Source organism: Urocitellus parryii, chromosome 6, assembly GCF_045843805.1.
Source record: "Urocitellus parryii isolate mUroPar1 chromosome 6, mUroPar1.hap1, whole genome shotgun sequence".
NCBI classification, from domain to species: Eukaryota; Metazoa; Chordata; class Mammalia; order Rodentia; family Sciuridae; genus Urocitellus; species Urocitellus parryii.
The window spans coordinates 56,206,033-56,278,121 of NC_135536.1; positions in this window are offsets into that span (position 1 = coordinate 56,206,033).

The window sequence follows — 72,089 nt, forward strand, 5'->3', positions numbered from 1 at the left end:
TTTTTTTTTTTTTTTTCATTTCTGAGACCAAAAGCATGACAAAAACAGTGCAAAGGAGGAAGAGTTTATTTGGGGCTCACAGTTTCAGAGGTCTCCGTCTAGGTCAGCTAACTCCATTGCTGTGTGCCAGAAATGAGGCAGAACATTGGGGTAGAAGAGCATGATGGAGGAAAGCAGATCAGAATGTGGCACCAGGAACAGGGACAGAGCTCTTCAGACCAGGAACAAATTATATACCCCAAGGCGAGCCCACAACAACCTAATTCTTTCAGGCACACCCTACCTGCCTACAGTTACCACCCAGTTAATCCCTATCAGCAGATTCACGCACTGATTAGGTTAAAGCTCTTATAACCTGATCATTTCCTCTCTGAACTTTCTTGCATTGTCTCACGCATGAGCTTTTGGGGGACAACTAATATCTCAACCATAACACACCCTCTCTGGGCAGGTGACTGAATGAAGCAAAGGCATAAAGGCCTAGTCATCTGGGCCCAGCCCAGTACATTTTAACGGACAATGCTTACTCTAGAGCTTTCTGCTATATAGACCAAGGCCTTTTGGACCTACATCACAGTTCCATTTTTCCCCCTCTGTCCTACTTTGCTTTCCTTTTCTTTCATAGGTGTTGATCCCTAATAAATGTTTTGTACCTCAAACTCACTATCTTCATCTGCTTCTAGAGAATCCAGACTTGTGACAGTTGGTACTTGGAGTTGGCTGAACAAGGAGTTGATTAGATGGATCATTCAAACTGGATCATTCAAATGGGCATGGTGGCACACGTTTCTATTCTTAGCTGCTTGTGAGGTTTAGGCAGCAGGACCACAAGTTTGAGGCTTCTTGAACAATTTAGCGAGATCCTGTCTAAAGTAAAATAAAAAGGCTGGAAGTGTAGCTCAGTGGTAGAGGGCTTGCCTAGTTTGATCGTTAGTACTAGGAAAACAACAACAACAACAACAACAACAAAAACTAACCCAAACTGAATCCTTCACTGTCTAAGCAGACAATGATGATCCCAAAAGCTGCTGAAAAAGTTGGTGACTCATTGGTAAGATTTTACTCTTAGTGATTTTGGAGGGTAAATGAGTAGAGGGGAATGCACTAGTAGGTAAAAAGTATTAGACATTTGAGATTTATGGAGGATAGAGTGGGTACATTCAAATAACAAGATTGGATAGCTTTTGCCATCTAATGGCATAATCCAATGATCTAGTTTAATATCTATCTTAATAAGATTGGTAATAAGAGATATAAGAAATAAAGACAAAGACTCAATTATAAGTGGAAGCAGGACTTGGTGGGTGAACCAGCCCTGGTGGGGTCTGATCTCTAACAAGAAGTGAGACTCTACGTATTTTATTATATAGGCAAAAACATCAAAAGGATTAACTGTGAGAAAGCTTCTTCAAGGTAAACAAAAGTGAGATTGAGCAGGAATTGCTTGCACAATATCTTCTCCAGCTTCAGGCAGCTAGAGAAGGCTATTGAGTGTACCTTTATTTCTTCTACCCCCAGGTAGCCGGTGTTTGAACTCAAAGCGATGGAACTCATAAATTCCATGCCAAACATGGAATCTACCCCATTAACATGGCCACCTGCAAATGAGCATTTCTCTCAGCACCATTGCCCTGAAATATTCCCAGAAGTGGTGTCTCACTGTCCAGGGCTAGGGAGTTCAAAGCAATGATTTATCCGCAGTTCCCGACAGAAAGTAAACCTTATGAAGATTTAAGTGCTTGCCACAACTATAAATAGTTTAAAGGTCCATCGATCAGGGATGTGTTTAAATATAACCTCAAAGTAAAAGACATTAAAAAGAAGTGCAATACCTGGTGGGGATTAGAGTTGTACTGGCAGCATAGCACAATAAGCAGGGATACTTCTCTAGCCTTTATCCTGGGTGACACAGAAGGCTCCCACCTTTAAGTGGGATCCAGAGTAGGAAGAACTCAGCAATAGGTATATGATGTGGTATAAGAAGTTTCCCACTTGAGTCCTACAATTTGTAGAATCTATGATATTAAAGGTACTTGTGAGATAAGATGCTGTGGGGAGTTTGTGGCAAGTGTCAGCAGGCAAATCATGTTAGCCTCTTAGGTTCAGTAGAGATTATATATTTTTTGATGTGTTCCTGGGTCCTGATGGAGAGAGGATGCCTGGCCAGGAAGCAACAAATGACTATGAATATAGAAATATCTCTCATGAGCTGAGTCCTGTCAGAGTCACCAAATGATAGGGTTAGACATGCCCAGCCACTGTGCACTGCAAAATTGGAGTGGTACCTCTAGGAGCAAGTACGAGCATGACAAAAACAGTCTTCATGAATAGGTATCATAGACCCACCCTGGCACTTTTAACTGTTTAATCACACCCTTTTCTCATTTAATGTCTGTGGTTTTATGAAGGATTCTACCTGAAAGATAAAGGGAAAAAAAAAGCAAGCTTTGTTATAGATCAGCTCAGTGAAAATTAAAACTAGCTTCATTCAGAGGTTTTGCCTTGAAAGACACAGTGTCCTGGGAAACGCTGTCTCCTACGTTCTTTGCACAAATATTTCTCCTTTGTCTCACTGGCACATTTTTTCCACTCCTAACCACAGCTCTTATTCCATTATATTAAAACCATTATCCTTTCAAATAATTTTATATAATCCACTTACTATCTTCTCTTAAGAATTATCACACCCATAACTTTGTCAAGTTTCCTCCCATTTAGAGCAGGGACCTTCTTCGACATGTAGAATGTAGATTTGTTAACCTTTTGACCCAAGAATTTTGTCCATCACTGCCACAGATCATGACCCTATCAATATAATTTGTTTCTTGAGATATAGATATGGATATAATTTGTTTCTCTGTCTACTTCAGAGTTTTTAGATCTATGGTGATTAAAGGAATAGTAAACCAAAACCAAGCAAGACTTGTCAAATATGATAATCTGATAAGAAAAAAAGAAAATTATTTAGGGTTCTTTTTTTTTTTTTTATCCTGGGGCACCGTATTGCTGAGCTACATCTCTGGCCCTTTTTACTATTTATTTATTTTATAGTGCAATGCATTTTGATGTATTGTATACAAATGGAGCACAGCTTCTCATTCCTCTGGCTGTACATGGTGCAGAGTTACTCCGATTGTGTAATCATACATGTATATACAGTAATAATGTCTGTCTCATTCTACCATCCTTCCCATCTCTATAGCCCCACCCTCCACTCACTCCCCTCTACACAAACCAAAGTTCCTTCATTTTTTCTGTCCCCCAGCCCCACTATGGATCAGTATCTACTTATCAGAGAAAACGTTCAGCTTTTTGGGGGGATTGGCTTATTTTATTTTGCATGATATTCTCTAGTTCCATCCATTTACCTGCAAGTGCCATAATTTCTTTCTTATTTAAGCCTGAGTAATATTTCACTGTGTATATGTACCACATTTTCTTTATCCATTCATCTGTTGAAGGGCATCTAGTTTGGTTTCACAGTTTAGCTATTATGAATTGAACTGCTATAAACATTGATGTGACTGCCTCACTGTAGTATGTTGATTTTATGTTCTTTAGGATAGCTGGGTCAAATGATGGATCTATTCCAAGTTTTCTTAGGTATTTCCATGCTGCTTTCAATAGCGGTTGCATTAACTTTTAATGTATGAGTGTGCCTTTACCCTGCATCCTGGCTAACACTTATTATGTTTGTATTCTTGATAGTTGCCATTTTGATTGGAGTGAGATGAAATCTTAGAGTAATTTTGGTTTGCATTTCTCTAATTGCTAAAGATGATGAACATTTTTTCCTATGTTTGTTGATTGATCATATTTTTTCTTCTGTGGATTGTCTGTTCAGTTCCTTAGCCCATTTATTGATTGGGTTTATTTGTTTTTTTGGTTTAAGTTTTCTAAGATCTTCATATATCCTGTAGATTAGTGTTCTACTTGAGGTGCATGTGGTAAAGATTTCTTTCTTATTCTGTAGATTCTCTCATCATGTTATTGATTGTTTCCTTTGCTGAGAAGAACCTTTTTAGTTTGCTTTTATACTTTTTATTTATTTTTAAGAATTTAATATTTATTTATGTATTTTGGTACTAGGGATTGAACTCAGGGGCACTTGACCACTGAGCCACATCCCTAGCTCTTTTTTTTTGTATTTTATTTAGAGACAGGGTCCCACTGAGTTGCTTAGTGCCTCGCTTATGCTGAGGCTGGCTTTGAACTCACAATCCTCCTGCCTCAGCCTCCTGAGATTACAGGCATGAGCACTGCGCCCAGCTCCTTTATTTATTTTTATTTATTTGTTTTTAGGTGATGCTAAGGATTGAAACCAGTGTCCCACTGGTGCTAGGCAAGCACTCTAACACTGAGATACAACTGCAGCCCCTTACTTTTTATTTTGAGACAGTATCTTACTAAGTTGCGTGGGGTCTCACTAAGTTGCTGAGGCTCCCTTCAAACTTGTGGTCCTCCTGCCTCAGCCTCCCGAGTTGCTGAGATTACAAAAATGCTCCACCGTGCCTGGCTAAGTATGTGTCTTTTGGAATGTTATTTATTTATTTATTTACTTTTGAAATTCTCTCTTAAACCAGACTTGAAGATACCATGATATATGTTATCCTGTAAAGTAAATTTTGTTTGCTCAGAGGATAATTCAACTTTACTATTATTGTTATTTTGTTGTACTACAGAACATGTACCCCTTATAAATGTACACAAAAAGGTATGTAGTTTTTAAATAAGATTTCATAAAAAAATTCAAAAAAATTTTATAAAGTGAATAGTTAACTTTAATTCAGGAGTTTGCCAGAACTCAGAAGAGTTATTGGAATTCACAGATTTCCACTAGGTGGCAAGCATCATCTTTCAATTTCTTTGTGTCATCATGCTAAAATATTGCTACTCTTTAAAACTTACAGCTTTACTTGAGAACAAATAACTGAATGCGGTGGCATGAATGAAGATTACATGAAAATTATAATTAATCAGGAAAACAAATCTGGTGGGTATAACACATCCATTCAGTGTGTTTACCTCTTTAACAGTTGAAAAAGATACCACTACTTAAGACAAAATGAAGCAGCTCTACAGAAATCAAAGAAGAGCATCCAAGATAAAGGCAAGAAAGAAACCATAGTGCCAAAGCAAAGTCTCACTTGAATAAGAAACAGAACTGTCATGCAGAAGAACACACAGGCACGACAGTGTCAAAGAGCACAATGAGACAGGTCTCTCCCTCCCTTTTGACTTTATGGCCCACCCTATTTGTAGGTTGAGGAGGAAAGCCTAAGTCCTATCTCTGGGCAAAATTATTGCTAAACAACCTCACACAACTGACCACATAATAATTTTGTGTCAATTTCTTGAATCTTCTTAAGCTATTACCAGGGGGGTATTTTTAAGTTTTAATGAGGTAAAACTGAAATACCAAATAAGCAAAAATAAAAATGTATATCTGTGTAATTTATAAAATCTATGAGTTCCAATATATGCATGTACTCATGATTCCCTCGTCACAATCACAGTATAAACACGTCCATGATCTCCAAAAGTTTGTGTCCTTTTCTGTGTTGTGGTTCATAATAAGAATACTTACTCTGAGATCTTCCCTCCTAAAAGAATTTTATGTGCATGATACTGTATTACCTGTAGAATCACTAGAATTTATTCATCTTGCATAATTGGAAACTTTATACCCACAGAGCAATAACTCCCTATTTCCTCCTCCTTCACTCCAGCCCCTAGCAACCAATTTTTAATGCATAAATTAGTTATTTCCCAGATTAAACCCTTCAAATAGGATTAAGACAAATTCCTTTCATGAGCCGCTTAAGATTTTCCATGCTCTTCTCCTGCCACTACCACGTGCCCTACCACAGTCATTCTACCCTGCCAAGTCAAATCCCAAAACCTTTGCACGTTGCTCCTCCTTTGGTCCTGTTAGCTCCCTCCTATCTTTTGGGTGCTTTCCTTTCAAATCTCAGGTTTTAAGTACCTTATGTAGAATCACTCTTTCCTCTGTACTACCATTGTAGTAGCACTTACATCAGTGTATTCAGACTGAGAGATATCTCTGAATTTTCCATGCTAAGTTCCCTGAGGATTGAAGTGCCTTACTTATCTCTTTAACTGCAGCTTCTAGTACACAGTCAAGGACTATTCTCACTAGATATGTGTCTCCATTTCTGGATTCTCTAGTTTTTAAGTAATTTCTTGATTAGCTGAACTTTATTTGGTTTTTTTTTTTTGTTGGGATATTTTTCTTTTTTTTTTTTATTGGTCGTTCATAACATTACATAGTTCTTAACACATCATATTACACGGTTGATTCACGTGGATTATGAACTCCCGCTTTTACCCCGTATACAAATTGCTGTATCACATCAGTTTCCCTTCCATTGATTGACATATTGCCTTTCTAGTGTCTGATGTATTCTGCTGTCTGTCCTATTCTCTACTATCCCCCCTCCCCTCCCCTCCCCTCCCCTTTTCTCTCTCTACCCCCTCTACTGTAAATCATTTCTTCCATTTGTATTCTCTTGTCTTACCCCTCCTTTCCTCTTATATGACATTTTGTATAACCCTGAGGATCGCCTTCCATTTCCATGCAATTTCCCTTCTCACTCCCTTTCCCTCCCACCTCTCATCCCTGTTTAATGTAAATCTTCTTCTCAAGCTCTTAGTCCCTACCCTGTCCTTGTTTACTCCCCTTATATCAAAGGAGTCATTTGGTATTTGTTTTTTAAAGATTGACTAGCTTCACTTAGCATAATCTGCTCTAATGCCATCCATTTCCCTCCAAATTCTATGATTTTGTCATTTTTTAATGCAGAGTAATACTCCATAGTATATAAATGCCACATTTTTTTTATCCATTCATCTATTGAAGGGCATCTAGGCTGGTTCCACAGTCTTGCTATCGTGAATTGAGCTGCTATGAACATCGATGTAGCAGTGTCCCTGTAGCATGCTCTTGTTAGGGCTTTAGGGAATAGACCGAGAAGGGGAATAGCTGGGTCAAATGGTGGTTCCATTCCCAGCTTTCCAAGAAATCTCCATACTGCTTTCCAAATTGGCTGCACCAATTTGCAGTCCCACCAGCAATGAACAAGAGTGCCCTTTTCCCCGCATCCTCTCCAGCACTTATTGTTGTTTGACTTCCTAATGGCTGCCAGTCTTACTGGAGTGAGATGGTATCTTAGGGTAGTTTTGATTTGCATTTCTCTGACTGCTAGCGATGGTGAGCATTTTTTCATGTACTTGTTGATTGATTGTATGTCCTCCTCTGAGAAGTGTCTGTTCAGGTCCTTGGCCCATTTATTGATTGGGTTATTTGTTATCTTATTGTCTAATTTTTTGAGTTCTTTGTATATTCTGGTTATTAGGGCTCTATCTGAAGTGTGTGGAGTAAAGATTTGTTCCCAGGATGTAGGCTCCCTGTTTATCTCTCTTATTGTTTCTTTTGCTGAGAAAAAACTTTTTAGTTTGAGTAAGTCCCATTTGTTGATTCTATTTGTTAACTCTAGCGCTATGGGTGTCCTATTGAGGAATTTGGAGCCCGATCCCACAGCGTGTAGATCATAACCAACTTTTTCTTCTATCAGATGCCATGTCTCTGATTTAATATCAAGCTCCTTGATCCATTTTGAGTTAACTTTTGTGCACGGTGAGAGATAGGGATTCAGATTCATTTTGGTGCAAATGGATTTCCAGTTTTCCCAGCACCATTTGTTGAAGATGCTATCCTTCCTCCATTGCATGCTTTTAGCCCCTTTATCAAAAATAAGATAGTTGTAGTTTTGTGGATTGGTTACTGTGTCCTCTATTCTGTACCATTGGTCCACCAGCCTGTTTTGGTACCAGTACCATGCTGTTTTTGTTACTATTGCTCTGTAGTATAGTTTGAGATCTGGTATCGCTATACCGCCTGATTCACACTTCCTGCTTAGTATTGTTTTTGCTATTCTGGGTCTTTTATTATTCCATATGAATTTCATGATTCTTTTATCGATTTCTACAAGATATGCTGTTGGGATTTTGATTGGCATTGCATTGAACTTATATAGGACTTTTGGTAATATCGCCATTTTGATGATGTTAGTTCTGCGTATCCATGAGCAGGGTATATTTTTCCATCTTCTAAAGTCTTCTTCTATGTCTTTCTTTAGGGTTCTGTAATTTTCATTGTATAAATCTTTCACCTCTTTTGTTAGGTTGATTCCCAAGTATTTTATTTTTTGGGGGGATATTGTGAATGGAGTAGTTGTCCTCATTTCCGTTTCAGAGGATTTGTTGCTGATATACAGGAATGCCTTTGATTTATGCGTGTTGATCTTATATCCTGCCACTTTGCTGAATTCATTTATTAGCTCTAATAGCTTCTTTGTAGACCCTTTTGGGTCTGCTAGGTATAGAATCATATCATCTGCAAATAGTGATAATTTAAGTTCTTCTTTTCCTATTTTTATGCCTTTAATTTCTTTCGTCTGTCTAATTGCTCTGGCCAGTGTTTCGAGGACTATGTTGAACAGAAGTGGTGAGAGAGGGCATCCCTGTCTTGTACCAGATCTTAGAGGGAATGCCTTCAATTTTTCTCCATTCAGAATGATGCTGGCCTGTGGCTTATCATAGATTGCTTTTACAATGTTGAGGTATGATCCAGTTATCCCTAATTTTTCTAGAGTTTTGAACATAAAGGGATGCTGTACTTTGTCGAAAGCTTTTTCTGCATCTATCGAGATGATCATATGGTTCTTATTTTTAAGTCTATTGATGTGGTGGATAACATTTATTGATTTCCGTATATTGAACCAACCTTGCATACCAGGGATGAATCCTACTTGATCATGGTGTATAATTTTTTTGATATGTATTTGAATCCGATTCGCCAGAATTTTATTGAGGATTTTTGCATCAAGGTTCATTAGAGATATTGGTCTGTAGTTTTCTTTCTTTGAAGTGTCTTTGTCTGGTTTCGGAATCAGGGTGATGTTGGCCTCGTAGAACGAATTTGGAAGTTCTCCCTCTTTTTCTATTTCCTGAAATAGCTTGAAAAGTATTGGTGTTAGTTCCTCTTTAAAGGTTTTGTAAAACTCTGCTGTATACCCATCCGGTCCTGGGCTTTTCTTAGTTGGTAGTCTTTTGATGGTTTCTTCTATTTCCTCTATTGTTATTGGTCTGTTTAGGTTGTCTATATCCTCCTGGCTCAATCTGGGCAGATCATAAGACTCAAGGAATTTTTCTATGCCTTCACTATCTTCTATTTTATTGGAGTATAAGGATTCAAAGTAATTTCTGATTATCTTCTGTATTTCTGAAGTGTCTGTTGTGATATTGCCTTTTTCATCCCGTATGCTAGTAATTTGGGTTCTCTCTCTTCTTCTCTTCGTTAGCATGGCTAAGGGTCTGTCAATTTTATTTATTTTTTCAAAGAACCAGCTTTTAGTTTTGTCAATTTTTTCAATTGTTTCTTTTGTTTCAATTTCATTAATTTCAGCTCTGATTTTAATTATTTCTTGCCTTCTACTTCTTTTGCTGTTGTTTTGCTCTTCTTTTTCTAGGATTTTGAGATGAAGTATGAGATCATTTATTTGTTGGTTTTTTCTTTTTTTGAGGAATGAACTCCAAGCAATGAATTTTCCTCTTAGAACTGCTTTCAATGTGTCCCATAGATTCCGATATGTTGTGTCTGTGTTTTCATTTAACTCTAGGAATTTTTTAATTTCCTCCTTGATGTCTTCTAAAACCCATTGATCACTCAGCAACCTATTGTTCATTCTCCAGGTGATGTTTGATTTTTCCTTTCTTCTTTTATCATTGATTTTCAGTTTCATTCCATTATGATCAGACAAGATGCATGGTATTATCTCTACCTCTTTGTATTGTCTAAGAGTTGCCCTGTGACATAGTATATGGTCTATTTTTGAGAAGGTTCCATGTGCTGCTGAGAAAAAAGTGTAGCTACTTGATGTTGGGTGGTATAGTCTATATATGTCAATTAAGTCTAGGTTGTTAATTGTGTTATTGAGTTCTATAGTTTCCTTGTTTAACTTTTGTTTGGAAGATCTGTCTAGTGGTGAGAGAGGTGTGTTGAAGTCTCCCATGATTACTGTATGGTGGTCTATTAGACTCTTGAACTTGAGAAGTTTGCTTGATGAACACGGCTGCACCATTATTTGGGGCATATATATTTATTATTGTTATGTCTTGTTGGTGTATGGTTCCCTTGAGCAGTATGAAGTGTCCTTCTTTATCCCTTTTGATTAGCTTTGGCTTGAAATCTATTTTATTAGATATGAGTATGGACACTCCTGCTTGTTTCCGTGGTCCATATAAGTGATATGATTTTTCCCAACCTTTCACCTTCAGTCTATGTACATCTTTTCCTATCAAATGCGTCTCCTGTAGACAGCATATTGTTGGGTCTTGTTTTGTGATCCATTCTACTAGCCTGTGTCTCTTAATTGGTGAGTTTAAGCCATTAACATTTAGGGTTATTATTGAGATATGGTTTGTTCTTCTATCCATATTTGTTTATTGATGTTACTAAACCTGATTTGTTATCCTCTTTGACTACTTTCCCCCCTTTACTGTCCTACCTCCCATTGTTGGTTATCAATGTTATTTTCCATTTCCTCTTCCTGTAATGTTTTGCCAAGGATTTTTTGAAGAGATGGTTTTCTAGCTGCGAATTCTTTTAACTTTTGTTTATCGTGGAAGGTTTTAATTTCATCTTCTAACCTGAAGCTTAATTTCGCCGGATACAGGATTCTTGGTTGGAATCCATTTTCTTTAAGCGTTAGAAATATGTTATTCCAGGATCTTCTAGCTTTTAGAGTCTGTGTTGAGAGATCAGCTGTTATTCTGATTGGTTTACCCCTAAATGTAATCTGCTTCCTTTCCCTTGTAGCTTTTAAAATTCTCTCCTTATTCTGTATGTTGGACATCTTCATTATAATGTGTCTAGGTGTGGATCTCTTATGATTTTGCACATTCGGCGTCCTGTAGGCTTCTAGGATTTGGGATTCTGTCTCATTCTTCAAGTCTGGGAAGTTTTCTTGTATTATTTCACTGAATAGATTGCTTAATCCTTTGGTTTGGAGCTCTGTGCCTTCCTGTATCCCAATGACTCTTAAGTTTGGTCTTTTGATATTATCCCATAGCTCTTGAATGTTCTGCTCATGGTTTCTTAGTAGACTTGCTGAGCTATCTATGTTCTTTTCAAGTTGAAATACTCTGTCTTCATTGTCTGATGTTCTATCTTCTAAGTGATCCACTCAGCTGGTAGTATTCTCAATTGAGTTTTTAAGTTGGTTTATTGTTTCCTGCATTTCTAGTATTTCTATTTGTTTGTTTTTTATTACCTCTATCTCCCTGTGAAATTGATCTTTTACTTCCTGGATTTGTTTGTCAATGTGATCTTTCATTGTCTGATTTTGCTGTCTCATGTCTTCCTTGAGACTCCAGATCATCTGAAGCATGTATGTCCTGAGCTCTCTATCTGACATTCCATCTGTTGCAGCTATTACCTCTTCTAAAGTTGAGTTGACCTGCATTGCCTGTGGTCCTTTCTTTCCTTGTCGTTTCATACTGCTGGCGTTTCTTTCTGCTTGGTGAAATTGTTGTGTCTTTGATATTTTCCCCCTCTATTTATTTATATTGCTCTTGTATAGTTGAAAAATCACCCTTGCAGGGCAGGTAGTGGCTGTGATCCTCCTCCAATTAGTGTAATCCGTCTACCATGCTGGCAGGCCCTAGGTCTGCTCTGCTGGTCGGTCAAAGGTCCACCTACCCAGCAGGCGCCAGGGGCACCTGTGTCACTCCATAGGTTGCTGGGCCTAACCTCCCGATGGGTTGCAGGTTGGCCTAGCTTGCAGGCACTGGGGGAGGGTCCGGTTCCGCCCCTCAGCAGGCTTTGGGCCGGCTCTGCTGGTATTCACAGTCCCGCCTACCTGCAGACACTGGGGGAGGGGACAGGCCTAGCCCTCAGCCGTCCGCCGGACTTGTCCTAGTGGGTCCGGTCCGCGTTCCCCGCCGGCGTGTGTAGCTGCAGTCACTTGGCTGGTTGCTGGGCCTGACCCGCCCGCCCGTGGCTTGCAGGTTGGCCTAGCTTGCAGGCACTCTGAACTTTATTTGTTAAGAGCTTGATGGGATTTGTTTTTCCTCTTTTCTCTTAAAAACAACTTTTAAATGTTTATTCCCTGAATCCTTTTATTTGAACAATAACATGGGTGGATATAATATTTTGTCTAAGAATATGGTAACTATTTCTATTTCTTCCAGCACTGCATGTATCTGTAAAAAGTCTGATTCAAGGACTGGGGTTGTGGCTCAGTGGTTGAGCGCTTGCCTCGCATGTGTGAGGCACTGGGTTCAATCCTCAGCACCACATACAAAATAAATAAATAAAATAAAGATATTGTGTCCATCCACAACTAAAATAAAATGTTTTTTTTTTTTAAAGTCTGATACAAGCTTGAATTTCCCTCCCTTTAAATAGCTTTTTTTCCCTGCTTTGTTTCTAAAGAATTTTTTAAATTCATAATAACAAAAAAGCCATTTTTCAATGTTGATAATTCAGTATCAATTTTTCCTGTTAAATGTATGTACTTTCTTATTAAAAAAAATCTTCCAGTACTTTATCTCTGAACACTTTTCCTCACCATACTTTGGAGATAACATTTGTTTTGTCAGTCGTCCATCTCTATCTGTTTCTTCCTGGTTGCTTTCATCTCCCTCTTGTTTTCATTTAACTATGATTTTCTTCAATCACATTAATTTGAATTTTCACTGACTCTTCTGTTCCTTTTTCTTTAACATATTTATTAGATTTAAAAGACTGTTTGGGGCTGGGGTTGTGGCTCACTGGCAGAGCGCTTGCCTAGCATGTGTGAGGCACTGAGTTTAATCTCCAGCACCACATAAAAATAAACAAATAAAATAGAGGTATTGGGTTCATTTATATAGCTAAAACAAAAATTAAAAAAAAGACTGTTTTACATCTGAGGGTGTTTCCTTGACTGCATTTACCTTTTCTCCCCCATCTTTTGTTTTATACTCTTGCGTTTAAACTTTCATTTTATTGAATTTGTATTTGTACAAAATTCTTCCACAGAAGGAAGCACTCCCAGAGAAAGCTTTTGTTACTTGAATTATGATTTCTTACAGAAAGTTTCCTCATGTGTCTTCATATGTACATTTCTCTTATTCTCGTTTTTACATTTGCTTCCTCTGTAGTACATTTGCAGAGTTTTTTGCCGTTTCTTCTCATCTTTCATATGCTGGAGAGGCAACATTTTACAGATACTATGGGCTCTAATAAAAGTGCATTTTGCAATCATTTTTATTTCTTTTTTTTAATTTTTTTTTTTAGTTATACGTGGACACAATATCTTTATTTTTTTAATTTATTTTTTGTGGTGCTGAGGATTGAACCCAGTGCCTCACATGTGCGAGGCAAGCACTCTGCCACTGAGCAACAACCCCAGCCCTCATTTTTTATTTCTTTATACACAGACTTTCACAAAGGTAATGCAAGAACATTTAACCCTGTTAAGATCTGCAGTGGCACACAACTGTAATCCCAGGCTCAGGAGGATAGGACAGGAGGATCAGAAATTCAAAGACAGCCTCAGCAATGGTGAGGAGCTAAGCAACTCAGTGAGACCCTGTCTCTAAATAAAATACAAAATAAGGCTGTGAATGTGGCTCAGTGGTCAAGTGCCCCTGAGTTCAATCCCTGGTAAAAAACAAACAAACAAACAAAAAAACAAAAGCAAACCTGCAACAAGAAGAAATCATAACTGATAACTTTTAAATACTATTATTTAATATACTGTGATAAAAACTTCTAAAAAGTTGATTTTTTTTTTTTTTTTTTTGGTGGTGCTGGGGATTGAACCCAGGGCCTTGTGCACCTTGTGCATACTAGGCGAGCCCTCCATCAACTGAGCTATATCCCCAGCCCTTAAACTGATTTATTATAATTTATTTATGATAAGTAGCAAAACATAGAGGGAAGGAGAAAGGGCTCTGGGACAACCTGTGTAGTTTTTACCTGTTTATATTGGGTGAATACATTATTTAATTTATGTAAACCTGTTTTGCAATCTCTAAAATGAGAGTAATAAAAACACCTTCACTGGTGGGGAAACTGAATTAAACAAAGTATAATAACATAGGTATTTAGTGTTTATCAAATGAACAAATGAGTGAATATATATTCTTCAAATAAAACTGTTAACTATCAATATATTTTTCACTTTCATCATTATTTGACAAGTTCATAAATTTTTTATGTTCATTTAAAAGGAACACAGGGCTCAATAATACTTCTTTTATTAACGGGTTTTAGTTATTTAAATGGAAATACAGAATTCTGGCTGTGGAAGATCAGAGCTAGAAGAGACCTTAAAGTCTATGCTGAAAGTGTTTCTTAAGCTTTAATGTGAATAGGAATTAATCCACTGGTGTTTGATTTAAAATGCAGATTCTGGGCTGGGGTTGTGGCTCAGTGGCAGAGTGGGAGAGCGCTTGCCTAGCATGTGTGAGGCACTGGGTTCAATTCTCAGCACTGCATATAAATAAATAAAATAAAGGTCCATTGACAACTGAAAATATTTAAATAAATAAATAAAATGCAGATTCTGGGTCTAGGGCTGTAGCTCAGTGGTAGAATGCTTGCCTAGCACATGTAAGACACTAAGTCGATCCTCAGCACCACATAAAAATATATAAATAAAATAAAGTGTCCATGTACAATTAAAATATATTTTTTAAAAATTCAGATTCTGACTGAGAATGATTCTGCTAATTATTTGTTTATAGTTTTTAAAATACATTGTTGGTGGGATGCAAATTAGTACAACCATCTTGAAAAACAGTATGAAGATTCCTCAAAAGATTAGGAATAGAATCACCATATGACCCAGCTATCCTATTCCTTGTATTTATCCAAAAGAACTCAAATCAGCATACTATATTGATACAGGAACATTAATGTTTATAGCAGTGCAATTTACAATAGCTGAGTTTGGGAACCAGCCCAGGTGGAGTTTTACTCAGCCATAAAGAAAGATGAAATAATTATGGCATTTGAAGGTAAGTGCGTGACCAAAAGACTTGAAAAGGACAATGTTAGAGGAGAAAAAGTTTACTTCACATGCTAGGCAAGCGCTCTCCCACTCTACCACTGGGCCACAACCCCAGCTCAGGGTTTCAGAGACCTCAGTACATAGATCACCAGCTCCATTGCTTTGGGCCTGAGGTGAGGCAGGACATCATGGTGGAGGAGAGTAGTGGAGGAAGGTGGCTCAGGACATGGCCACAGTGAAGTGGCGAGACCAAGCTTGGCTCACCAGAGACACCATACCCTAAAGGCATGCCCCGCAATGACCCATCTCCTCTAGTCACACCCTACCTGTGTACAGTTATCACCTAATTAATTCATTTATGGAGATTAATGCACTAATTAGGTTAACAGTCTCATAACTTGATCATTTTACCTCTAAACTTTCTTGCATTGTCTCATGAGCTTTTGGGGGAACACCTCATATCTAAACCATAACAGACAGAACTGGAAAACATCATATTAAGTGAAATAATCCAGATGTAGAAAGTTCAGGATCAAAGGTTTTCTCTCATATGCAGAAGCTAGATCAAAATAAGGGGAAAAAATGTGGGAAGGTGGAGCTAATGAAAATAGAAGATCAGTGGAGTAGAGAAAGGGGACTGGGGGGAGGGAGGAGGGATGGGAAAAGGGAAGAACTGAGGAATGAAATGGACCAAATTATGCCATGTAAATATATGAATATACCTTAGTGAATTCCACCTTTATATATATGTAAAGCACCAATTAAAAAAAAAAACAATAAATGAATAGAAGGAAGACCAGTAGGTAGAGGAAAGGAAAAGAGGGAGGGAGATAGGCAGACAAAGAGCAAATAATATTCCATGCATGTAGGATTATGTCAAAATGAACCCTACTGTTATATATAACTATGATGCACTAATGAAAGCATTAAAAAAAGATTCAGGCAACAATAGGCACTGCCTTTATGGTGCAAAGGAATGTTATTTTGGCCTTACTAGTTTGTTTTAATTTTTTGGTCTCTGAACATCTGCAACTTCCTCAGGATTGTGCTGTGCACTAAAAATAAAACAACTATAGCTTATGATTCACCTCATTTTTACTGAGTCAGTGCTGTTGATTCTAGGGAAGAGTCAGTGACATTGAAGAATTACAAAAATGGCAATAAAATTCCTGACTCTGAAATGAATTTAGAAGATGAGCATATGACCTCTGCATGCTAAAAATCAAGCCTAATGTCTGGAAGCTCTGACTTCTTCCCAATTTTACATGGGGAAATCATTTTAATACTTATTGTTGCCAGGCCTCATTATTACCTGGAGTCTGTAGGTTTCATATGTGGAGCTGTTTGGCACAGATGTTTTCATAAGTGATATGTATTATGATTTGTGTTTAAGAAAAATCAGATGATTTCTGCCCCCACAAATCAGACTTACTCAAAACTTTTAGTAAACCCAGTACAACTCAGTTACTATTGTGGAAATAAGGAATTAAAAAACCAGGTAAGGATACTTTTAGCCAGTATAGGCTTATGAATATTCAGATAACTACAATAGAACTTTCCTGGCAGGAAACTTTCCTTTCAACTCTAAAGTTTCATCTTTAGAATTAATTTCTCTAGGTCTTGCAAGGTTTGGTCTTTTAAAGATTCCACCCTAAAATAAAAACATGCTTTCAAGGCATAGTACATTAAAAATGTAGAAATTGGATTTGTAACTGACTTGAAGACTGTGTTCAAATAATGCCTAAGGTATATTTCTAGTAATATGCCTTTGAAATGTTGAATGCAACAATTTCAAATTATTTTATTAAAATGACATACTCATTAAATTGGCAAATGATGAAGCTTGGGGACATAGCTAATGTGTTGAGTACTATAATTAACATCTAAATGATCTAAATGATTAGTTGGAGATGGAAGGTCAAATTTAAAGAAATTTCCTTACACTAATTTTAGAGTGCAGTGTTTTTTTTTTTAAGGTGACATACTAACAACTGCCCAACCTTTGCATAATGTAGCAAATGTGCAAATATCTTAGGGGTACTGTTGACTGCAAATTTAAAATAAATTGACAGTATGATATAGTTGTGAGCTCCCCTCCCCCTGCCACATCACAAAATCAAAATGCAATCATTGGTCCTATCACAAAGGGAGTGAAATCCTCTTCTACTTACAAAACATATCTGGTGGATTGTGTTTAATTCTGGGTGTCACATTTTGAAAATTGCTGACCAACCTGAGTATATCTAAAGAAGACTGAGTTGAAGCCACATCTTGTGAGGCATAGTTGAGAGAATGGAAAGTATATAAAATGGAAAAGAGAAACTTGGATGGACTTGATTCTGTCTTTACGTAGCTGAAAGATTGTCATTTAAAAAGAATTAGATTTATTCTGAGAAGACTCAGAGGCAGAAGTAGAAGAATGAGAATGTTGGGGCATGGTAGATCCTTTGATTAAAAGAGTTATCTGAAGATCAATGTGTTTATTTAGGAGGGATTCTTCTATCACTGAAAGGCCAAGTACTTTTGCAGAGAGTTTCATTTGCTTGTCAGGGATCTTATGAAAGATATTCCATGTTCAATGCTTTCTGCTATTGTTAATGAACATCTTAAAGGAGATCATAGCATAGTCAATAGTGGGACACAAAGTAGGTAATTGTAGTCAGGGAGAATAGTGCAAAGAGGAGAGAGAATCTTTTTTTTTTTTTTTTTTTGAGAGATAATCTTATTAAGAGAGTATCAAGGGCTGGGGATGTGACTCAGGCGGTAGTGTGCTCGCCTGGCATGCGTGCGGCCCAGGTTCGATCCTCAGCACCACATACAAAGATGTTGTGTCCACCAAATTGAAATTCTTTCTTTCTCTCTCTCTCTCTCTCTCTCTCTTAGAAAAAAAAAGAGAGTATCAAATCAACTTTTTGCCTATGCAATTGTTGCTGAGAGTCAGCCTGTATGGCAGGTGAGGCTGAGGTAAAGAGGAGGAGAATGGGGCTGGAACTGGGGCTGGAATTGTGGTTCACTGTTGGTCAATGTGGCTGGGGTTGTGGCTCACTAGGTCTTCCCTAGCGTATGTGAGGCACTGGGTATGATCCTTAGCACCACATGGAAATAAATAAATAAAGATATTATGCCCCCGACCATATATATAAAAGGAGGGGAATGATGCAAGGTGATGTAGAATGTCTTCCATTTATTTAGTCCTTCAGCCATATGCCATGTATAAGGTCTTTGTGCTAGATGCTGGAGATACAAAGTGAATAAAATGTCACTGGAGCTCACATTTTGGTAGAGAAGATGGACATATAGATAAATAATTCACAGTACAACATAGTAAGCACTTTGACAGTAGATGATACATGTTGGATGGAGTCCTATAAAGGGAGCTTGTCTGGAAAAGCAGCAAAGGAAAGTTTTTTGAGCATGAAATTTTCACAGTAAGTAAAGTTGTTTGAACAATCATTTTGTTGGTATAGATCCAAGAAGCTGGATTATAATTTGAGAAGCAAAGTGGTTAAATTGTATTGAAAATCTAAGTAGGAAAAATAAAACTTGCTTACCTTCTCTTTGTGGGAATGTGGGGTTTTGTTTGTTTTTGTTTTTAAATTTGTAATGTAAACAAGTGAGAGAATACAGCTTAATAACTTAAACCTAAAAACAATTATTTTCTTAGGATTTTTAACATACTGAGAATTTTACTTATATTTGAAAATTATTGTTCTTTTTTTATAGTACAGTGAGGTATGCTAATATATGGTTTTTAAACATTTTTTAAAGTTTTTTTAAATTGATTTTGTTTTTTTAAATACACAACAGTGGAAAGCATTATAATTCTTATTACGCATACAGAGCACAATTTTGCATATCTTTGTATATAAAGTAGGTTCACACCAATTCATGTCTTCATACATGTACTTTTTTGCATTATAATTCTTATTACACATATATACCACAATTTTTCATCTCTGTTTGTATATAAAGTATGTTGACACCCAATTCGTGTCTTCATACATGTACTTTGGATAATGATATCCATCACATTTCACCATCTTTGCTAATCCCCTGCCCCCTCCCTTTCCCTTCTACCCCTCTTCCCTATCTAGAATTCATCTATCCCTCCCATGCTCCCCCTCTCTGCCCCACTATGAGTCAGCCACCTTATATCAGAGAAAACATTCAGCATTTTTTGGGGATTGGCTAACTTCACTTAGCATTATCTTCTCCAATGCCATCCATTTACCTGCAAATGTCATGATGTTATTCGCTTTTATTGCTGAGTAAAATTCCACTGTGTATAAATGCCACATTTAAAAAAATCCATTCATCCACTGAAAGACATCTAGGTTGGCTCCACAGTTTAGCTATTGTGAATTGTGCTGCTATAAACATTGATGTGGCTGTGTCCCTGTAGTATGCTGTTTTTAAGTCCTTTGGGTATAGTCTGAGGTGAGGGATAGCTGGGTCAAATGGTGGTTCCATTCCCAGATTTCCAAGGAATCTCCATACTGCTTTCCATATTGGCTGCACCAATTTGCAGTCCCACCAGCAATGTATGAGTGTGCCTTTTCCCCCACATCCTCACCAACATTTATTGTTGTTTGTCTTCATAATAGCTGCCATTCTGACTGCAGTGAGATGATACCTTAGAGAAGTTTTGATTTGCATTTCTCTGATTGCTAGAGATGATGAGCATTTTTCCATATATTTGTTGATTGATTGTATATCCTCTTCTGAGAAGTGTCTGTTCAGGTCCTTGGCCCATTTGTTGATTGGGTTATGAAAATTCTTATTCTTACCTTCACACAAAAGAACAAAGAAAGCAAATCCAAACCAAAGGAGAGGCCTTCTACTATAGTTTCTTTCTGCAAGGAAAATATCCACAGCCTGGAAATGAGAGATTCCATTTGAGACATTTTCTTCCTGTGTGCACCAGTATAGTGGCTGCACTTATTTATCAGTAAATACTTCCTCCTTTATAAATGTTATTATTTTCATTATCAGTGATTTGGCTCTTTGTTTCAGCACATACTCTGTCATTTCCTCATTTATTATTATTAGGGACTGGCTGGAGCTGGCACTTCTGATTCTCAGTGTCATCCCTTTGGTTGTTCAACATGTTACTATATTGCAACAAAAAACATTGCTTATTTTATTTTTATTTTTTACTTATTTTAATTATACAGTTTTAGTTAATGGGCAGTCAAGGCTCTCTAATGTTAATATATCCACTCTATCACTACTTTCCCCTCTAGCCAAAGTTATGAAGTTTATAAAGTTCATTTATAACTAATTTCTGCATTTCCAAATATCCCATTGGTTACATATCACTTTGTAAAAATTTATCTGAGAATGAATATCCTATGGATAATTTAGATTCTGATGTAAATATATTGATTTTTGTAAATATATTGATTTTTTTCTCGTGAAGATATTAGTATTTTCAAACATTCATAGTTATTAAAGTTTTTGTGCCTTATTAAAGTAATTTGGGAAATCAATGAGTATGTGCATTAAAGGAGATAAAATTAGATAATAGATAAGAGAACACTTTTAAATTGAAAAGGTTTACAAGGGACTAGGTAAAAGCATCCACCTACCCCCAAACTCTTCCTGGTATTCCTATAACCAGGAAAGGGAGTCACACAAAAGGGGTGTTTTCCTGGAGTTCTTGAGACCCTAACTGGATTCACCCATCTAGGCTACTGAACATTATCTACATTGGGTAGGAGGTCAGAGTAGGTCAAACTGCCCTTTCAACTTTAAGTTTATAAGATTATGTAAATCATCTCTGAGGGAAATACAGTAAACCCAGATTAATTCTCTATTTCTACTTGATACAGGGACTAACATTTGGGATAGACTGATCATTGAGTTTATAACCATGCCAATTCAAATTAGTAACAGGGAAAATATGATGATCCCCTATTGATTTGTTGCCAACTAAAGCATATGCTTAGTAAAGTCTATTATTGGGCTAGTCTATGGGAAATTTATAGGAAGAGGAGATTACCTTAAAGTTTATGAAAAACACTTGGGGATTTTATTTGTTTGGAAGCTCATATGAATTCACAATGTGATGTGGCAGCAAAAGAGCCTATGCTATTTAAAAAAAACACAATAAAAATGTATGATACTCAGAATAATTGAGTTAACATCAGAACATATTTGACATGAAGTACTGAGATTTAAGGGGAATATTGATAGTATAAGCAGGATCATTTCTCAAGTTATATGAAATACAATAGAAGGAACCAAATGTTTTTTCCTTCTTAGTTTGCATAAGATATGATTTATAAAGAATGTAATCAAATATTTTAATAGTTCTTCATGTCTTGTAAACTTAGACTTATAGGAGTTTTAGCTCCAGAGAATTTACTAGAGCAAATTAGAGGAGTTAAATAGAGGGATAGTTTGGCTCAGCCCCAAGTATATCTGTCTGATATTTACAAAGGGCTGCCTTGTGATCTTGTAAACTCTCTGCATACAGTGATAATGATGACATAACCCTTCATCACTCCCTCCATCCATTCTTTTTCCAAATGACTCCACAGTGCCTACACTGTGGGCAGGTTGGATCTGCCCCATCCCTTAACTCTACACTGAACCATGTGAACTCCTTGGCCTCTGGAATATTAGGAGATATGACAGAAGCAAAGGATTGAAGTAGACGTGCACATTGGAGTTTGTTTTCTTTTGCACCTTTGCCAGCACCACGAGAATATTCTTGGGCCAGACTATTGGAGGATGCAATTCACACGAATCAGAAGGAGTCACTCTAGTAAGTCAGAGGCCTAATAGATCTCCAGACATCTGAGTTGAGTGTAACCAAGCCCAGAATTGCCCCAGCAAGTACAGTATAAATTGCTGACGTGTTTATTTATTATGAACTAAATAAATGTTTGTGGTTTTAAGTCACCGTGTTTTGGGGTTGTTTTTTTATACAGTACTGCTGTGTCAATAGATAATTGACATATGTGTATTGATTGGTCGTGTTCAGTAGATGAATGGCCTTCAGACAAGATTGATATAAAAAAAGATGTTTGACCTAGGTGGACATGAAATAGATAAGTTCCATTGTAGTCCTTGCAAGGACTACAATGTCAGAATTATACATTAGTTCACAGTTCATGAGAAGTTAATGTCAGGCATTGTTTAAGGACTTTGTACATATTGGTGTTTACTCCTCTGATGTAGTTACTCTCATTATTTCCATGATATTTTAAAGGAAACAAGCAGAGATAACTAGTGAGTGATGGATTTTAGGATCCAATCTAGTCATTTGGTTCCAGAAACCACACCCTTTATCAGCATACCACGCTCACACTGGCCTATGGACTATGTCCAGTATTCCTAAAGTCCATTGGAAAATAGACATTTTTATTTTCATGTATTTGTGAAGAGTAAGAAAATTAATCATGATTTTTCTAAATGGAGTCTTTGGATGCAGGAAAACTTTAAAAATGTGAGTCATTAGATAAAATTAAAAGGAGGTCCTTAGTGTTTAACTAAGTGTTCAAACTACTGTTTGAAGTAGTATTTCCTCCTTAAGATTCTATAATTCTCAGGTATACCCTATTCTAATAAAAGGGTTTTCTTTTCATCAAAATAATAATTAGTGACCTGTTAGGAGAGATGACATCTGGCTGGGAATTTGGAAGGGCAGGAACAAGAGAGATTGTTTGAATACTGAACCTGAGACCAGAAAATGTGGTATCTGAAGGTGACATAGGGGACTAAGAATTGGATCCCCCACCACATGGGTGGAATCCAGAGGAGATCACTGGGGTACAGTCTTCCAGCATGGACCAGCAAGTGCTGGGTGCTGGAGGTGCACTGATTTAAAATCTCCAGATCAACTGGCATTGAGCAAAGACCCTGGAGGCTACCTAAGCCTAAACCCTGCCTCCAGGAACTCTGCCTATGGGAATATCTCTCCTACTCCAGTAATCCAGAGGGTGGAGCATAACTTTCCAGATAAATTTTTTAAAAATAATTTTTAGGATAAAAAAATATATATTTTTAGTTTTAGATTGACACAACACCTTTATTATTATTATTTTTTATGTGGTGCTGGGGATCAAACCCAGTGCTTCATTCATGCATGCTAGGCAAGTGCTCTACCACTGAGCCACAACCCAGCCCAAAACTTAATATCTTTTGAACACTAATGGAAAGAATTCTCTAACTTTGCATCAAGATTTAAAAAAATTTTTTTTTTCTGTTTAATTGTGACCTTAATGCACATGGACATTTGTACATATTCATATTTGTTTTTGTTCTCATATCCAGTATTTTTGAAGCTAGTTATTTTCATGGATTAGTTTTATAGTAAATTAGGAGGTTTGATTAGTATATTTTTGTTTTGTATTCTTTTATTTTTAATTAAAAAATTTTTTACTTGATATATATATATATTTTTCTCCTGTGTCCTTTTATCCTCTCTTTTCTTCTGCTAACAGCCAATCTCTATTTCACTCTTTCCCTCTTCCTTTAATTTTTTTACTTCTTCTTCTCCACTCTTTCTTCATAATCATCACATCCTATATTACTTCTGTTCTTTCCCTCTCCACCATTTGAAATTATAAACCCTTTTGCAAACTTGCTATTTTATTGTTGGCAATAACTGATCATATCATTTATAGTTATTGTGATATTAACATTGTAGTTGTCATAGTAGGAACTATTGGTTTATTGCTGTATATTGTTTATATTGGTTATTGTTATTATTTGTCTCCCCCTAAACAGTGAGGTACTGGAAACCTTCAGGGACACTGTAAGTCCACAGGGTAGAAATTCTACTGCCTCAGATCCATATTATTAGATGGATAGAAACACAAACAACATAAAAAGGCAAAGGAAAAAAATCAGATACTCCAATAACAGAATACATAGACACCACAGTGGAAGAAATGTCAGAGAAGGAGTTTAAAATGCCATAGTTAAACTGATCTGTGAAGTAAAGGATTGCATAAGAAATGAAATCAGAGAGAAAATACAGGAAGTGAAAGACCACTTCAATAAAGAGGCAGAGATTCTAAAAAAATAAAAAGAAAAAGTAAAGAAAACCAAGCAGAAATCCTCAAAATGAAGGAAACAATAAATCAAATTAAAAATTCAATAGAAAGCATCACCAACAGAGTAGACCACTTGCAAGACAGAACCTGAGGCAATAAGAACAAAATATATAATCTTGAAAAAATAGAGTTGACCACAGAGAGAAAATGTTAAGAAATGGACAGAAATTACAAGAACTAGGGATAACATGCAAAGACCAAATTTAAGATTTATTGGAATAGATGAAGGCATGGAGATGCAAACCAAAGGAATGAGAATCTTTTCAATGAGATAAATATCAGAAAATTTCCCAAACATAAAGAATGAAATGGAAAACCAAAAACAAGAGGCTTTCAGGACCCCAAATATACAAAATTACAAAAGACCTACACCAAGGCACATTATAATGAAAATGCCTAACATGCAGAATAAGGATAGAATTTTAAAGGCTGTGAGATAAAAAATATCAGATTCCATATGGGGGGCAACCAATTTGGATTTCAGCTGATTTCTCAAATCAGACCCTCAAAGCTAGGAGGTCCTCTAATAACATATACCAAGCTCTGAAAGAAAAGAGATGCCAACCAAGAATCCTATACCCAGCAAAATTAAGCTTCAGATTTGAAGATGAAATAAAAACCTTCCTTATTTATTAATAAAAGTTGAAAGAATTTGCAATTAGAAAGCCTGAACTACAAAACATTCTCAACAAACTATTCCATGAAGAAGAAATGGAAAAAATAAAAATAAAAAAGGGAAACCAGCAACGAGAGGAATTACACTAAAGCAATAGTTGATCAAAAGAAAAACTAATTCAAATTAAAAACTAGAAATAAACCCAAAAGCCTGGAAATACAGATCATATCTCAATAATAACCTTGAATATTAATGGCCTAAATTCATTAATCAAAAGATACAGACTGGAAGATTGGATTTAAAAGCCAGACCAATAATATGCTGTCTCCAAGAGACTCTCGTCATAGATAAAGACACCCACAGATTGAAGATGAAAGGATGGGAAAGAAACACATCACTCAAATGGATCAAGTAAACAAGCAGGGGTTTCTATCCTCATATCAGATAAGACTTTAAGCCAAAGTTAATCAAAAGGGACAAAGAAGGACATTTCATTCTGCTGAAGGGAATTATGCATCAAAAAGACATAAGAATTATAAATATTTATGGCCCCCAAATTGAACATCTACATACATCAAACATATTCTTTTCTTTTTTTTTTTAAAGTTTATTTTTTTAATTTTTTAAAAATTTTTTTTAAAGAGAGAGTGAGAGAGGAGAGAGAGAGAGAGAGAAAATTTTTAATATTTATTTATTTATTTATTTTTTTAGTTCTCGGAGGACACAACATCTTTGTTTGTATGTGGTGCTGAGGATCGAACCCGGGCCGCACGCATTCCAGGCGAGCGCGCTACCGCTTGAGCCACATCCCCAGCCCAAACATATTCTTTTCAATTTCAAGAATCAAATAGACCACAACACAATAATACTGGATAACTCTAACATGCCTCTGTCACCACTGGATAGATCCTCCAAATAAAAACTAAATAAAGAAGCTATAGAAGTAAAAAAAATACAATTGATAATTTAGACTTAACAGACATACATAGAATATTTCATCCAATAAGACTGAATATGCTTTCTTATCCTCTAATAAAAACCATGTTATATAAGCTATCACATTGTTATGGGCCAGGCTGTATGGGCAATGACCAAACAGGCTCCATTTTACCCCAAGACTCCATGTCATGTAGGAAGTGCTTCTCCCAGGGGAACACCCAGCCTCTATACCCATCAATAGTTGCTTAGCATTGCATGTTTGGTAACACAAAATGGCAATTCTTATACAATGTAAAATTATTCTCTTTTTGGTTCCCATTTTTCTTGGACAATGTATCCTGTCAGAGAATGATTGTCCAGACATTAATAACCATTCTTTAACTTGTACTCAACTAGAGTCTTTTTGACCCACTTCCCCTTCTGCTTATGATTTTTAGATCTCATGACATCTGTTTATGTTTTAAATTATAGCAACAGCCACTTATGATTAATGTGGTTTTGGATTATAAAGGTATACTCTAACCCTTGGAGGAGGTTGAAGAGTGTAGACTTGCCATCTTCCCCTTGGCCTGCCAGCTGGTGGATAAAGATGATTCTATCTCCTGCTTTAAAATATACTCTGTGATTTATTTCAATCTGTGATTTATTTCAACATATGTTGGCTTACAATTATAATATTACTTTAATATATTGTTAGCATCTGTAGGGTTATTTTGATAGCTCCCTTTCCATTAATATTGATTTTTGTGTTCTTTTTTCTTGATTAAACTTGTTTGATTTTTATCAAAATTTAGCCGCATTATTTTTTTTTCTATTTCATATATTTTTCCTTCCTACTACAAGATTTAAAAATAATTTGATTGTTTTTCCATCTTCTTTTTGATAAAGTACTTTAAGTTATAAATGTCATCTGAGTTCTGTTTCATCCCACAGATCCTGATATTTTAAGAATTTATTATTACTTAGCTCAACACACTTTTTATTTACTTTTCTTGTGCTTTCTTCCTTGACCTCTGAGATATTTATAAGTGTGCCACCAAATTTTGAAATAGTTGACATTTGTGGGTGGCTGTATATCTTAAGATGATTGATTTCTAATGTAGTAAATCATGCAGGAAATATAGTCTGCATTATTTCAATTAAAAAAAAAGTACTGATGGGCTGGGGTTGTGGCTCAGCAGTAGAGTGCTTGCCTAGCACGTATGAGTCCCTGGGTTCGATCCTCAGCACTACATAAAAATAAATAAACAAAATAAAGATATTGTGCCCAACTAATATATATATATAAAGTAATGAAAATACTTTTTATTTTTATTGTATTGGTTACATACATCTCAAAACTGATCAAATTGCATACTTCAAATATGTGCATTTTATTATTCTTCAATTTTACCTCAATAAAGCTATGGAAAAAATAATAATTAGTGAAAAGTATTATATACAATTTAAATTAGACCACTTGCTTTACCATAAGTATTTCATAGGGTTATTCATAAAGAAAATACAAATTTTTAGGTAATAGTGGAATGTTCTTCACATCTACCAAAAAAGATGTGTTACAATGTAAAGAGAATTAAAAACAAACTGCATTTTATTAGCAAAACTTTGAGTAGTAGCATTGTGTTGTAATAAAACTGACTTACAGTAGATGTGGAGATGGAATTAGCAATAACTTTGGTTGATAAATTATGTATATTATCTGTGTTGATATTTTGGCAGAACATAGCTTAATCTTTCATGTCTTACTGGGTACTATAATAAATTTTGCTACTTTAGTGGTAACAAAATTTATATTTTGGTATATTCTCTGTAGCAGGAGATATATATATCTCACATTTTCTTTATTCATTCATTCATCTTTTGAAGGGCACCTCAGTTGGTTCCATCATTTAGCTATTGTGAGTTGAGCTGCTATAAACATTGGTGTGGCTGCATCACAGTAATATGTTGATTTTAAGTCCTTTGGGTATAAACTGAGGAGTGGGATAGCTGGGTCAAATGGTGGTTCCATATAATGTATTTCTTAAAGTATAAACATTTAATGTGATGATCAGTTAGTGGAAACTTTTTGGCAATGTTACCTTGGCATTTTGGACCAAAGCTAATTTAATAATTTTCTGTGGATTTGCTCCCAGTTGCTCTTTCACACTTGTGAGTAGATTTTCCTGTTTATACAAAGACTAATTAGAAAGCAAAAAATCTCCTCAACAGGAAATATTACTTAAATGATAAAAAGTGCACATCTATACCAGGGATGGAAAACATGGCTACTACTCTGAATCCACACTCCTATTGATTTTGAAATTCTATATTTTTCTAATATATTAAAAATGCTTCCCCTGTTAAAATGAAGTAAATATGATCATTCCTTGGACTTAAACAATTCCTCATTGTTTTACTTTTTGCCTTTTTTTTTTCCATGAAGGGGTTTGAACTCAGGTCATCAAATTCAGGGCCTCTAACAAGCTAGGCAAGTACTCTGACACTGAGCTACAAAATTAGCCCTGTTGGTTATTTTTAATACAGTGTTTCCAGACAATAGCTGCCAATTGATGGAGCTAAGAACAAATTCAAACTTCTTTATTGTCTTGAACTTAGAAATGAATAGATGATTGATCAGAGTTTTAAGGTAATAAACATTAAACATTTGCTGATTACCCCCTAGGGACCAGGAAGTAGGTTCAATGTTGTATGTACATTAAGTAGTAATTTCCATAGCCTCTCTATGAAATAGATATTATCATTATTTCCACTTTACAAATGAAGAAACAGGCTTAAAGGGGTTAAAGCAAACTTTCCCAAAGTCATAGTTAGTAAGTTGGAGATGTAAATACTTAAAAGATCTCTGACTCACTGACTTCACCAATTGGGCTCTTAACTACTGTTTGGTATCATTTCTTTGCATTATATATAGTCTTTGGTTGTGCATCAATATTCTACTTCAGTCTGGATTTATACTGTGCCCATGGCACTTTTATACAGAGATGCCTGTTCCCTGGAAGTGGGATGGGGGACCTACAGTTAATTTTTTATTTTTATTTTTGGTGAAGGGATGAAATGAGCCAGATATTGCATTAAGGTAATATTTCCTAATAACACAGCATTGGGAGTTTGGAACATCTTACTGGTTTTGAAATTATATAATAAGTTGTCCTAAAATATTTTAAAAATTATCTTTTAAATTAAGCAGACATTATTTCCTTGGTTTGAAATGATGCTCTATTGGTTATTATACAAAAGATGGCTTAATCCCAGTTAAACACAACCATTTAACATGGATTAAGAAATGAAACCAAAACCCTAAATGTGCCCTAAAGTGCTATTATAGAACTGACAGTATGTGTAGTCAGTCCTGGAAAAGAATAATTCATAAAGAATAATAGATGTTAATGCTCTGCTTAGCATTTCAGCATCACAATTAAAAATTCTACAGGATAGTTAATTGAATATTATATGCTTTTTGAAAGGCCCTTGATCCTCAGAACTGCATACTAATACTCAAATTCCTTTTATATAATACAAAATTCCTTTAAGGAATTAAAATTCATTTATATTTAAGATATCTTTACCAACTTTTTTTTGGGGGGGTACTAGGGATTGATCTCAGGGGCACTTGACCACTGAGCCACATCCCCAGCCCTATTTTGTATTTTATTCAGAGACAGGGTCTCATTAGTTGCTTGGTGCCTCACTTTTGCTGAGGCTGGCTTTGAACTCGCAGTTCTCCTGTCTCAGCCTCCTGAGCTGCTGGGATTACAGGCATGTGCCACTGCTCCCGGCTCTTTACCAAATTTTATTTATTTTAATTAATTAATTAATTAATTAGTTGCTCAAGACAATACAATGATCTTGACATATCATACATTTGATTCAAATAGGGTATGAATTCTCATTTTTCCATGTGTACAGATTGCAGGATCACATTGGTTATACAGCCAAGTATATACATATAGCAATACTAGTGTCTGTTGTATTCTGCTGCCCTCCCTATCCCCCCTCCCCTCCCTTCCCCTCCCATCACCTCTCTCTACCCAATCTACTGTGACACTTTTCTCTCTCTTTTTTTTCCTTCCCCCTCACATCATCATATGTATATTTTGTGTAACAATGAGGGTCTCCTTCCATCTTCCATGCAATTCCCCTTCTCCCTCCCATTCCCTCCCACCTCTCTTCCCTGTTTTGTGGTAATCTTCTTCTCATGCTCTTCCTCCCTACTCTGCTTTGAGTCACCCCCCCTTATATCAGGAAGACATTCGGCATTTGTTTTTTAGGGATTGGCTGACTTCACTTAGCATAATCTGCTCTAATGCCATCCATTTCCCTGAAAATGCCATGATCTTGTTATTTTTTAGTGCTGAGTAGTATTCCATTGTGTATAAATGCCACATTTTTTAATCCATTCATCTATTGAAGGGCATCTAGGTTGGTTCCACAGTCTAGCAATTGTGAATTGTGCTGCTATGAAGATTGATGTAGCTGTGTCCCTATAGTATGCTCTTTTTAGGTCTTTTGGGTATAGTCCAAGAAGGGGAATAGCTGGGTCAAATGGTGGTTCCATTCCCAGCTTTCCAAGGAATCTCCATACTGCCCTCCAAATTGGCTGCACCAGTTTGCAGTCCCACCAGCAATGTACACGTGTATTTTTTCCACCACACCCTCACCAGCACTTGTTATTGTTTGACTCCATAATGGCTGCCATTCTTACTGGAGTGAGATGGTATCTTAGAGTGGTTTTAATTTACATTTCTCTGACTGCTAGAGATGGTGAGCATTTTTTCATGTAATTGATTGATTGTGTATCCTCCTCTGAGAAGTGTCTGTTCAGATCCTTGGCCCAATTGTTGATTGGATTATTTGTTTTTTTTTTTTTTTTTTTTTTTTAACTTTTTGAGTTCTTTGTATATTCTGGAGATTGGCGCTCTATCTGAAGTGTGAGGGGTAAAAATTTGTTCCCAGGAAGTAGGCTCTCTATTTACCTCACTTATTATTTCTCTTGCTGAGAAAAAACTTTTTAGTTTGAATATGTCCCATTTGTTGATTCTTGATTTTAACTCTTGTGCTATGGGTGTCTTATTAAGGAATTTGGAGCCCGACCCCACGAGATGGAGATTAGGGCCAACTTTTTCTTCTATTAGACGCAGAGTCTCTGGTTTGATTCCTAGCTCCTTGATCCATTTTGAGTTAACTTTTGTGCAAGGCGAGAGGAGGGGATTCAGTTTCATTTTGTTGCATATGGATTTCCAGTTCTCCCAGCACCATTTGTTGAAGATGCTATCCTTCCTCCATTGCATGCTTTTAGCACCTTTGTCTAATATAATTTACCAACTTTTTAAATGAAAAAAAGGCTAAAATTAATGTGTTAACTTTGATTTTTGTGGTAAATTTAGACTTCTGAAACTTAAAATACCCGTACAAATTATCATAATTCCCCCATGTAATGGAGCCTCCCTTACAGGACTAATCATTCTTATTTTTGTGTCTATAATGTTAGTGAATTGTCAGATGAGGATGGAAAACATCACATGCCCCAATATTCATTTACTAATGAGTTTATATAGACTTTTCCCTTTTCTGTTTTGAAAATTTTGAACTTTTCAATTTAGCTTTCTGTTGTTTTAGTCAAGTTTTTCTTTTCTTTTCTTTTCTGCTGTGATCAAAAGGGCAGGTACAAGTCAGGGCACAGGATTCCCATGCAGATGGGGCTCTGGAATGGTTCATTGCTGGCCTAGAGGACTGTGCATCTGCCATAGACTTAAGTGAAGTTGGACAATTAGCATAGTATTCTCTTCTGGAGGTGTTGTCCTCTCTGCCCCACCCCTCCTCTGTACTAGCTCTCCTCCATTTTTTTAAAACATTTATTTTTTAGTTTTAGTTGGATGCAATACATTTATTTATTTATTTATGTGGTGCTGAGGTTCAAACCCACAGTCCTGCACATACTAGGTCAGTGCTCAACCCTGAGCCACAACCGTAGCCCTTCCATTTTTTTAATATAAAGTGGTTTTGTATTACCTGGCCTTGACCTACAAAAGCAGGAAACCTTTAAGGAATACTTAATTGTTCATTCTTTTCAAGAAATGCTTCCTTTCATTCTAATTTATAGCTTCTGTAGTACTTTCATCTAGGCTACTGAGAAAGCAGAATCTAAAGCACAAAAACCAAACTCTTTCTTGACCATTGAGGACCTTCTTCAAGGGAGAGAGTGATAACCAGATACCCTTTTACTTTTATTGTCTCTTACTTCCTTCTCTAGAAAGATTCAAGAATGAAAATGAGTTTTGTTTGTTTTGTTTTGTTCTGTTTTTTGAGATTTTCAATTAATAAGGTGTGGACACCTGGTGAGAGTAATTGTAAGTTGTCTATATAAATCAGGAAATTTTTTTTTTTTTTTGTGGGGGATAATGGGGATTGAACTTAGAGGCACTCAACCACTAAGCCACATCCCCAGCCCTATTTTGTGTTTTATTTAGAGACAGGGTCTCACTGAGTTGCTTAGTGCCTGGCTTTGGCTTCATACTCATGATTCTCCTGCCTCAGCCTCCTGAGCCACTGGGATTACGGGAGGGCCACCGTGCCCAGTTTAAATCAGGAAAGTTTTAATGCACATTATTATTGCATGTGCTGCTCTAGAAATGCTAAACAATTTTCAATCTGTGTAAATCTCATTTCAGTTATGATAACATTCGGTTAGTCAATGATAGATTGAGGTCAGAAAGAAAGACTGGTATTTTAGATCATTAGGTTGTGCCTTTTCTTGCCAGCTTAGGTTATCATTTAAAAAATGTTTTCTTGTGAGGAATATTGTCTGTAGGAACCAGACACTATAGTTCAAGTCCTTGTTGCATTGGTAATACAATACTGGGTCACTTGAAATTAGCAATAATGAGATCTAATATCAGGATAGTTATGTGGTATTTTCAGCCTCCTTAACATTAAATGTTACACATGGTCAAACCTTTATATCACATGGTTGTGAATATGGAAATTCAATATGAGCCATGTCAGTTATGAACACAGCCAACATGTAACCCAATATATACAATTTCAACTTTATACATTGATACACATACTCATTTTACAAAAAGGTTTACCATTGAATAACTATTATGTTCCTAATTAATTTAAATTATTAAAATAATTATTAAAATAATTGGAATATATAATAAAATCATTTTCAAACAAAATATTACCTCTGTCTCCTCAAGACTAAATAGTATTCAAAATGAATAATCACTAATATGATAAAAATAATATGGTAAGAAAGAAAAGATAAAGCCTGTTAATTGCAGTGACAAGTATGTTTTACTCTCTGATTTCTTTTTCTTATGGATCCAGATTATTTTAAATTTGGGTTGAAATTATGTGTGTGTGTGTGTATGGGATGTGTATGTGTATGTTGTATATAATCACTTTGTGTTATTCTTCAATATTTGTTTCCATTACTAAATCTTATTGTACAGAGTTATAATTGCAAAAAACTAAACAACAAAGAAACAAACAAAAATCAAAGTAAAAAAATCAAAGACACAACTAAGAAACCCCACTACAGTAATAAAGTGTCCTTTGGAGTAGTGAACATAGATTTAAAAATACTTTGAAGATGCTTTATATTATTAAATCAGAGAAAGAAGTAATATGGAGATGTTCTTTCTATGACTTTGTGGATATGAGTGGTTCCAATTAGGATTTTTTTTAGTTCTGAGTCAGATTTACAGGCTATTTTTATGAGAAAGAAAGCGACATGGGGGTGGGGTGGAGGAAGACAGGCTATCAAAGAATGGCTATTGTCTATTTGCCAGGGGTCTGCTCCACAGGGATTCAGAAGCTCTCCCAATGTCAATGTTTTTTTGTGGCAGTCGTAGCAGGCACAACCTTGCACATTAGAGATGTTCAATAATTTTTTTTATAAAAAACTAAAGTGCTATTCTCATCAAAGTGATCATTTTTCAACAGCTTAGAATCGTTTCTACCAATTTATTGAACGTGGGCGATTAGGAAAGATTAGGGGTTGGGAAAGCTTTTTCTTTTCACATCTGAACAGATTTTTCTCACTAACCATACCCACATCAGTTCTCACAACTTAAGACCACCTTTACTTGGGTTCTTTGGTTCTGTAGCTCTATTTTACAGATAAAATAAACATGACAACATTTCATGATGCTGACCCGGAATTTTGAACATTATATTTAATTAATTATTAGGTTCAAATGTAGAAATTAGTTTTGCTATGAGAAGATGGGCAGAAGTGTAGTGTTTGCTCTGTTTTAGACAATTATCACCATAATTTTGGATGTCCCTTTATCATAATAATTAGTAGTAGCAGAGACCTGTGACCAAAGCAGATATTCATGAAACCTATGCAGTGCTGCAGAGAATCAGACTTATAGGTCAGATCCAAAGGGATTGGGGTGACAAAGCTGACAGTTCTGTTTTGTATTCTATGAGTTTCAACTCATTCCTTTTGAACAAGCCTCAATCATCTTGGGTCAATAGAGGAGCAGTGTGACAAATGGAGGGACTGGTTGGCTAGTGTTTTGAGCCTGGGCTTTGTTTTTATCTTTCTGAGCCTCCATTCCTTATCTAAAAAACAAACATTAATAATATTGCCTAAAGTGCCACAATGTAATACTCTTGATTAAATGTCATAACATGTGTCAGTGATATTATATAATTGCTACGAGCTATGAAAATGGTATTTAATAGTCCTTCTACCCAGCCTCTCCTCCCTCATGCATTTCTTTCTCCTGTTATGTCAATTTTAAGTAGTATAGTGACCATATTTGGGGATAAAGAGGTGAGACTAAAGTGAAGTTGATTTAGTCTGCTCTTAGCTACTCTTAGCCTTTCTATTTCTTTTAGATTTAGAGTTTGTGAGCATGAGAAAAAAAAAAAGATTTTCCTAGGAAGATGTTGTTTGAATAACTTTATTCAGACAGCCTAGAAGTGTAACAACCAATCTTAGGAATTTGTCACTTTAGGATACATAGCATATAACATCATCTAAAGGAGGGGAGAAATAGAAATGATAAAATTATGAGTAGTAATGGTGATGAAGTCAGTTGCTCCACCTGTTCCTCGATTAATATTCAAGACAATTTTGGTATTGGTGGGTCTGACCTTTCTAGTATGAGTAATCGAGAAATGGCAGGACATTAATGAATGAGGAAGTGATTTTTCACATACACTGGTCTGTTTTCCTTGTCAGCTGTCCTATTGACCACCTGGTTGCAGGCTTTTATCCACCGCTTACAGGCAGCTTATCATAACTAGCAGCTTGTTTCTTAAGGGCATTCTCTCCCATACTCCATGAGGTAATGGCCTATGCTGCCTGTGTTCTACCAGATAAAGTCTCCTGAACAAACTTAATTATTATGGACAGATCCAGTACTGCCCACATTAACAAGAAATACCATTTTACACTTAGATATTCTGAACATAGAGACCTAATTTTTACACTTCCACATACTGTACATAGATAGACACATGAATTCTTTAATACCCATAGGCTGTGCCTTTGTTTACAGACCTGAGAAAATAACGGCCATTACCTAGTAAATGGTCAAGGGGAATGAATCCAACATACAGATCTGGAGTTTTCTTCAGATCCTTCTATGAGGGGAAGTCAGTTGAGCTATTATATTGATTGACACTGCTCTGATATAAATTTTAAGAAGGTCAGGCAAATCAGATAACTTACCTTTTCCCCTTGTTTGTTAAAAATGATATCAGTGTTGGGCTGGGGTTGTGGCTCAGTGGCAGAGCGCTTACATCGCACATGTGAGACACTGGGTTTGATCCTCAACACCACATAAAAAATAAATTAACAAAATAAGGCTATTGTGCCCATGTATAACTAAAAAAATATTTAAAAATTATACCAATGTAGCTTCGATGGCTGGGTATTATGGTGGATTTTCTTTGTTCATCTCTTTCCCTAAAGATTACACTGGTATTTTCCAAATATTTTTGACTTGCAATTCATGTAAAGATACATTCTATTTTATGACTCAACACACATATACCTACCTACAAATATATAACATAATTAAAAAAATTGATTTCACAATCCACTGAACAATGGCAAAGCATGGTTTGAAAAACACTTTTCTACTTAAAAATCAGTTGAGATGTGAAGGCTCACTTTCTTCGGGCCAGTTATAGCTCCTCTTGATTTCAAGGATAAAGAGGGAATGGTAGACTGATTTCCTTACTATGTATACATTTAAGATTTTTGAGTTTTGTTTTGTGGTATTAAGGACTGTTGTAATGACCTATTTTAAAGGTGAAAGAATAAGATAAAGACACTGAACTAGGTAGATCTAGAAACATCTTAGGATAATGACAGCAAGATTTCTTTCCTGACAAAATTTCCTTTTCTCCTCTCCATGCTACGTGGATATAGGTGTTAAGGGAGAATTGGGAGTGCATTTACAAAATTATTGTAATGTGGAGACTTAGATATCCATGCTGAAAGCTTCTTCCCACCTCAGGATGAGATCCTCTTTGATGTCTATGATGTGAAGGAAGTATGACATGTGACCTCTAAAATCTCCCTAGATTTTATTTCATTTCTGACTTAATTTATGAGACCCATGGACCTTAGGAGCCATTGCTACTGGGGAGTGTTGTGTGGAGAAGGAGAGATGGGTCCTTGTACTCTCAGTAAGACCAGTGATTTGTCTCTTCTACTTTTTTTTATTTTTTTTTATTTTTTATTTTTTTATTTTTTTTAATGTTGGTTGTTCAAAACATTACATAGTTCTTGATATATCATATTTCACATTTTGATTCAAGCGGGTTATGAACTCCCATTTTACCCCGTATACAGCTTGCAGAATCACATCAGTTACACTTCATTGCTTTACATATTGATATACTCATGTCTGTTGTATTCTGCTGCCTTTCCTATCCTCCACTATCCCCCCTCCCCTCCCCTCCCCTCCCCTCTTCTCTCTCTACCCCCACTACTGTAATTCATTCCTCCCCCTTGTACTGTTTTTCCCTTTCCCCTCACTTCCTCTTGTATGTAATTTTGTATAACCCTGAGGGTCTCCTTCCATTTCCATGCAATTTCCCTTCTCTCTCCCTTTCCCTCCCACCTCTCATCCTTGTTTAATGTTGGTCTTCTTCTCGTGCTCTTCTTCCCTAGTCTGTTCTTAGTTACTCTCCTTATATCAAAGAAGACATTTGGCATTTGTTTTTTAGGGCATGGCTAGCTTCGCTTAGCATAATCTGCTCTAATGCCATCCATTTCCCACCAAATTCTATGATTTTGTCATTTTTTACTGCAGAGTAATACTCCATTGTGTATAAATGCCACATTTTTTTTATCCATTCGTCTATTGAAGGGCATCTAGGTTGATTCCACAGTCTTGCTATTGTGAATTGTGCTGCTATGAACATCGATGTAGCAGTGTCCCTGTAGCATGCTCTTTTTAGGTCTTTAGGGAATAGACCGAGAAGGGGAATGGCTGGGTCAAATGGTGGTTCCATTCCCAGCTTTCCAAGAAATCTCCATACTGCTTTCCAAATTGGCTGCACCAATTTGCAGTCCCACAAGCAATGTACAAGTGTACCCTTTTCCCCACAACCTCGCCAGCACTTATTGTTGTTTGACTTCATAATGGCTGCCAATCTTACTGGAGTGAGATGGTATCTTAGGGTGGTTTTGATTTGCATTTCTCTGACTGCTAGAGATGGTGAGCATTTTTTCATGTACTTATTGATTGATTGTATGTCCTCCTCTGAGAAGTGTCTATTCAAGTCCTTGGCCCATTTGTTGATTGGGTTATTTGTTATCTTATTGTCTAATTTTCTGAGTTCTTTATATATTCTGGATATTAGGGCTCTATCTGAAGTGTGAGGAGTAAAGATTTGTTCCCATGATGTAGGCTCCCTATTTACCTCTCTTATTGTTTCTTTTGCTGAGAAAAAACTTTTTAGTTTGAGTAAGTCCCATTTGTTGATTCTATGTGTTAACTCTTGTGCTATGAGTGTCCTATTGAGGAATTTGGAGCCCGACCCCACAGCATGTAGGTCATAGCCAACTTTTTCTTCTATCAGATGCCGTGTCTCTGATTTGATATCAAGCTCCTTGATCCATTTTGAGTTAACTTTTGTGCTTGGCGAGAGAAAGGGATTCAGATTCATTTTGTTGCATATGGATTTCCAGTTTTCCCAGCACCATTTGTTGAAGATGCTATCCTTCCTCCATTGCATGCTTTTAGCCCCTTTATCAAATATAAGAAAGTTGTAGTTTTGTGGGTTGGTTTCTGTGTCCTCTATTCTGTACCATTGGTCCACCCGCCTGTTTTGGTACCAGTACCATGCTGTTTTTGTTACTATTGCTCTGTAGTATAGTTTGAGATCTGGAATCGCTATACCACCTGATTCACACTTCCTGCTTAGTATTGTTTTTGCTATTCTGGGTCTTTTATTCTTCCATATGAATTTCATGATTGCTTTCTCTATTTCTACAAGAAATGCCTTTGGGATTTTGATTGGCATTGCATTAAACCTATAGAGAACTTTTGGTAATATCGCCATTTTGATGATGTTAGTTCTGCCTATCCATGAACAGGGTATATTTTTCCATCTTCTAAGGTCTTCTTCAATTTCTCTTTTTAGGGTTCTGTAGTTTTCATTGTATAAGTCTTTCACCTCCTTTGTTAGGTTGATTCCCAAGTATTTTATTCTTTTTGAGGATATTGTGAATGGAGTGGTTGTCCTCATTTCCATTTCAGAGGATTTGTCGCTGATATACAGGAATGCCTTTGATTTATGCGTGTTGATTTTATAACCTGCCACTTTGCTGGATTCATTTATTATCTCTAATAGTTTCTTTGTAGACCCGTTTGGGTCTGCTAGGTATAGAATCAGGTCATCTGCAAATAGTGATAATTTAAGTTCTTCTTTTCCTATTTTTATGCCTTTAATTTCTTTCGTCTGTCTAATTGCTCTAGCCAGTATTTTGAGAACTATGTTGAACAGAAGTGGTGAAAGAGGGCATCCCTGTCTTGTTCCAGATCTTAGAGGGAATGCCTTCAATTTTTCTCCATTCAGAATGATGCTAGCCTGAGGCTTAGCATAAATTGCTTTTACAATGTTGAGGTATGTTCCTGTTATCCCTAGTTTTTCTAGAGTTTTGAACATAAAGGGATGCTGTACTTTGTCGAATGCTTTTTCCGCATCTATCGAGATGATCATATGGTTCTTATTTTTAAGTCTATTGATGTGTTGAATAACATTTATTGATTTCCGTATATTGAACCAACCTTGCATACCAGGGATGAATCCTACTTGATCATGGTGCACAATTTTTTTGATATGTTTTTGTATCCGATTCGCCAGAATTTTATTGAGGATTTTTGCATCTAGGTTCATTAGAGATATTGGTCTGTAGTTTTCTTTCTTTGAAGTGTCTTTGTCTGGTTTCGGAATCAGGGTGATGTTAGCCTCGTAGAATGAATTTGGTAGTTCTCCCTCTTTTTCTATTTCCTGAAATAGCTTGAAAAGTATTGGTATTAGTTCCTCTTTAAAGGTTTTGTAAAACTCTGCTGTATACCCATCCGGTCCTGGGCTTTTCTTAGATGGTAATCTTTTGATGGTTTCTTCTATTTCCTCCATTGATATTGGTCTGTTTAGGTTGTCTATATCCTCCTGACTCAATCTGGGCAGATTATATGACTTAAGAAAGTTATCGATGCCTTCACTATCTTCTATTTTATTGGAGTATAAGGATTCAAAATAATTTCTGATTATCTTCTGTATTTCTGAAGTGTCTGTTGTGATATTGCCTCTTTCATCCCGTATGCTGGTAATTTGAGTTCTCTCTCTTCTTCTCTTCGTTAGCATGGCTAAGGGTCTGTCAATTTTATTTATTTTTTCAAAGAACCAACTTTTAGTTTTGTCAATTTTTTCAATTGTTTCTTTTGTTTCATTAATTTCAGCTCTGATTTTAATTATTTCTTGCCTTCTACTTCTTTTGCTGTTGTTTTGCTCTTCTTTTTCTAGGAATTTGAGATGAAGTATGAGATCATTTATTTGTTGGTTTTTTTCTTTTTTTAAGGAATGCACTCCAAGCAATGAATTTTCCTCTTAGAACTGCTTTCAATGTGTCCCATAGATTCCGATATGTTGTGTCTGTGTTTTCATTTAACTCTAAGAATTTTTTAATTTCCTCCTTGATGTCTTCTAAAACCCATTGATCATTCAGTAACCTATTGTTCATTCTCCAAGTGATGCATGATTTTTCCTTCCTTCTTTTATCGTTGATTTTCAGTTTCATTCCATTATGATCAGATAAGATGCATGGTATTATCTCTACTCCTTTATATTGACTAAGAGTTTCCCTGTGACATAATATATGATCTATTTTTGAGAAGGATCCATGTGCTGCTGAGAAAAAAGTGTAGCTGCTTGATGTTGGGTGGTATATTCTATATATGTCAATTAAGTCTAGGTTGTTAATTGTATTATTGAGTTCTATAGTTTCCTTATTCAACTTTAGTTTGGAAGATCTGTCTAGTGGTGAGAGAGGTGTGTTAAAGTCTCCCATGATTATTGTATGGTGGTCTATTAGACTCTTGAAATTGAGAAGAGTTTGCTTAATGAACATAGCAGCACTGTTGTTTGGGGCATATATATTTATGATTGTTCTGTCTTGTTGGTGTATGGTTCCCTTGAGCAGTATGTAGTGTCCCTCTTTATCCCTTTTGATTAACTTTGGCTTGAAATCTATTTTATTTGATATGAGTATGGACACTCCTGCTTGTTTCTGCAGTCCATATGAGTGATATGATTTTTCCCAACCTTTCACCTTCAGTCTATGTATATCTTTTCCTATCAAATGCGTCTCCTGCAGGCAGCATATTGTTGGGTCTTGTTTTGTGATCCATTCAACTAGCCTGTGTCTCTTAATTGGTGAGTTTAAGCCATTAACATTTAGGGTTATTATTGAGATATGGTTTGTTCTTCCAGCCATAGTTTGTTTATTAATGCTATTAAACCTGATTTGTTTTCCTCTTTGATTATTTTCCCCCCTTTACTGTCCTACCTCCCACTGTTGGTTTTCATTGTTGTTTTCCGTTTCCTCTTCCTGTAGTGTTTTGCCAAGGATTTTTTGAAGAGATGGTTTTCTAGCTGCAAATTCTTTTAACTTTTGTTTGTCCTGGAATGTTTTAATTTCATCTTCCATCCTGAAGCTTAATTTCGCGGGATACACGATTCTTGGTTGGAACCCATTTTCTTTTAGCGTTTGAAATATGTTATTCCAGGATCTTCTAGCTTTTAGAGTCTGTGTTGAGAGATCAGCTGTTATCCTGATTGGTTTACCCCTAAATGTAATCTGCTTCCTTTCTCTTGCAACTTTTAAAATTCTCTCCTTATCTGTATGTTGGACATCTTCATTATAATGTGTCTAGGTGTGGATCTCTTATGATTTTGCACATTCGGCCTCCTGTAGGCTTCTAGGATTTGGGATTCTGTCTCATTCTTCAAGTCTGGGAAGTTTTCTTGTATTATTTCACTGAATAGATTGCTTAATCCTTTGGTTTGGAGCACTGTGCCTTCCTGTATCCCAATGACTCTTAAGTTTGGTCTTTTGATATTATCCCATAGTTCTTGAATGTTCTGCTCATGGTTTCTTAGCAGACTTGCTGAGCTGTCTATGTTCTTTTCAAGTTGAAATACTCTGTCTTCATTGTCTGATGTTCTATCTTCTAAGTGATCCACTCTGCTGGTAGTATTCTCAATTGAGTTTTAAAGTTGGTTTATTGTTTCCTGCATTTCTAGGATTTCTATTTGTTTGTTTTTTATTACCTCTATCTCCCTGTGAAATTGATCTTTTACTTCCTGGATTTGTTTGTCAATGTGATCTTTCATTGTCTGATTTTGCTGTCTCATGTCTTCCTTGAGACTCCAGATCATCTGAAGCATGTATATCCTGAGCTCTCTATCTGACATTCCATCTGTTGCAGCTATTACCTCTTCTAAAGTTGAGTTGACCTGCATTGCCTGTGGTCCTTTCTTTCCTTGTCGTTTCATACTGCTGGCGTTTCTTTCTGCTTGGTGAAATTGTTGTGTCTTTGATATTTTCCCTCTATTTATTTATATTGCTCTTGTATAGTTGAAAAATCACCCTTGCAGGGCAGGTAGTGGCTGTGATCCTCCTCCAATTAGTGTGATCCGTCTACCACGCTGGCAGGCCCTAGGTCTGCTCTGCTGGTCGGTCAAAGGTCCGCCTACCCAGCAGGCATCAGGGTCACCTGTGTCACTCCGTAGGTTGCTGGGCGTAACCTCCCAATGGGTCGCAGGTTCCCCTAGCTTGCAGGCACTGGGGGAGGGGCCGGTTCCGCCCCTCAGCAGGCCTCTCGGCCGATCTCCAGTGGTCACAGTCCCGCCTACCTTGCAGACACTGGGGGAGGGGACGGGCCTGCCCCTCAGCCGGCCGCCGGATCTGTCCTAGTGGGTCCGGTCCGCATTCCCCCAGGCGCGTGTAGCTGCTTTGTCACTTGGCTGGTTGCTGGGCCTGACCCGCCCGCCCGTGGGTTGCAGGTTCGCCTAGCTTGCAGGCACTGGGGGAGGGGCCGGTTCTGCCCCTCAGCAGGCTTTGGGCCTGATCTGCTGGTGTTCACAGTCCCGCCTACCTTGCACACACTGGGGGAGGGGATGGGCCTGCCCCTCAGCCGGCCGCCAGACCTGTCCTAGTGGGTCCGGTCTGCCTTCCCCGCAGGTGCATGTAGCTGCTCTGTCACTTGGCTGGTTGCTGGGCCTGACCTGCCCGCCCGTGGGTTGCAGGTTCGCCTAGCTTGCAGGCACTGTCTCTTCTACTTTTAAACTGCATTAGACATTTAGTTTATTTCAGACAATTTAGTCCTTTACTACATACTCTTTGATGATAGTTTCTCATGTATATGAATTATATCTCTTCCAGCGAGTTTTTTTTAGAACATCTTTTATTTAATATTTATTTTCTTTGCATAGCTATAGGTAACTATTTGACTTCCCCCCCCGCAAAACTTTTTTATTTTATTTTTTGCAAAACTGGGGTTTGGAACCTAGGGCTGCTTTACCAGGCATACTCTACCACTGAGCTGCATTACCAGCCTTATTTATTTATTTATCTTTATTAGGTCTCACTAATTTGTCAAGGCTGGCCATGAACTTGAGATATTTCTGTCTCAAGGGGACATGTCTCCTGAGACCATGGGATTACAGGCATGTGCCACTGCCCCCAGTTTCCATTTTACTATTTTTTGACTTTACAATTGTGTGAAAGTAATGCATATTAATTCAGTAGAAATTGTTCTTTGAATTTCGAATTTTGATCTTTTTTGCAGGTTAGCAATATGCAGTACCATAGTCTCTGTCAATGTTGGGCAGCAGCAGTGAGCTGCAGCTCCCAGTCAGCTGTGTGAACATAAGGGTAAACAACGAATCTTCTGCAATGTACTAATGTGCTATAAAGCTATGAAATTTGGTAAAGTAGGTGTGTATGAAAAGCATTTTCAGTTGGCAGTATTTTCAATTTATGGTAGGTTTATCAGGATGTAACTCCATCATAAGTTGAGGAGCATCTGTAATTATTATAAACACTATTATACTCAATATCTTATTTCGGTTCTCACAATTCTATGAGGTCAGTAGGATAGATGTTAATTCATTTGACAGATTGGGAAACTGAGATTCTGTTAGATTAAATGTCTTACTCAAGATCATATAGACACAAGCAGAACCAGGATTTAATAATTGTTAATTGCTATTGTTATTGCTACTAATAATTAGTACCCTTTGCTGAAAGTTTTCTCTAAAGTCTCAGAGTTAAGGAATGTTGGAGCTGGGCTTTGGATTTTTGTCTTAAAGATTAAGCTCTTGGGGCTGGGATTGTGGCTCAGAGGTAGAGCACTGGCCTAGCATGGGTGGGACCTGGGTTCGATTCTCAGCACCACATAAAAATAAAGGCATTGTGTTGTGTCCATCTACAAAAAAAAAAAAAAAAAAAAAAAGAAATTTTCTCTCTTTCTCTCTCTCTCTCTCAAAAAAAATATTAAGCTCTTCAGCTACATGAGGTGGTGCACACCTGTATCCCAACAATTTGGGAGAATGAGGCAGTAGGATCACAAGTTTGAGGCCAGCCTCAGCAACTTAGTGAGACTCTGTCTCAAAATAAAAAAGACTGGTGATATGGCTTAGTGGTTAAGCATCCCTGGGTTCAATCTCTGGGACAAAAAGAAAACAAAACAAACAAACAAACAACCAAACAAAAAACAAGATTGAGCTCTTCATTATACCATTTTGCCTTATTAAATTGGTTCGCTTTGAATTTGTGGCATGGAGACTTCATAGGAATTCAGAGGACAGGAGAGCTCAGGGAGCATTTCTAGCAGAAGATCAAATCTGAATTAGACCTGAAATGATAAGTAGGAACTGGGCAGGAAAGTGGAATGAATGATAGAAAAGAGGAAAAAGAGCAGAGAAGAGGAAGGTTAGGAGAGAAAGGTTAGGAGGGACACATGGGAGAAATGGCAGATGGGAGTATTAATCAGAAACAAAGGATCCATCACAAATGGAAACATGGAAGAATAAATATATTGTAAGAAACTGTGTAGTCTGAGTACTTCAATGTGATTTATGCATGTTAGGAGGCGAGGCCAAGTTGGATTATTGGGGTTGTTTCATGGTCATTACTATTGGTAAGTCAATCCACATGGGTACTCTATCTGTCCATGGCTGTGGTGGAAGTTCAGAGTATGTTTAATTTCTCTTCTGAATTTCCAGTTTACTCCTAAAGATAAACCCTTTCCTTTTCCTTATTTTCTGTAAAAATTATCACCTTGGAACAGACCAGGAGTCTTGTAGAATAGGGTGAAATTCTTCAGTAATTCTCTCCATCATATTTGTAGTACTCTTCCTTAGGGGGGAAAAAACCTCATTTCATTCCCAGCTAGAAATCAGCTTATTCACTAATGCCTCAGGATGAAGACCCTCTGTATAATTTTAATGAGAAAATATGTTATAAGAAATTCATGCCTTGTCAAAAGTACAAATCAGATAGGTCTTCCATCTTTTACTTTCATAAATCTTACTTCCATAAAGTGAGAGGCTGACACATAAAGTATTATTCCTAAAATATCTTTATGTTTCCTTCCTTCCTTCCTTCCTTCCTTCCTTCCTTCCTTCCTTCCTTCCTTCCTTCTCTCTCTCTCTCCCTCCCTCCCTCCCTCCCTCCCTCTTTCTTTCTTTCTTTCTTTCTTTCTTTCTTTCTTTCTTTCTTTCTTTCTTTCTTTCTCAGGGATTGAACCTAGGAGCGCTTAGCCACTGAGTCACATCCCCAACTGTTTATTTTTTATTTTGACACAGGGTCTCAATAAGTTGCTTAGGGCCTTGCTAAATTGCTGAGGCTGACTTTGAACTTGTGATCCTTCTGCCTCAGCCTCCAGAGCTCCTGGGATTACAGGCATGCACCACCAGCAAACACCACCAAATTAGACTTATGTTTAAATCGTTTAAAAATTACTTGTGAAAAATCAAATAAAAAACTGTGTTAAATCAAATAAGGAATATTTGCTTAATAAACTATGCATAGAGTGGGCGATCATGTATTGAAATTATATATGACTGAACTCTTCATTAGTTTATTATTATTTTAAAGACCTTGCTTTATTAATCATCTTAGATTAGTTAGATTATATGTATATTTGAAATTGTGGTAGTATGTGGCCTCTACAAACAGATAACTAAATGTAGATAACTATATATATCAGATAGGATACTTTGGGCTGCAGGTAACAGAGGTCTTAGCTGAAATAAACTCTGAGGACATTTATTATATCAAATGCCAGAGAATCTGAAAGTAAAGTAGCCTACAGGTTTAACTGCTTTAGTGAATAATTAATGGCATCATGGCCAATGTTCTTTCTGTTTTTCTATTATGACATCTGTAGTGTTAGACTTCAAACTAAGACTGATTCATTTTGTAGTGTTAAATGGGTGCAACTGGTCTATATGTTTTCTTGTTCGTGTCCAGTTACAGAGAGACACCAGGTTTTGTCACTATAATAAACTGTGTTAATTAGTCTTCTGTTACTAATAATAAAATTCCTTAGATAATTAACTTACAAAGGTTTATTTTAGTTCATAGTTTTGGAGGTTCCTGTTCATGATTGATTAATTCCCTGGCTTTAGGCCTGGGATGAGGCAACCCATCATGGTAGAAGTATGTGGTGAAGCATAGCCACTTACCTAATGACCAGGAAGAAAAAGAGAAAGGAAGGGGTCAGGGCTCCAAAAGGTACACCCCCAATGACCTAAAGAACCATTACTAGATCCACCTTGTGTGGGATTCACCATCTTCCACATGGGCCTTTGCAGGTCATTCAGCACTCCAACTAGAGCATAAGAAAAGTATACTATTTCTAGAAGCTTCTAGTATTTCTATTCTCATGTCTAATTGATAATCATTGTGCCACACACTCATTCTTGAATTCATCATTAGCAAATCTGAATAGATAAATTTTTAAGTTGTATTTCTATTACTCAGTTGGACAATGGTAGAATGTACTCATTCTACCTTTGGGGGTGTAGTATTGGGTGTCTCTTAAGGTTCACTACAATTTCTTCTATTGAATGGTTCTGGGATTATCTGATATGTTTTATGTTTACCCAATAATCTTTCATGTTGTATTATTATTCAAAGCACAGTGTAGCACAAAGCATCTATTATTTATTAGATATAAAATGACTGACTTCTTTTTTTTTTGAGTGGTTATAATAATATGCTTGAATAAATTTTAAATATATGGGAATCCAAAACTGTAAAAGCTTTTCCCTGTCACTGCTGACAGAAAGAATTCCTGAGGGAAGGAACAATGTTAGTTTTCAATTCTGGGACAGAATTTCAAGACAAAACTTGAATTTTCTTAGGCAAAATTCCATAGAGTGGAAGTTGAATCAAACAATGGAAATGAAACACAAGAGAGACGGGTTTGGTAAGTATGAAGTGGTTGGAACCTACCGAATAGTCTCTTAGAATCCTCTATAGGTGCCTACTTTAACCTCTTAGTGGTTATGACATTTCAGTCTGTATTTTGAGAAGAGATAGAGGCTTAAGTATGTTTATGTTTATGTGTGTATAGGGAGATTGAGAGGATTGGTTGCTGTACTATAGTATTACTGCCAAAAATAATTGCTAGCTAATTATTCAGAATCCTGGCTATACTAAACCCTAGGAAATATATTTCAGTTCTTGCTCCCCAGCAAATTGGAAAATAATAGTTTGGTGATAAAACCAAAAACAAAGATAATTATTACTGAATGTAATAATTCTGTTCTCTTTGGCTTCTGTCAGTAAGTTGGTTGGGGCTTTGACTGCTCTAAATTTCTGCTATAGCAAACATTGTATTAAAGAAGAAACAAACTTGGGTTTGATATTGTATTTCAATTGTATTAGGTCTATTTGTTTTATGCATTAAATTTGTAATGGAATATTTCAGTTGGATAAGATGCTGTGCTAGGACCTGAAGATACACTGGTTAAAAAAAAAAAAAAGGAATCTGTGCATTCATAATTCTTGCAACCTGGTAGAAGTAGAATATGGCTGAAAGCAAGGGGATTTGTTTGTTGCTGATGCAGATTGCTAAATATGAAGGTTTGAAGGAACCTCAGAGTTATCACAGTCTGCATGCTCATGTGATAGAGTTTGAGATGAAAGTCTTGACAAGTTTTGTTACTTGACTTTGGTCAAATCAAATCAATGGCAGATCCAGAAACAGAACCAGTCTTTCAGCTCACTTAACTTCAAGTTTTTTTTTTTTTTTTTTTTTTTTTGAGAGAGTGAGAGAGGAGCAAGAGAGATAGAGAGAGAGAATTTTTTTTTTTTAATATTTATTTTTTAGTTTTCGGCGGACACAACATCTTTGTTGGTATGTGGTGCTGAGGATCGAACCCGGGCCACACGCATGCCAGGCGAGCGCGCTACCGCTTGAGCCACATCCCCAGCCCAACTTCAGGTTTTTTTTTTTTAATTGATACTAAACTCCTGCTTGTCAGTGAAGTACCGGACCAGGAATGTGACCCAGTGCCTCTGAGAGTCCCCAGGTGTGCTATTGGACCCTTGGAGCTCCACTCAACCTCTAAATAAGATTTTGAGTGTGAAGCAGACATTGCTTGGACATTTTTAAACTCCAGTAAGGTACATTTGCATTACATTAGCCTACAAAAGCAAACATTTGGAATGTAAAGTAGCCACAAGTTGATTATTATTTTTTAAATAAATGAGCTCGTTTAATAGATAAGGCACACACTCCAACAATATAGATGATACATCTTTGTAATCATTCTGCATTGCTTCAGCTGGCTGTGAGAGAACTGCCAAAGAACTGGAAGAATTAGGTTTCATGAATTATTCATTTGATTCAGTTTAACACTCTCATTATTTATAGTGCTTCAGGTTCGTCTATGGTACTATTTGCCTTAATAAGGATGGGGATGATGACTTGGCAGGTTATCTGTTTGTATTGGTGTGTGCTATTGTTTACTAAAATAAAGCCCAAGATATTTTCTTTAAAAATGGTCATGGCAAAAAAAATATTGTGTTCCATAATTTCAGGCCTAAAAACTTTTGTTTGTATGAAATATTTTATTCTTTAATGAATGTGATTAATATAGAGGAACAGTATTCCTATTTAAAGCATCATTGCTTATTGTTCATAAAAATGCTGGTGGGATTGGATAAATCTTTTCAAGCCTAATTCTGGTTTATATTGAAATTTGAAAAATAGTATTTAAAAAGGCAAAATAGAACTGAAGTTAAATTGAAGACAGTTTTTCATCACTGTGACCAAAATATTGAGATAATTAGGCATTTTTTTCCTTATCAGGAGAAAAGGTCTATTTGAACTCCCGTTTCAGTTTATGGTCACTTGGCTTTGTTGTTTTGAACCTGTGGCAGCACGGTACATCATGACAGGAGCATGTGGCAAAGGAAATAATTTACTTCATGGTAGGAAAGTAAAAGAGAGGATGGAGACCAGGTCCCAATGATCTCTTCAAGGCATGTCTTCCCATGACTTAACTTTCTTTCATTAGGCTGTACTTTCTGAAGGTTCCACTCCTCCCAAAAGCACTATAGGCTGGCCACCAAACCTTTAACATATAGGTACTTTTTGTGGATACACCAGATCCAAAATATAGAAAAGGTGGTTTATGTAATATGTTGACATTTTAATTCCAGGGGTAAGCATTTAGTTTGCTTAGTGTGTTAGATACTAGCAATTATTTTCTGAGTTATTAAAGCTATGTGCTTTTGTGTTCAGTGGGTAAAATATAGCTAATAGGGCAGTTCTGAAAAATACAGTGTATTGAATCTAAACATGAAGGAGGTATTTTTTAAAAATATTTTTCTTGGAGAATTCCATAAGGCTTTATAAATAGTTGCCTATTAAAGGAACAGTAAACTAGAAGAGGAGGAAAAGGTGTTTAGGTGAAAGAGCAAAACATAATAAATCATTAATAACAGCTATAAAGTATTTCAAATAATTTCCCACACTATTAGATTGGTTGACCTTTCTAAAAAAGCTGGTTACATAGTCATAGTTGTATGCATCAGTGATTGGAGGATTAGCCATACCATTTTCCACTTTTTAGATGTAAACCACTGTGCTTCTCTTTAGCTACATCTGCAATTTTTAGTAACCAAGCTGTGATTAGACCTTAGTGCAGGCAACTTTACCTCAATTTGAAATGTGATTCAAAGTTGCTCTTTGAGGCTTAGTTAACTGGTATTGCTATAGTTCACCTCTATTTTTTTAAAAAATTCATAGGTTGATTATCTAAAAATTTCATGATTTTTGACAAACTGGGCTCTCGATGCTATTGAGAAATACTTTTATTGGGTTCCCTAGTCATTTCTTTCCTATTCTCCTCAGCAGCTACTTAATTTTTTAAAATTCCTGTTCAGCCCTTATTTTTATTCTGAGACAGGGTCTTGCTATGTTATTGAGGCTGGCCTCAAATTTGTGATCCTTTTGCCTCAGTTTTCTGATTAGCTGGGATTACAGGTATATGTCATGGTGCTCAGCTCAGTTTACCATCTTGTTTTGAAGAGGACAACCTTACAGTTTTGGCTTTTTTTTTTTTGAAGTCAAGTAGTATAATTTCTCCTTTACTCAACATTGCTTTGATTTTCCAGGAAGTTTTGTAGTTATATACAAATTTTGGGACTTTTCCCCCTAATTCTGTAAAAAAAAAATATTGGTATTTTAATAGGGATTGCATTGACTCTCCAGATCATTTTGTGTAGTATCAGTATTTTAACTATATTTATTCTTCCAACCCATGAATGTGGGATGTCTTTCCACTTATTTTTTGGCTTCTTTTTAATTTCTTTCATCAACATTTTATAGTTTTCATTGTAGAAGTTGTTTACTTCTTTGGTTTAATTTATTCCTAGATTTTTTAAAAAAATTTTTTTTGGAGTTATTGTGAATGGGACCTTTTTTTTTTTTTGGTTTGATTTATATTTCAGATAATTGATGTGTGACCTACTAGAACATTACTGAGTTTTGTATGTTGATTTTTATCCTGCAACTTTGCTGAATTCATTTATTAGTTTTACTAAATTTTGGTAGGGTATTTGGGGTTCTTGCCATATAAGATCATGTTTTCTGCAAATAGGGACAATTTTACTTCCTTCCACCTTTCCATTTTGGAGCCCTTTCTTACTTTTGTCTATATTTTCTGGTCAGCACTTTCAATACTTGGTTAAATAAATGTGATGAAGGTGAGCATCCTTAGCTTGTCCCAGATCTGATTGAATAAATATTCAACTTGTACCCACTTAGGATTATATTAAATGTTAGCTTGTCTTAAATAGTTTTTAATATGGTAAGGTATGGGCTGGGGTTGTAGCTCAGCGATGGAGAGCCTGCATAGCACATGTGAGGGTCTGGGTTCAATCCTCGGCACCACATAAAAATAAGTAAAGGTATTTGTCCAACTACTACTAAAAAAAAAATACGTTAAGGTAGTATTTTTCTCTACCTAGTTTTTCAGTGTTTTTCATCTTGAAAGGATGTTGAATTTTATTAAATGCTTTTTCTGAATCTATTGAGATGATCTCAGGGTTTTTGTCTTTCATTCTGTTAAATTGGTGTATTGTGTTTTTGATTTGAGAATGTTGAATCATTCTTTCATCCCTGGGATAGATCCCTCTTGCCCATGGTGAATAATTTTTTAATGTTCTGTTGGATTCAGTTTATTAATATTTTGTTGAGGGTTTGTGCTTCTATGTTCATCAATAATATTGGCTGGTAGCCTTCTTTTTTGGTTCTTTCCTGGATTTGGTATCAAAGTAAAGCTGGCCTTGTAGAATGTGTCTAAAAAAATTCCTTTTTTTCATTTTTTTGGGGGGGAATAATATAATTTAATAAGAATTGATATTGATTGTTGTTTAATTGTTTAGTAGAACTCAGCAATGAAGCCGTCTGTTCTAGAGCTTTCATTGATGGGACAACCAATTCTTTATTTCATTGATCTTCTCTATTAGAGTTTTAGTTTCTATTTCACTTATTTATTCTTTGGTATTTGTAGCTTCTTTTCTTCTGCTCATCTTGGGGGATGTTGAATTTAATCAGATGCATTTTATATATCTCCCGAGGTGTTCATATGGCATTTGTCTTTCATTCTGTTGATGTGGTATGGCGTGTTTGCTGATTTTCATATGTTGAGCCATCCTTTCATTTTTGGGTTTGATTCTTGTTTTTCTAGTTCCTTGAGATGCAGTGATAGTTTTTTTTTTTTTTAAATTTGACATCTTTCTACTTTTTTGATGTGGGCATTGACTGTTATAAAATTCCCTCTTAGTACAGTTTCTGTTGTATCCCATAGGTTTTGTTATGTTGTGTCTCCATTTTCATTTGTTTTAAGGAAACTTTTAATTTCTTTCTTGATTGTTTCCTTAATCCATTGGTTGTTCAAGAGTAAATTGTTAGCCAGATGGTGGCCCATTACTGGGAGCCCTGGGTAATAAATATAGGCTGCCACCGCTTGGAAGGTCCTTGCTGCGCCATGATGCCATGATTCGCTCCTACACAGCAGCCACTGCACCGATTCACACACCCTCCGAGAGCCGCGCCTGGAACAGGCCCATCGACCCGCCGGCGTGGTAGACTGAAGGTGAAAGGTTGGGAAAAATCATATCACTCATATGGACTGCGGAAACAAGCAGGAGTGTCCATACTCATATCAAATAAAATAGATTTCGGGGCTGGGGATGTGGCTCAAGCGGTAGCGCACTCGCCTGGCATGCGTGCGGCCCGGGTTCGATCCTCAGCACCACATACCAACAAAGGTGTTGTGTCCGCCGAAAACTAAAAAATAAATATTAAAAATTTCTCTCTCTCTCTCTCTCTCTCTCTCTGTCTCTGTCTCTCTCTTTAAAAAAAAATAAAATAGATTTCAAGCCAAAGTTAATCAAAAGGGATAAAGAGGGACACTACATACTGCTCAAGGGAACCATACACCAACAAGACATAACAATCATAAATATATATGCCCCAAACAATGGTGCAGCTATGTTCATCAAAGTCTTCTCAAGTTCAAGAGTCTAATAGACCACCATACAATAATCATGAGAGACTTCAACACACCTCTCTCACCACTAGACAGATCTTCCAAACAAAAGTTGAATAAGGAAACTATAGAACTCAAAAACACAATTAATAACCTAGACTTAATTGACATATATAGAATATACCACCCAACATCAAGCAGCTACACTTTTTTCTCAGCAGCACATGGATCCTTCTCAAAAATAGATCATATATTATGTCACAGGGCAACTCTTAGACAATATAAAGGAGTAGAGATAATACCATGCATCTTATCTGATCATAATGGAATGAAACTGAAAATCAACGATAAAAGAAGGAAGGAAAAATCATGCATCACTTGGAGAATGAACAATAGGTTGCTGAGTGATCAATGGGTTTTAGAAGACATCAAGGAGGAAATTAAAAAATTCCTAGACTTAAATGAAAACACAGACACAACATATCGGAATCTATGGGACACATTGAAAGCAGTTCTAAGAGGAAAATTCATTGCTTGGAGTTCATTCCTCAAAAAAAGAAAAAAACCAACAAATAAATGATCTCATACTTCATCTCAAAATCCTAGAAAAAGAAGAGCAAAACAACAGCAAAAGAAGTAGAAGGCAAGAAATAATTAAAATCAGAGCTGAAATTAATGAAATTGAAACAAAAGAAACAATTGAAAAAATTGACAAAACTAAAAGCTGGTTCTTTGAAAAAATAAATAAAATTGACAGACCCTTAGCCATGCTAACGAAGAGAAGAAGAGAGAGAACCCAAATTACTAGCATACGGGATGAAAAAGGCGATATCACAACAGACACTTCAGAAATTCAGAAGATAATCAGAAATTACTTTGAATCCTTATACTCCAATAAAATAGAAGATAGTGAAGGCATCAAGAAATTTCTTAAGTCATATGATCTGCCCAGATTGAGTCAGGAGGATATAGACAACCTAAACACACCAATATCAATGGAGGAAATAGAAGAAATCATCAAAAGACTACCAACTAAGAAAAGCCCAGGACCGGATGGGTATACAGCAGAGTTTTACAAAACCTTTAAAGAGGAACTAATACCAATACTTTTCAAGCTATTTCAGGAAATAGAAAAAGAGGGAGAACTTCCAAATTCATTCTACAAGGCCAACATCACCCTGATTCCGAAACCAGACAAAGATACTTCAAAGAAAGAAAAACTACAGACCAATATCTCTAATGAACCTAGATGCAAAAATCCTCAATAAAATTCTGGCGAATCAGATACAAAAACATATCAAAAAAATTGTGCACCATGATCAAGTAGGATTCATCCCTGGTATGCAAGGCTGGTTCAATATACGGAAATCAATAAGTGTTATTCAACACATCAATAGACTTAAAAATAAGAACCATATGATCATCTAGATAGATGCAGAAAAAGCATTTGACAAAGTACAGCATCCCTTTATGTTCAAAACTCTAGAAAAACTAGGGATAACAGGAACATACCTCAATATTGTAAAAGCAATCTATGCTAAGCCTCAGGCTAGCATCACTCTGAATGGAGAAAATTGAAGGCATTCCCTCTAAAATCTGGAACAAGACAGGGATGCCCTCTCTCACCACTTCTGTTCAACATAGTTCTGGAAACACTGGCCAGAGCAATTAGACAGATGAAAGAAATTAAAGGCATAAAAATAGGAAAAGAAGAACTCAGATTATCACTATTTGCAGATGACATGATTCTATACCTAGCAGACCCAAAAGAGTCTACAAAGAAACTATTAGAGCTAATAAATGAATTCAGCAAAGTGGCAGGATATAAAATCAACACGCATAAATAAATCAAAGGCATTCCTGTATATCAGCGACAAATCCTCTGAAATGGAAATGAGGACAACCACTCCATTCACAATATCCTCAAAAAAAAAAAAAAACAAAAAAAAAAAACTTGGGAATCAACCTAACAAAAGAGGTGAAAGACTTATACAATGAAAACTACAGAACCCTAAAGAGAGAAATAGAAGAAGATCTTAGAAGATGGAAAAATATACCCTGTTCATGGATAGGCAGAACTAACATCATCAAAATCACCAAAAGTTTTCTATAGGTTTAATGCAATGCCAATCAAAATCCCAAAGGCATTTCTTGTAGAAATAGAGAAAGCAATCATGAAATTCATATGGAAGAATAAAAGACCCAGAATAGCAAAAACAATGCTAAGCAGGAAGTGTGAATCAGGTGATATAGCGATACCAGACTTCAAATTATACTACAGAGCAATAGTAACAAAAACAGCATGGTACTGGTTCTAAAACAGGCGGGTGGACCAATGGTACAGAATAGAGGACACAGAAACCAATCCACAAAACTACAACTATCTTATATTTGATAAAGAGGCTAAAAGCATGCAATGGAGGAAGGATAGCATCTTCAACAAATGGTGCTGGGAAAACTGGAAATCCATATGCAACAAAATGAACCTGAATCCCTTTCTTTCGCCATGCACCAAAGTTAACTCAAAATGGATCAAGGAGCTTGATATCAAATCAGAGACACGGCATCTGATAGAAGAAAAATTTGGCTACAATCTACATACTGTGGGGTCGGGCTCCAAATTCCTCAATAGGACACCCATAGCACAAGAGTTAATATCTAGAATCAACAAATGGGACTTACTTAAACTAAAAAGTTTTTTCTCAGCAAGAGAAACAATAAGAGAGGTAAATAGGGAGCCTACATCATGGGAACAAATTTTTACTCCTCACACTTCAGATACAGCCCTAATATCCAGAGTATACAAAGAACTCAAAAAATTAGACAATAAGACAACAAATAACCCAATCAACAAATGGGCCAAGGACCTGAACAGATACTTCTCAGAGGAGGACATACAATTAATCAACAAGTACATAAAAAAATGCTCACCATCTCTAGCAGTCAGAGAAATGCAAATCAAAACCACCCGAAGATACCATCTCACTCCAGTAAGATTGGCAGCCATTAGGAAGTCAAACAACAACAAGTGCTGGCGAGGATGTGGGGAAAAGGGTACTCTTGTACATTGCTGGTGGGACTGCAAATTGGTGCAGCCAATTTGGAAAGCAGTATGGAGATTCCTGGGAAAGCTAGGAATGGAACCACCATTTGACCCAGCTATTGCCCTTCTCGGACTATTCCCTGAAGACCATCGATATGGATACTGCCATATCGATGTTCATAGCAGCACAATTCACAATAGCTAGACTGTGGAACCAACCCAGATGCCCTTCAATAGATGAATGGATAAAAAAATGTGGCATTTATACACAATGGAGTATTAGGCAGCACTAAAAAATGACAAAATCATGGAATTTGCAGGGAAATGGATGGCACTAGAGCAGATTATGCTAAGTGAAGCTAGTCAATCCCTAAAAAACAAATGCCAAATGTCTTCTTTGATATAATGAGAGCAACTAAGAACAGAGCTGGGAGGAAGAGCAGGAGGAAAAGATTAACATTAAACAGAGACATGAGGTGGGAGGAAAAGGGAGAGAGAAGGGAAATTGCATGGAAATGGAACGAGACCCTTATTGTTATACAAAATTACATATAAGAGGTTGTGAGGGGAATGGGAAAAAAAACAAGGAGAGAAATGAATTATAGTTGATGGGGTAGAGAGAGAAGATGGGAGGGCAGGGGAGGGGGGATAGTAGAGGATAGGAAAGGTAGCAGAATACAATAGTTACTAATATGGCATTATGTAAAAATGTGGATGTGTACCCAATGTGATTCTGCAATCTGTATTTGGGGTAAAAATGGGAGTTGATAACCCACTGGAATCTAATATATGAAATATGATATGTCAAGAGCTTTGTAATGTTTTGAACAACCAATAAAAAAAAGAAATTAAAAAAAAAAGTTTTCTTGGGGCTGGGATTGTGGCTCAGAGGAAGAGCCCTTGCCTAACATGGGCCAGGCACTGGGTTCAATCCTCTGCACCACATGAAAATAAAGGTATTGTGTTTGCCTACAACTAAAAAATAAAATGTTAAAAAAAGTTTTCTTGTCTAATAGTTATCTATTAAGAGTGATTGAGCTGGGCACGGTGGTACATGCTTGTAATCTCAGCGGTTTGGGGAGGCTGAGGCAGGAGGATCTTGAGTTCAAAGCCAGCCTCAGCAAAAGCAAGGTGCTAAGCAACTCAGTGAGACCCTGTCTCTAAATAAAATACAAAATAGGGCTGGGGATGTGGCTTGGTGATTGAGTGCCCCCGAGTTCGATCCATGGTACCAAAAAATAAAAAAAATTAAAAAGTGATTAAGGGGCTGAATGGATGACACAGTGTTGCAACACTGGTGGCCACAGGTATGGCACAGATGCCTAGTTCTGGTCCCTCCATAGTCCAATGCTCAAAGCCGGGCAGAATCCTTTAGTGTGAGACCACAGGTCAGTGACATAGATGACATATCTAGACTTTCCTCAACTACAGGGAGAAGCATACAGGGAAAGACCACACATTTTAGGTACTCCCTCAGTTCATGCTAAATAATACAACTGTGAATTTGAGACAAATCTAGGCCTGAATTATAATCTAGTGCTGAAACAGTGACAACACACAAACAGCAAACTAGAGAGAAACCTGGCTTTTAAAGCACCACTCAGTACTAAACGCTCATAGAACATTCACAGTCTGCTTGGATTTCTGGAAAAATTAGCAAAAAGAAAGCCAGATTATGAAGACTGGAATAAATACCTACTCCTTCAATGCCCAGCTGAAAATACCCAAAAACAAGCCTCAAGAACTTTCAGGGAACCATGAATTCATTTAATGGACCAAATAAGGTGCCAGAAGCTAAATAGATAATAACCAGTATGGATGAAGTCTCAGATGAAGAATTTAAAACATCAGTATTAAGGAATTCACCGAGCTTCAAGAGAATACAGAACAATGTCCAATACTCCACCCAAGAAATTTAACAGAGAGATGGAAGAAATTTTTAAAAAATCAAACAAATCATTAAATTGAAATATACACAAAGTAAAATTTAAAATGTGATAGATAAAGCAGGCTATATCAACAGAAGGATGGAGTAATGATTTCAAAGACAAGGCATTTGAAAATACACAGAGGAGAAAGAAAGAAAGAATGAAGAGGAATAATGAATTTTTATGAAAACTTTGGCTAGCTCTGCTCACCAGGGACAAACTATATACCCCAAAGGTCAATCCCACTGACTTACTTCCTCTAGCTACCCACAACCTACTTGTAATTACCACCCAGTTAATCCATATCAGTGGATTAATCCACTGATTATGTTACACCTCTTATATTGTAATAATTTCACCTTTGAAAATTTTTTTTTCTCAAAGAGTAATTTAATGTGAAAAACTGTATTACAGCAGAGATTTGGTCTTCACAATTTAATACAAGTCTTCCAGTCTCTTAAACAGAACTGCAATATGGATAAGGGAAAATATTTTGGCTTCATCTTGTAAAAACACATTATGTGATCCAATTATAGGTATCTCATATAATTTGGTCCCCCAGTTATAACTTGAGTTAGGTTGATTTCTGAACATAGGCTTTATAGACTATGACTTCTGAAAATTCTTTCATTATCTCACACATGAGCTTTTGGAGGACATATCGTATCTAAACCATAACAAACAATAACATCAAAACAATGAAACACGAAACTAAGTAACCGATTAAATCAGTAAAATCTTCCTCTAATATGACTCTGTTTTTTTTTTTTTTAAATATATGGGTTCTTCTATATTACCCAATGTGAGGATGGCCTGATGAGAACCTAGACTGACATCCCAACACTTTTTTTCATCGTTTGCTTGATCCTCTGAATTTTCCTCACAGTTCTCAAACTCTGCAGCCACATCTCGACCCTGGTGGGGGCCACAACTTCTCCCCATGACACTTTCCTCAACCGGCCATCAGCTCCATCCCAGGAGAAGCCTGCCTTGGTTCCTGACCTGATCACTGTGGTCTGATTGAGTGTGCATCTGCTGGACTTAAAGGCTAAGGCTAGAGACTTTTGATATGACACTTGAACTTAGCATGCAGAGGGAATGTCTGTCATGAGCCTGACATGATTGTGTTTGCAGTGCTTAGAATTAATCTCGAATTATTTGTTGTGAATTGATTATGTCTATTGCAGTGCCTAGCATCAAGGATTGTCATTTTCTTGATCAAGAACCTATAGAGTGAAATTGTATTGAGTGATTTGAGTGAATAAAGCATTGACAAAGGCAGAAGTGCGTGGATATTCTTTGTTTCTCCTACTTGACTGCATAAGTCACACCTTTTGCCATTGTGACACCCAGAATGATCTCAAATTTGTGAGCTCATGTGACCTTCCTGCCTCAGCCTCCTGAATGGCTGGGACTACCAGCATGGCCACAACACCCAGCTATTCACAGCTCTTTCAAATCCTGGCTTATCTTTCTTCTCTTTTCCCTCCTGTTTTCACTGGGACCTCTTGAACGTATTGTTCATTCTCTGACGATTTTAATTGATTCGCTTCTCGGTCTCTTTTCAGATAGCATCCTTTCCCTTCACCAACTACTCCCCTCAAGGTCCAGCCTTCCTTATAGCTGAGTTCAATGGACACTTTTTGATTTACTTGACTTGTCAGTAGGTTTTGACTTTGTTAACCCAATGCCATACTCCTTCCTGTCTGGAAAAATCCCTCTTCCTCTAGTAGCTCTCATATGTCACTCTCATTTTTCATCCAGTTTCTGTCTTACACCTTCTCAATCCTTTGTAGGCTTCTTTCCTGTGGTTCATTGTTTACTACTGTTTAAGTAATTGCATTTTGTCTTATGTCTTCTCTCATTCCACACCAGCATGGCTTTAAGAATTACTTATATGTTGCTTATTCCTCCTAGAATAGGCAGATCACAGCTTACTCCTTTTATCTCAGACTTACTCTGGTTTTCACTTGTTTTTTTAAAGGGAAAGGGGATATGGGTGGGGAGAATAATGCTTCCTAAGCAAGTGAAATACCTGAGCTCTATCTCACGTCACCACCCTCATGAAAGTTAGACATCACCAAAAGATACCTAGTATAATAACTCAAAGATTATTTTGGAATTTGACTAATTCATAGTGGGTTTCTTCTTCCTTAGGGATACAATGAATGAGGAGAGGGAGGGACACAAAAGGATTTGGAACCTTCAGAGTTTCTCTCTAGACTCAATAATGGTTTGTCCATTTCATTTTTTTAAACAGTGCTAGGAATTGTCCCAGGGGCCTTGCACATCCTAAGCAAGTGTTCTCTTTCTGAGCTATATCCCCAGCCCTCCATTTCACTATTTTCTCCAAGAAAATTGCATTGCATTTGTACTAACACCAAATTCAAGAATACACTTCTTGGTGGGGTTTCAAATAGATGATACTGATCATTGAAGAGGATAGTATCATTGATAGTATATTTACTGAAAATTGAGGTGTGACTTTCTGTGTGTCTAGCTTTATTCACAAAAGGTAGAGGCTTAGTACAAAGAGCAACTTGATGGAGGTGATTGCAAGGCCACCACTTTATGTAATTCCAGAAGATGCTATTCAAATAAACTGTAAAGTGTATACACTTGTACCAGCATGTGTATGAGACACAGTGTGTGTGCCTTTTATGCAGAATTCTAAGTGTGTAGTGCTCATGTGGTTTTCACAGATGTAGGGTTCTCAGGTGAATCTTAGAAGAATTAAACTAACATGGTCCAAACATTTAGACTTTTGTTGGTCAAACTTGACTCTTGATTTTCATAGTAACGTCAAACCCTCTTGTCTCTTAAACTTTATATGTAATTCAGAACACTCAGAGGAAAAGGTAGATTGCTTCTAGGGAAATTTGTCTCAAACTCTTTTGACTAAGTCTGTAAAGAAGGGGAGAGCAGACACTGAGCTTTTTGTCAAGGACATAGAATGTTCAGGATCCTATATTCAGGAAGAAACCTGTTTAAAATTTAGTTATGCTGAGCTGGGGTTGTGGCTCAGTGGCAGAGCACTTGCCTAGCATGTGTGAGGCATTGCATTCAATTCTCAGCACCACATAAAAACAAATAAAGGTCCATTGACAACTAAAAATATTTTTAAAAAAATTTAGTTATGCTAAAGGGAATGTTAAGGCTGCACTTGTCACTTTAAAAATAAAGTTAGAAATTAGCTGTGGATAATTTTAGGACTAAGTGTTTAGTTTACAAAGAACTTAAAAATTGGTGAGTTTCTATAATTATTTTATTGCAAGGGTATTACAAAGAAGAATATTTCAAACCTCTCTAGATAGTCAGCCTAAGTATAATATTTATCTTTTTATATTTATAGTAATATGAAACTTTGCTCTATTTTAGGAATTGTTTCTAGACTTTATAGGAAGATTTTTTTCCTTTAAATATTGTTTTCCATATCAATGCCATGATAATTTTTCTAAATGAGAGATTCAAGGTCACAAGCTTTCCTATGAATCGTTCTCTTCAGTTTCAGTTCCAGCTCTTGAGCATGATTTTCCAGGTCTTTCTTAACATAAATCCTACCCCCCATTCTAGCCTTTATTCTCATTCTTTACAGTTTCAATAGCCCCTTAATTTTCAAAGGTTCCCATAGTTTCCTCAGTCTAAATTGCCTTTGTCTCCTACTTTGTTATGATAACTTATTTCCTTCATCTGGAATGACCAAAATCTGTATTGGCATCCATAAAGCTGCATTAATTCTCTTGACTGGACTCTCATCTCCTTGAAGGCAGGGGCCCTGGTCAAGTCAAGTTTTTGACAAGTATTTAATATTAACCTTTGCAGTACAAATGAATGAACAGAGGAGCGCAGTAAATGCCTTCACAAACGTGATAGCTGTTTGGTGACTTACTAAGTTATCGTTAAGAGAATAAAGGAATTTTTGTGCTATTTACTGGTAACTTTGTCTTTTGTTCCTGCTACTTATCTAAAAAGAGAGGACACAGTAGCACTTAAGCATGCAAAGTTAGTTAAAATAAAACATGAATCATTGTTTTTTTTTTTTCCCTAGAAATAGCATCTGGTTTAAAATGAGCTAAGGAAGAAAATGCATCAGCAAATCACTTTTAGTAAAAAGTGAAAAATGAGGTATCATCCTTAAATTTTTTTTCAATAGATAAGCACCTCTGTGGGTAGAAAATCTTTAGAAAGATTGGAGAGAGTCCAATTCAAATGAAGCAATGTTCAGTCTGTTTAATTAAAGAAACAGATGGATTATCTGGCCTGCTGACGGCTAGAAGCTTTGTAAGGATGACACTTCTTTTTACTCAGAAGGAAATGGAAGAAGAGACTACTTATTGAATAAGTTTTGTATTTTTATCAACCTCCTCAGAGTCTGTTCTCAGCATGGTGCTTATTTTTAAAAAGATTACACAGGAATCAGAGAGAATTAAGAGTGAGCCACCTAAAAGATGGTGAAAATCTGCTGCATTTCTTAGTTGACATGCAAGTTTTAAGTGTGCCACTTAAGAGATTACTTCCAATTATATTTATTTGTATATTTTCTTGTGTTTTTAAATTGAGATATAATGGACAACAACTTGTCTGTTTAGATAGTGCTCATGGTATCAGAGAGCTTACTTTTTCTGAAATTGCTAAGAAAGCATGTTCTGTTGTTCTCTAAGGATTTTATTTTATTTTTTTGTAGATTCTAGCATGTTTTTTCTTTATGCATTCATTAAATATACATTGATATAGATATAATTCCTGCTCACATTGAACTTATAGAAGAGAGATAGACTGTAATCAAGTAACCCTACGAATGAATTTAAAATTACAGATGTGATCAGTGCTATAAAGGGTATATGCATGATGTCCTGTATACATGTAAAAGATGAGTTCAATGAACTCATGGACCAAATGTAAAAGAGGGGTGGAAGTGGAGGCATATTCTGAAAGAGAATGTTCAAGGCTGGTAGTATTATGGGGAAAGGCCCAGTGGTAGAGGGTATATGTAGGGTTTAGAAGACTTGAAAGAAAGCCATGTGGCTAGAGGGAAGAGATGGCTATATTTTATTGGGGAACATGATGGAGATGATGCCAGAATTGACTGCACCATTTTGAAAATAATTTGGAAGATATCTTAATAGAAATGGAAAATCACTGAAGTATTCTAAGTAGAAGGATTGAGATGGTAAAATTCGCATTTTGATGCGCTCCCTCTAACTGCAAGTGGAGAATGGAAGGAGAAGAGACAAACCTAGAAATGTTTAGGAAACACTTATGAAGGTACAAGTAAGAAATGGTGGGAATTTGAACTAAAGTGGACAAAGCTGCCCCACATACTTGTATCAATAATGCTCTGTTTAAAAAGCTCGGGCTGGGGATGTGGCTCAGCGGTAGCGCGCTCGCCTGGCATGCGTGCGGCCGGGGTTCGATCCTCAGCACCACATACCAACAAAGATGTTGTGTCCGCCAAAAACTAAAAAAAATAAATATAAAAAAACAAACAAACAAACAAACAAAAAAAACCCAAAAAGCTTCTAGCTCCACTGGTTCACATGTCTTCATCCATTTGGAGAAAGTGTCAGTTGATAATGGATGAGAAATGTAGATTAAGGACAGGAAAATGTGAAGGATGACTTCCTGAGTTAGAGTAAGCCACTGGATGTTGATATCATTTACTATACACGATTGGATTTGTGACTTTGAAGAGTATCTTGCTATAGATTGAAATGTAAGGTGTCTTAGTCACATTACCTAACATTCATTTGAATGTATGGCAAATCCTAGTCAGAGTAAAGACAGAGTCCTGAAAATCGAAAGATGATCTCATGCTTCTGTTCCTTTACTAGTGCTATTTTTTCCTGACTAGATTAGATGATCCTTCCCTTCTTATCCTGCCTAGAACACTCCCAATTAAAAATTTAATATTCTACCCAAAGAAGACCTAATCTGTGTGACATATTACCACTTTTTTTTCTTCCCAAGGAAGAATGAATTGTACCTTCTCATTGTCAAGGAAAAAAAATCAAAGTAGAGTTCAGTTGGTCAGAGCACTTAAAATGGAGTTGGGAAGTTATTGTGTAATGGGACAGATAGATGAGAATGGTGCAAATGTGAGGTTAAGAGAATAATTCTATAAAATGGGCCCATTTTGCTGACCTCCACATGCTTTCTTTACCAAAAAACAAGCTGCCCCTGGAGTCCCCCAGCCTAAGTGGACAGGATATATCCCATTTCTCAGCAAACTGAGGCAGGGGTAAAGGTCAGGTAGTCAGTATAGGCAATAATGGGGGCGGGGCTGATAAAGGATGATGACTGGTTCTCAGAAAGGTTGTTAATCTCTGCGATCCTGCTCCCAGGCAGTCTGGGTTGCTAATAATTAACCTCTGAGTATCTGCTCTCAGCAAGTACATGGAGAAGAAAGAGAAGTCAATAATTAAAAAGAGGGGTTCTGGGATTTATAAAAGAGCAAGATACACCCCCTCCCATGGGCTTTTTGGCTTGGAAGCCTCCTTCTCTTAGGAGAAATCTGTCTCTATCACTTTCTTAAATAAAACTTCTTTCTATGCTTAACTTGGCGTTTCTTAGGTGTTTAATTTTCAACACTGGGGAAACAAGGGCCAGTTCCTGATGTCCAATACCAGTGTCAATTGTTAATCAGATTTCAGGCACATCTGTAGCTAAACTTTTGAACTGGACTGCAGACTTATCCACCTCCAAATGGGAGTTGACCTTTGAAACATTATTAACCTCTGCCAGCCTCTGTACAGGGAACCCCTTCCCCGACCTCTCTAAAGACTGACACTGTGCCCAATGTGTTTCTGACAAAATAGCTGAATTTCTTTCTAGCACCAATGCTAATTCTTGACTAACAAGTGATGTAATTTCAAACCCCCTTGTGTTTCAAAGCTATAAATACAGCTATCAGTTTGTGAAACTTAGCACATTTTCTAGTTTGCTTTTATTTTTCCTGAACTCCTTTTGCTTTCCTGGATTGCAATCCTAATTAGCTCCCAAATAAATGTGATTTTCTTTGCTTTCAACTAGGTTGACTTTATTTTAGGTCAACATTGTGATCTTCCTAAATATCTAGTACAGGCCCCTTTAGTCAATCTTAAGCAGTTATCAGTTGATGTCTTCCAGTAAACCATGGATACCATACAGCAACAGCCTTTTTTTAGAGATTTTTTTCACTTTTTGCTTTTTCTTTTCTTTCTTTTTCCTTTTTTTTTAAAAAATTTATTATTTTTTTAATGTTCTGGAAATCAAACCCAGGGTCTTACATATGCCAGGCAACTGCTCTACTTCTGATCCCAAGTCCCCACTCCTTTTTGTTTAATCATAGAGTTTGAAGAGTCAAATAGCAAACCAAGGCTTTTTAAAATTAATAACAGAATTACCTATCTTCTTGCTTCCCATCCATTTTTAGAGACGACTATCTTCAACAATTTAACCATTATTTTTTGATCATGCATTGCCATATGTTTAAACAATGTTTAGATTTTTGTTTGTTTTTCAGTTTTAGGTATTACCTATGGACTCACTTCTATGCAGGATGATATCTCTTTTCCCACTGTAAATAAGATATTTAGCTTTTTTTCCCACAGTACCCCCTGCATATACATTCACTACTATGTATATATACTCTCATATACACCTGTCCCTTATCATCTTGATTGAGCTATATTGTAATTTGGGTTAGATCTAAATTCATTGTTTATTTTGACTTTGTACATTCTCTTGAAAGTGAACCATAAGACATGTATGCCCCACTTTTTGTTTTCCTTGAGATTAATAATAGTCTTTGTTTTGTTTTCTAAGTACTTACTATCTCCTCTCAGTATGCTAAAACAAATGGGGCATTTCATCAATTTTATCTTCTTAAGAAGATGTGTTAAAAGTGTTGAAAATGTCTTTATTCTGTCTTCTCATCTAATTTACTGATATAGAAGTCTAGCAAATATTTCTGGGAAATAATAAATTCTAGGAGGTAATCTTGAAGGGATTATTATGGCACTGACTTTTAGCTTCCAGTGTGACACTTGAGAAGTCTGTTTTCTGATTTTTGAACTTTGTATGAAATTTCTTGGGAGGCTCATAAAAGATGGGCGTATAGTAGTCAGAGAATTTCTTTTATTGAATTTCAGTACAGAAATAGGCATGTTGGTATTCTGGAGAGAACATGAGTTGTATGGACTTAGTTCAAATCCTGTTTCTGCCCAGGAATTTGGGACAGGTTGTTATCCCCAAATGCCAAACTATCAATTAGATTGATTGGCATTAGAATATTGGATTCCCTTTTCAAATGACAAAATCCGAGTTCAGATATTATATAATTTTTCCATGGTCAAATTATGAGTAAAACATGGGATGACAATCTAGGTCTTCTTGACTCTTAATCTATTATTTTGAATGTATGATTGCAGACTTAATGATAACGAGTAAGAGGAGGACTGGGCATGATAAAGAACCTAGATTTTTTTGGAAGACAGATTTTATAAAATTGAGAGGAAAAAAACCAGCATAATTATGTGGCATGAGTCCCTGAATGAGAAACAAGCTAAAGGTTTAGAATATTACCAAAAGAGGCAGTTCTGCCACATGATTATAAATGAGGAAGAAAATGCAAAAGGACCCAAAGAAATTATCATGAATGCATTGAGGATTCTCTAGTGATTTTTAAATCCATGAACAAAAGATAGAATAAGAGCCCATGACTGAGGATGAATGAGAATCCGGCATAGACTTTTAAGAGTAAAATCAGGACTATAACTTCAAACAATTTGAGTCTTATACAAATACAATGAGGCTAAAAAGACTTTTTAAAAATTTAGGGTATAGTAAATTTGAAGTGACATATCTTGCTCAGGATTCATAGAAGAACAGATGGGTGAAAAAGAGAAAGGAAAATTCACAAATCTAACTTTGCTTCTGTCTCCTCTGTAAGGAAAATCATCTTATAATTGGCAAGGATAGAACAAATATTTGAAGAAGAAATCCAAGGCTCTAAGAGAGTGAAAAGATTGTAAGAAGATACCTACTGTCTCTAAGAGATTTGGTCTGTATTAATGACCTCTGAGGGGACTAAGACCTAAACTGCAGTTAGTGCCTCAGTATCTTCACTCATTAATACTGGTTACTCTGAAGCCAGATGCACTGACTTAACAAGTTAAAGTGAAGGTATCATTTTAGCATAGATGATCAAGTGGGTTGGGTTTTGAGCTAAGGTTGATTTAGTTATTAGCACCAAGCAAAAGACACTGACAGAAAAAGAATAAAGGAAAGAGAAGCTAGGTAAGACATTTGACTTGGCCATGAGTAACAATCATGAATTCATATTATCAGTCCTTCAAATAACTGAACAAATGACAGGGTTATTTTGTGATATTGGAGACAGCATGGCAGATAGGAAAATAAGGCAATGTTTAAGAGCATTAGTAGATGCTGATATGTATTGAAAATTATAGACAAGAAAGGAGTGGCAAACAGCTAAAGTTCTCAAAGTTTGAGGAGATTGGAATATGGGAGCAAATGTGGGACTGATTCAAATAATTCTCTAGGGTTCTTTTACTGTGTGTGTGTGTATGTGTGTGTGTGTGTGTGTTTTGCTGGGAATTGAACCCAGGGCCTTGCACGTGCCAAGCAAGTGCTCTACCATAGAGCTATATCCCCAATACTCAAGGATTGTTTTAAAGAGTTGATCCTTCTTGACCCGATGGCAACCTTTTTTTTTTTATTTCTCATCCTTTTTAGTTCAGTCTAAAAAGACTATTTGAAATTTACCATTTTATAATTTTCATTATTGAATAAATGAACTTAAAATCTTAAAAAATACATTTCAAGTCTTTAAGATTTTAATCTAAGAATTTCTAGAGCTCAAATGTAGGCAACTTCAATCTGAAGAACATGTTAAAAAAAGAAATATTTGTCAAAAATAGTTTATGGCTGGGGGCAAAGCAAAGTGGTAGAGCATTTGTCTGGCAGAGCATTTGTCTGGCATGTGTGAAACGCAGGGTTAAATTCTTAGCACAATAAGTACACATGCACATGCGAACATGCACCTGTACACCCACAATCTCAGCAGTAAATTGCTTTCTCACTTCTATTGCATCTTTCATTATTTTGTTTATGTCACAAGCCATCCATGGGTTGCATGTGGGTCACCATGCATCAAAGCCTAATGGATAGAAACATCTGGTGTCTGGGAATGACCAGTGGACATTTTCTCTGGTCAATTGCCTAGGGACAGTGTGAATTTCTATCCCACTCTGCCGTGGCCCACATAGCACCTGAGATGAGTGTGACCTGCCAAGATGCCAATCGACTTGCTGACCACAAGACATCACAAAGGAAGACTCCACCCTTGTAATTTTATCCCTGCCTTTGATGTACCCCCTTAAATAAACCACCAGAGCCATCTTTTCTTTGTCTAATTCCAGCACCCATGTGTACTAGATCTATGTGGGGCTCTGCTTTATGTAAATATATTTCTGACTATTTGTGTTTTGTTTTTCACTAATTATTTTAGATCTTAAGTTTTTGAGTGGCTTATACCCTCCTCAGCAGGAAGAAGAACCCCCCAGGGAGATGTTGGACATTGCCTCTGTTATGTTTACGTTAAAATATTTTAATATAAAAGAGTTCCTAGAAGAAAACATTTGCAACATTCATTATTCTCTTTAACAGTTCAACATTTGTTATGATTTAGGTATGTGGTGTGAGATAATGCAAGAAATTTTAGAGGTGAAATGCTTGTTATGAGAACCTTAACCTAATCAGTGAATTAATCCTCTGGTAAGGATTAACTGATTGTAGGTAACTGAAGGCAAGTAGGGTGTGGCCGAATGAGGTAGGTCTTTGAGGGGTATGGCTTTGGGGTATATATTTTGCCCTGGTGAGTGGAGTCTCTCTCTCTCTTTTGGCTTTCTGGTACCATGTTCCCAGCTGCTTTCCTCTACCACACTCTTCTGACATCATGTTCTGCCTCACCTCCGGGCCCAAAGAATGGAGTCAGCCATCTACGGATTAAGACCTCTAAAACTGTGAGACCCCAAATAAACTTTTCTAATTGTTCTTGTCAAGTCTTTTTGTCAAAGCAGTTAAAAAGCTGGCTAAAACAGATTGGTACAGAGAAGTGGGGTCGTAGCTTTACCACGTGACTTAGAAGCTTTTGGAGCTTTTTGAAATTTGTGGGAGGAATTTTGAGACATTTAGAGATGCAAACTAGAAAAACTTCAGATTACTGTAAGCAAAGCTAAATGGGTGATTGTGGTAGGAGTTCAGAAGACCAGAATACTGATAAGACTGTGGACAATGAAGACAGGGTTTCAGAGCAGAAGGAGGACTCTTTTGGAAATTGAACTAGAGGCCATCTGTAATATGTTCTATGAAGTTGTCTACAGTTTACTCATGTCTTGAGACTTTCTGTGAGGATGATTTTAAAAGGTGATGAACATCTTAATCTGGCAGAAGAAATTTCTAGGCAGTATAATATTCAGATGGTGTTGTTTATATTGCTGGCAGCTTTTAGCCAAACTTATTGTGATAATCAGGAACAGAAAGCAAAGAAGAAAGATTTGAAAAACCTGCAGTTGTGCCAGAGAACTGTGAGTAGAACTAGGGCTAACGAATGTGTGGTTGTTAAAGAGATTATAGTCACTCTTCTGATGTTCATGATGTTCCGCCTCTCCTTGGGTTCCAAAGAATGGAGTCAGCAGTCTGTGGACTAAGACCTTTAAAATCATGAGCCCCCCAAATAAACTTTTCCACTTGTAATTTTTCTTGTCAAGTCTTTTGGTCACAGTGGCGAAAAAGCTGACTAAAACATTATTAATGAAGGGCTCTGGAGGTGGTGAGAGTGTGTTGAAATGCTCAGAAGTCAGGGCCTCATGCCAACATTCTAAAATGACTTATAGAAAAAAAAAAACCTTCAAAAGTTCTAGGCTCTGGGAAAAACGTTGTGATAACCCTGGTTCTGAACATCTGTTAAATTATACTCTCCCTTCTCTCTTTCTGTTGGTTAAAACATTGTATTCCTAAGTTGAATGTTAATAATTTATAGCAATATTTATTCATTAATTTAGTTAAAATTTCTGAAAACCATTATATTAAATGTGCACAGGAATATGGGCCATACTGAAAAAATTAGATGTAGAGATTTTCACATTCTCATACACAATAGATCAAACACTTATCTAATCAATCAATCTAGTCGGGCACATATACACAAGACAGACCTTTTTCCAAATTAAAAAAAAAATGTAGATTCCCAATGAAGTAAATTCTGGACACATTTCAACCAACTGGTTTTAGTATAATCCCAGAGATCCAAGGATAAAGTTTGATACCTGCATTTTATTCAGAGAGAAAAATATTAAATTGGAAACTTCATTTATGTTAACTCGATTTTCAGAAAAAGCCAATAAAAATATAAATGACATCACCTTTCTTGGCAGAGTGATGACTCAATCTTGGGCCAGAGGCCAGGTGTACTTGGAAGCCCCTGGCGACTTCACCTGGAGATCTGCCCCAGTCATCCCAGTACACCTGTGGCTTAATCATTCCAGTATCCTGCGAAGGAAGGGGAAACCTCTTCTCATTTTGTCCTCCCTAGTCTCCTTAGGGTCTGGCACAGGTCCTTTTTCAATAGGGTTAGCAGCTTCATTATCCCTCCTGCTATAGGAATGATTTCAGTGAGTGTGCACAGGGACTATCAGTTCTACCTTAATTACTTTCAGGTTTTCTATGCTTATTCCAATTCTTCACCTGTCCTGGATCTAACCCTGGTCAAACCTTGTAGGAGGACTCTTGGTTCTCTATCTTCTATGCCTTTGTCTTTTTGGCATGAACAACCTTGCAAAAGGAACTTTGTTTCTTGGACACCTTGGAAGTTTTGCCTTTTTGTTTCCTTATCATGGGAAAACAATCAGTTTCACCATCTGAACATTTCCCCGTAAGTTTCTCTAGGGACCTGAGGAGACTGTCTCCCCTCAGGCCCCACTAATTATTCATATGGATTAGATAAAAACTGGTCTACATTTAGCAGATACCTTATTGGGAAAGTTCATCCTAGAGAACACACCAGGCACTGTTCCGGTTTGGTAGCCTCCTCAGTGCAGTTCAATAAGCTGAGTTACTTGGTCCCATAGAAAGAGATGTTTGTGTACTCAGCCTCCCTGGGGGGATGGAGCACAGGTTGAATAATCCAAACATCTGTCTGCCAAGGTTGTTCCAAATCCTTACACAGTAAGGGAGAGTATTTTCAGGTATGTGGTGTTTCCGTCTAAGCAGTGATGCTAACAAGTAGACTTAGAAAGATAATTTGGGCTCTACTTATATGATTTTCCTTAACTTTGGCTTGTCCAGAGGTAGAGGGAGAAGTAGGGTTATCAACAGAACCTAAAAAGCATATGTAAGAATTTTAATTGATTTATTTTTTCCATCTAGCCTGCTCATCCCCTGCCCCTTTCCCCCCAAGTCCCAGGCAGTGAAGATGGAGGCTGCAGTCTCTAGCTATGACAATGAACCCCATCTTGCCTTCTGTAGCAACTGGCTCACTCTCACCCTGAGCACCTTTCCCAATCTTTCCTCTGCTGGCTCTCTGTAATAATAATTTCTAGAAGTTTCCTTTTCCACAAAGCTGGTGCTGGCCCGGTGCAGTTCTGGGTCTCACGGATGGATTTCAACCCCCACACAAGCACTTGGCCATCTGTCCCTGGGTAAAGCCCAACTTAAGCTATAAGAATTTAGAAATTTGGTCAATTTTGTGTTACTTTATTCCAGGAATAACATGATAGTGTGTACCTGTGAGTTTATTTTAGAGGCAGAGAATCATTTTAATAGTTTTACAAATGACTAGACATTAAGGAATCATTAAGGATCGGAAGAAATTGCCTAACTTTTTCAGTTGTGACTCATTGTGTTTTATAGAGGAAACGATGTTTTAGTATATTCACAAATGTGGGATTCGTGAATTCATGAATGACTTAGGACATATCCTTTTTTAAAAAATATATTTTTAGTTGTTGATGGACGTTTAATTAATTAATTAATTAATTAATATGTGGTGCTGAGAATAGAACCCAGTGCCTCACACATTCTCGGCAAGCGCTTTACTACTGAGCCATAACCCCAGCCTGGGTATCATATCCTTTTTTTAAATCAATTTTTATTGGTACATTATAATTATATATAACATTGGGAATCATTGTAATATATTCATATATGTACATAACATAATTTGGTGAATTTTATTCCCTGGTACCTCCCCTTTCCCTCCTCCCTTCCCTACCCTGATCCCCATTCTCTACTATACTGTTATCCCTTCTATTTTCAGGACATATCCTTTTGTGTAACAGAGGCCTATGGCATTTTTAAAGCATTGGAATGACTGTATTTTTTTTCTTTTATTGTGAGGTTACTTTATATAATATAGATTGGGTCTATTTTAATACTATTTTACTTGAAACATTAGGTATATCTTCTTTCTTCACATCCAAAACATTTATAGAGACTTAATACATGCATATATGAGGCTAAATCAGTAGTGGTAGTACATTTCTGTTTTGTTCTTCATAGACCCATGAAAAATTCAATGTATATTTATCATGAAAAGTTATTATTATAATGGACATTTGTATGATAAGATTATGTTATGACATTTTATACAAATATGAAAACAAACAGACTGCTCCTTATACCAGAAAATTGTGCAATGAGGATAATACATCAAAGGGTGTTAAAACATTTAACTTCTTAATATTGTTGGAAAAATTTCCAAATCACATTGGCTGTTTTAGGGGCTCAGAACAAAATATCCCCAAAGTATGTACCATGATGTTTTAGCATGTGGAGAACTTTGAATTG